This window comes from Setaria italica, chromosome VI (genome assembly GCF_000263155.2).
Source record: "Setaria italica strain Yugu1 chromosome VI, Setaria_italica_v2.0, whole genome shotgun sequence".
Classification (NCBI taxonomy): Eukaryota; Viridiplantae; Streptophyta; class Magnoliopsida; order Poales; family Poaceae; genus Setaria; species Setaria italica.
This window is the reverse complement of record NC_028455.1, coordinates 12,603,268-12,670,420: the sequence shown is the minus strand read 5'-3', so window position 1 is coordinate 12,670,420 and position 67,153 is coordinate 12,603,268. Positions and strand designations below refer to the sequence as shown.

Below are 67,153 nucleotides of genomic sequence, written 5' to 3'. Positions count from 1 at the left end.
TACCACATGCTACATCAAATCGGCATAAGACTATCCAAGGGAGAGCCGATCAGCAATCAAGGCGGGCCCTGGTGGTTCATCAACTTGTGGCTGAACCTTTATATGAGTAGAATTACTCAGCAGCCGGTGGATCGCATGACGTTCCCCAACATCGAATCGGCAGAAGACCCTACCGAACGTCGCCGATGTATGTCCTTTGGTGAAGCGGCATCGGCTTTTCCAGGTTGCATGTATTCTGCTACAAAGGTAGCCGAGTACTTTCGATGCTTCTATAATGGCTTCAGTGAAGATGCAACCATTTGGTTTCCGTATCAGCGAGACGACCCGGTCTTTGAACTCCCCACTTGCTTCGATTCGGCTTCCGGCCGATTTGATGAAGAGCTCTATGATGAGTTGATCAAGCTAGGGCTCCTGCCAGCCAATTTCTTCTCGGGGAAGGATGCCCCTACGTACGAATTCTACAACCCCTCCGCTGCAGCACGTCAATTCGGCATGGGTCAGCTGCCGATTCAAGTGTACTTTGCTGGCCGAATCAAGTTTAGGGATGAGCTCACATCTAGTCTGGATTACAGTCGGTTACGAGACCGAATCCCGGACTCCAGTACAATTGACCTGAACGACTGGCTAGTAGCTCCCTTTGCTGTTCAGCCGTTCAAACTCTGGTGGGCCGATTGGAAGCAATTTCTTTTCTGCAACTCGGCATCGGCATACTGCAACCTTCTGGACCCAGCCAACATCGACCCGAACGCCGAGGTATTTCACTTAGCCAATTTTTATTCCTCTCAACATGACTAAGCACTAATGATTTTATTATCTTTTCAGGCCGAGAATCGAACTCCTCCAACACACAGCCGCAGCGGACGGCTAATAGAAAGTCACCCATACACAACTTATCCTCTTATCGGCTATGACGCTCCGTCTGTTGACGTGATTGCTGGCCAGTCGCCGAGTCCGAGCTCGTGTAGAATCGGCAGATCCCCCTGTGCTCGTATCGGCAGAGACCCTGGCCGCACCACCTTCTCAGGTCATCCAAGATGCCGATACCCAAGCGGTTGCGCAAGCTGGAGCAGCCGCCGCGTCGTTGTTGTTGGAGGCCATACAGGTAAACCTGAATTTTACTGCTTCCGATTGTTATTCTGATATTAACCCTTCTTATCCTTAGACTGCACAGAGCACCCCTATGGAAATACAACAATCGGCAGCAACTCAACCAGTCATCGGCGCGCCCCCGCTTCCATCCGTTGAGGTATAGTACTATTTTACCGATTTCCTTTGGTATTTGCATAATGTACTTATTCAATCCTCTGACACAGGCCATCGGCACACCAAGCGCTCCTCGACCACCGATCTCTTCTCAGGGAGCTGGTCCAAGCACCGCGCCGATTATTGTGGAATCTTCTTCATCCGATGAACCTATGGCGCAGGCTCCTGAGCAAGGCGTGACGGCTTCACAAGTGCAGCATGAGGAAATTCGCTTCAAAATGGTAAGTTTTGTTTCGGCTTCTATCCAGCCGATTTGCTTTTACTTCCAGCCGATTTATTTCTTTTCTTTATTATCTCCAGGAACAGGACACCCCCGACAACAGCCTCTTTTCTTTTGCGGTCGCCCTTTCCAACGACGAAGAGGTTGCCTCTCGCCAAGTTGCCTTGAGCTCCATCCCTGATGACGTCCGAGCCAAACTTTCCAGCATCCGATCCCTCCTTCAAGGGGACATCGGCCGACTAGTAGAAGATGCTTCGCCGATTCGGCAGCTCTTCAATGACGTCAGCGGACGAGTACCAGAAGAAGCGGAGGAAGCCCTGGCACCGGCGGCCTTCATCGAGTCTATGAGGATCCCAGTCTTCAGGGCTCTTCGTCATATGGCCGATCGTGCCAAGCTTGCCAAGACTTGTGAAGAGGAGGACGCGTTCAAGCGTCAGGCTCAAGAGGCACATCAGCGCATCCATGTTCTGGAAGATTCTCGATCGGCGATCATCGGTGAGATAGACCGCCTCAAGCGTCGGAGGGCGGAACTTGCCAAGGAGATGGAGCAAGTGACTAAAGCAATCAGTGTCGAAGAGAAAAAACTCCAAGAGCTACCTTCTGTCATTGCCGATTTGACACGGGAGAGGCAGCGCTTTGCTCACGAGGCCCTAAAGCTCCATCGCAGTACATCAGAAGTCCCCGGATCGGCAGATGAAGACCAACGGGTTCTTGACTCTGCCGATCAGATCCGGCGCCGGGCTATCACAGCTATCGATACCCTTCTGGGTAATCTGTAAAACACTGATCGTTTGTACGAACATTTACTATCTTCTTTGACCGTCCCTCGCGACGCCCTTTCTATTTATTACCTCTCTTATTTCCGATGGGACGTAGCCTTACCAAATTTCCACGCATCTTTTTCCATAAATACCGACCTCGGCACTTACTCTCGATAGTACCAATTTGGCTTTCGGTTTTACTCTCTCCTTCCTCTTACCGGTGCGACTTTCTGCCATGGCTTCGTCAGCTTCTTCTTACTCTGTTAACCAGGTGCAATCTTGCCCTCTACCTCCCCTTCTTTTTAGATCCTAGGAAAAGAATGTCCCTTCTTATTCCTTCTTTGTTTCAGCCTCAACGTCTTAGCCCTGCGCTCGTGCGCGCCATTGAGCTCATTCACTCCGAGGACCCATTGACGTCGGAGGATAAGGCGCTGATCCTGGCCCATCGTGAGGAACTTCGAGATCACGTCACTGCGGAGGCTCGTGTGGTCTTGGATCTCATGGAGAGTGACAGTAGCCGACGATCTCCAACCATTAGGAGCCTTCATTGTGGTGGCCTTGAAGACGATGTTGCCATGGCGGCCCGTACGATTTTGGACTTTATGGAGAGCAACGGTAGCCGGCGACCTCCCACCGATAGGAGCCATCCGCTTCCTCAGCAAGTCGTTCTCGAAGACGCAGCGGCAGGAACTTCGCGCCCTCCCATGGATCGGAGTCATTTTCTCCCTCGTCAAGTTGAAGCGGAGACTTCAATGAAGGCAATAGAAGAAGAATACCTTCGCGTCATGAGCGAGTTGGAGCAGAACGGGAAGGCGCCCAAGAAGAAGAACAATTAGTTTTTTGTATTTTTTGTTCTAAGGGCGACTAATGTTTTTTCGGCCATGTAACCCGTCGTCCGTACCGAATGAACACAATCGGCCGATCCGGTCGACTATGTGTTTGAACCGATTTGTATTGGCTATGCGTTTGAACCAATTTGTATCGGCTAAGTGTTTGAACCGATTTGTACCGGTTATGTGTGGTCGTGTTATGGTCAATTTCCTACGCTCCGACCCATATACTGGGGTAGTATCTTTTTAAGTACCTTCCGTTCAGAGCTCTAGTAAATTCCTCTCCTTCTATTGTTTCCAAAATGTAAGCATTTCCTGGGGCGCATGTGCCGATTTTGTACGGCCCTTCCCATGTAGGGGACCATTTTCCGAATTTAGGATCCTTCGACCCAATCGGCAATACTAACTTCCATACTAAGTCCCCAGGGGAGAATTGTTTGGCTTTGACCTTTTTATCGTACCACCTGGCTACCCTCTTTTTATTTTCTTCAATGCTTATCAGAGCCCTCAATCGTTGGCCAGCCAAATCGTCAAGTTCCCTTTTCATAAGTGACGAGTAATCATCGGCCGTTAACTGGTCCTGGAGCGAAATACGCCTCGATCCCGCCCTTGACTCCCATGGCAGTACCGCATCGTGACCGTACACCAATTGGTAGGGAGATAACTTGGTAGCCCCATGACAAGCCATCCGGTACGCCCATAAGGCCTCTGTCAAACATAGATGCCACTTCTTCGGTTGTTCCTCGACTTTTCTTTTGATCAATTTGATTATCCCTTTATTGGAGGATTCCTCCTGACCATTGGCTTGGGCGTAGTATGGAGAAGAATTTAACAATTTGATTCCCATATCGGTCGTAAATTCCTCAAATTCCCCCGATGTGAACATTGTTCCTTGATCGGTTGTTATAGTCTGAGGGATATCGAATCGGTAAACGATGTGGTCCCTTACGAAGTCAGCCATGATAGCCGATGTCACGGTTCTCAACGGGATAGCCTCTACCCATTTGGTAAAGTAATCAGTAGCCACCAGAATAAATTTGTGCCCTTTGCTTGATGGTGGGTAAATTTGGCCAATAAGGTCTATTCCCCATCCCCTGAACGGCCATGGCTTAATGATGGGATTCATGGCCGATGCGGGTGCACGCTGGACATTTCCAAACTTTTGGCACTCCTGACAGCCCTTATAATATTTGAAACAGTCTTCGAGGATCGTTGGCCAGTAGTACCCATTATTCCTGATCATCCACTTCATCTTATGCGCCGATTGGTGTGCTCCACATACCCCCTCATGGATTTCTCCCATCAGCGTCTTGGCCTCCTCTGTCCCAAGGCATTTGAGAAGAACTCCGTCGATCGTTCGGTAGAATAGGTCATCTTCGAGCAGCACGTATTTGGTGGCATGAAAACGTACTCGTCGCTCCACCTTTTTAGACGGATCCTTCAGGTAGTCGGCAATTTCTTTACGCCAGTCATCGGCCGTGAGCTCTAGAGCCATAGTGCCTAGAATTGGCCGATACCCAGTCGCATGCTGGGCGAGTTTGTTGGCGTCTTCGTTGCGGTCTCTTGGGATGTGCTCGATTACTGCTGATCGGAATTCTTTTAAAAGCTGTAAGCAATCTTTGTAATAAATTCTTAATACGTCATCTTTGCATTCGGACCTTCCGGTCAGTTGATCCACAATAAGCATAGAATCTCCAAAGACTTCAACGGAATCGGCCTTGACTTCTCTTAATAGTTGTAAGCCTTTTAATACAGCTCGGTACTCCGCTTGATTGTTAGTAGCGGTGGTTTCTATCGGCAGAGAAAAATCATAGCTTGCCCCCCGAGGCGATATGAGAACGATGCCGATTCCTGATCCGACCCCACATGATGACCCGTCGAAATATAATGTCCAAGGTGCCAGCTCTACGAGGGCAATCTCCGGTCCGCAGTGCTGGGCGACGAAATCGGCCATGACTTGACCCTTGACGGCTTTTGCCGATTCATACCGCAGGTCAAACTCTGATAAAGCTAAGATCCATTTGCCGATTCGACCTTTCAATATCGGCAGTGATAGCATGTATTTTACTACGTCGTCTTTGCATACGACTACACATTCTGCCGACAGTAGATAGTGCCTGAGTTTGGTGCATGAGAAGTAAAGACATAGGCACAAACGCTCCACCGGAGGATATCTTGTTTCAGCATCCAGAAGTCTTCTACTGACATAACAAATTACCCGCTCCTTGCCTTCAAACTCCTGGACTAGAGCCGATCCAATAGCTTTATCATCGGCTGATAAGTATAGTTTAAACGGCTTACCAGTTTGAGGGGGAACCAACACTGGTGGTGAGACCAAGTATTGCTTGATATCTTCCAATGCTTTGCGCTGCTCTTCTCCCCATATAAATTCCTGGTCCGGCTTTAGCTTCAGAAGTGGCGTGAACGCCTGAATCCGTCCAGATAGATTAGATATAAATCTTCTGATGAAATTCACCTTGCCGATTAGAGACTGCAGTTCGGTTTTGTTCTGTGGGGCCACGACTTTGTTGATGGCCGCTATGGTCTTCCGATTGATCTCTATGCCTCGTTCGTGTACCATGAATCCTAAGAACTGTCCGGCGGATACGCCGAAAGCACATTTGTTGGGATTCATCTTAAGACCGTGTTTTTTGGTACACTCTAGCACTTTTCGCAAATCGGCCAGATGTTCTTCGTGACTTTTAGACTTGACCACGACATCATCGATGTAGATTTCTACCAGAAGGCCAATGAGTTTGTGAAATATGTAATTCATAGCTCTCTGATATGTAGCACCAGCGTTCTTCAAGCCGAAAGTCATCACCACCCACTCGAACAAACCAAGGTGGCCTGGACATCTGAAGGCCATTTTGGGTATATCCTCTTCGGCCATAAGTATTTGATTGTATCCGGCGTTTCCGTCCATGAAGCTAATGATTTTATGCCCCGCGGCAGCGTCGATCAGTACATCGGCCGTTGGCATGGGGTAACCATCCATCGGTGTGGCCTGATTAAGATTCCTGAAATCAACGCAAACGCGTAGCTTCCCACTTTTCTTGTATACTGGTACGATGTTAGAAATCCATTCGGCATAACGACATTGCCGAATAAATTTTGCTTCGATTAGCCGAGTTATTTCAGCTTTTATGTCTGGTAGAATTTTAGGATTGCAGCGCCGTGCGGGTTGTTGGTACGGCCGATAATACCCTGGTTTTATGGGTAGCCGATGTTCAACAATGGATCGGTCTAAACCGGGCATCTCGTGATACTCCCAAGCAAAACAATCCTTAAATTCCTTTAATAAATTTGTCAATTTACACTTGTACTCTGGATCTAAATTTGCACTAATATAAGTCGGCCTTGGTTTGGTACCATCGCCTAAATCTATCATTTCCAATGAATCGGCCGACGTGAACCCGTGCCCTAGCTTCCCATCTTCTCGGGCGAACTGATCCATCTATTCTGAATCTTCGGAGCCGACTGCTCGGATCGGCTGTAGGCCAAAATCGGTGACCTTCAAGAAATCGGTCTCCCATACTCTACCTGATATGCACCTGACGGTTTCACAGCTCCACTGCTGCGTGTCGGCTGCCGCAATGCTGTATGCGGAGTCAGCTTTGACCACCTCGATGTTATCGCCGACCCATTGTACGAGGCACTGATGCATTGTTGACGGGATGCAGCAGTTTGCGTGTATCCAGTCTCGGCCAAGTAGCATATTGTAGGATCCCTTGCCATTAATAATAAAGAAGGTGGTAGAAAGGGTCTTACTGCCGATGGTGAGGTCGACGCAGAGAGCACCGCGAGCGTTTGATACCTTGCCCTCGAAGTCCTTGAGCATCATGTCTGTCTTGGTCAAGTCGTCGTCGCTTTTCCCAAGTTTCCGGAGTACGGCGTACGGCATGATGTTGACTGCAGCTCCTCCGTCTACCATCAATCTAGTGAGGGGACGGCCATCAACATGCCCCTTAAGGAACAGCGCCTTCATATGTTGTCGTTCGTCATCTTCGGGCTTTTCGAACGTGGCCATCATTGGCTCCAGGGCCAACTGCGCTGTCTGTTCTTCTATCGCCGATACATCCTGTTGATCGGCGGGAGTCATGAATTCCATCGGCAAAATGAAAACCATGCCGATCTCGGCCGCCGATTCGTCACCCACCGACTCGTCGTTCCCTTTATCGTTTCTTTTGGGGCGCCACACTCGAGGCCTTCCTTCCTTCTTGTCCGTCGCGCTTTCTTCTTCTTGCTGTTCCCATTGGCGGAGACGTTGGATTCTTCGTTTTTGAGACTTGGTCAATCCGTCGGGACACCACCTGGGGTTTATTGGTCTTCCGCCTGACCTGGCGCGTTCCCACTCCGGTTCGCGTCCTAACGGGTTTTCATCTGTCACCCGAGCATCGGCCATCTCTTTGAGCCGGCTGTGAACGCTGGCTTTGTTGTCCGACTGGTCATGCCGATCAGTCCTGCCCCCCCTGCCTATCATGGCGTCTATCTTCCGACCGATCATATCGGTCACTTCTGCCCCCCAGCCGATCACGCACGGGAGGGCGCTGGTCATCTTGGTTGCGCCAATTCCTGCTGGTCGGTTCTGGCCTTCCGTCTCTGGAGCGAGACCTGTTGAACGGCCGATTGCCACGATAAGGACCGTTGCATTCTGGGCAAGTATCGGCTGAAGGTAGCCTGAGGTTGTGTTCCCAACAGTGAATGAAGAACGGGCATCTCCAGTGCTCCTCGTGCCGACGCATTGCTTCTTCTCGGGACCTTGAGCGTTCATGCTGACGTTGGTACTTCTGGAGCAGGAACTGGGAAGTAATGCATGGCCCTTCTGACTCACCATCGTCGTCCTCTATCCGCCGCTTCCCCTTGACATCTTCAGGAGTAGCTTGATTTCTGGGATCGACGGCGCCACTCTTTTTGGCCGATTCGGACGTCAGCACTTTTGTTTGGAGTGAATTCTTCCCCATATCAACCATGTTGGTAGGAAAGGGGTGTTGGTCAATCTTCATTGGCTTGGCCGATTTTGCCAGCACTTCAAATTTAAGTCTGCCTTGCTCAATGGCCGACTGTATTTGCTGCCTGAAGATTTTGCACTCGTTGGTATCATGGGATGTGGCATTGTGCCACTTGCAATACTTCATCTTTTTTAGTTGTTCGGCAGAAGGTATTGTATGGTACGGCGAGAGTTTAATCTGCCCTTCCTGGAGGAGAAGGTCGAAGATTTTATCGGCCTTAGTTGTGTCAAAACCGAACACTTCCGGATCCTTTTTGCCGAATGGGCATGATATCGGCTTCTTCCCTTTGATCCACTCCGCAAGTCCGACTTCAACATCTTCCTCATCCTCTAACTCTTCCAGGAACGCCACTTTCTTTTGGAAATTCCTCCACGGATCGAAAGGACGTACCTCCTGTCCAGACAATCGGTGAACAATCTGGCTCAGACTTTCGAACTCTTGTGAAGCGTATCTTTCTTTGATGTGGGGCAGAAGGCCTTGAAAAGCTATATCGGCCAACTGTGCGTCGGTTAGAGCCAGGGAGTAGCACTTGTTTCTGATTTCCCGAAACCTCTGTATGTACGAGGATATCGGCTCATCACTCCTTTGCCTGAGGCTGGTCAAATCGGACAGCTTCATCTCATGCACCCCGGCATAGAAGTATTTGTGGAACTGTCTTTCTAAATCGGCCCATGTGATAATCGAGTTTGGCGGCAATGTCGTGAACCATTGAAAGGCCGAACCAGACAGAGATGACGAGAACAACCGTACCCGTAGGGCGTCTTGTGTAGCTGCTTCTCCGCATTGGATGATGAATCTATTCACGTGCTCTACGGTCGAAGTATCATCCATCCCCGAAAATTTAGTGAAGTCAGGAACTTTATACCGATGGGGGAACGGCAATAGGTCATATGTATATGGGTATGGTGTTCTGTAGGTATGAGTTTGCACTTTCGGCTTCAAGCTGAATTGTTCTTGCATCACCTCCGCAATACGTGTCGACCAATCTGGCTGTTGCTGGTGAACTGTTGGCTGAGGTATCGGCACGTGCTGGTAAATCAGAGGCTGAATAAACGGAGGCTGATGAAAAGGTGGTATCTGAGTGTAAGCCGGCTGTGTAGTAAAGGCTGGCTGTTTGAATGAGCCACTCGTTTCATCGTACAGCATGATCTCTGCTGTCTTGTTGATCTCCGGAGCGACAGGCTGGTATGGCGGCACGGTTGGCCGAATAGCAGCCTGGAAGGATGTCTGGAATGGAGAGTTCACTTGACTGGCCGATTGATTTTGACCGGCCGTGACCGAAGGTGCCCCCCAGGGTGATGGGTTAATTGGGCTAACTGGAGGGAATAGCGCAGAGGACAGTTGGATGGAGCCATATCCCATTGGAGTTGATGATGAGGAAGCACCTGAACTTCCGACCGAAAATTGGATCGGCTGCGAAGCCGAATTCGAATAATTCTGGTTTGGGGGAATCGGCTGAAAATATGCCGGTCCCCTGTATCCTTGAGGTATTCCTCCGGCGAAGGAGTTGACAACAGCATTGTGCACCATATTTGAAAGTACCGGTGACTGATCAATGAAGGCGTGATAAATAGACTGTTGAATCATATCGGACATTTTGTCCGAATCCTCGGAAATTGTGATCTGACGGGGAGGAGGGAATGGATTCTTCTTGATAGTCTCCCCACTTCTGGAGCGACTGAAAGACTTTAGGCAGGCTTTCCGAAACTGCGCCGTACACTTGTCCAATTCTTCCTTCTGGTCGTCCTTCAGATCTGCTTCCGTCACCTCGATGACGTTATCTTCGGAGACTTCAGCAACTTTCGACATGATGGCGGTTGTATCCGTCCCACCAGGCGTGCCAAAAGTGTGTTGGCGCTAGAAATCGGTCAACCGAATCCCAGCGACCGACACACGACCCGGGAGAATCTGCTTAGCTCCTGTTCGGGTGAATGCCCTGGTGCAGTTCGCGCGGCATGCCAGCCAATCTGACCTGTTGATTGGCAAGGAAGAATACGTGTCAGGTTCAGAAATCTAAATCGGCTAAGTTTTCGATCTCGAGAGAGTTTATCAGCGAATCGGCCGATTTACTGTAGTAATGAAATCGGCTATAAGACAGCCTGATCTCTGTAGCCTTGTAGACAGGGTATTACTAAAGTAATCGATACAAAGCTATGATAACAACAATAGGAACAGATCTAATCGGCAATAGATGAATTTAATAGCAGAATATAGAAAGAGCCGAAACTACCGATTCCTAGCTGGATAACTGGTGATAAAGACTAGAAAAACAGGTAAAACCTATGGATCTAGCAAATATCGATAACTAGTGAATAAATCTAAACGAAACAACAGCGATACGCCCGAAGTTAAAGCTTAGATATTACTCGATAAACGGAACTTACAGAATCGGCCGGAGATCAAGATGATGCAGCCCTGCCAACCCGCACGAACTCGTGAGAAGAGAAAAGTAATGGCGAAGTCGCCTGCTTGAAAGTAAGTACGAAGAAAAAGTAGCTTGTTGTATTGATTGGTTCATCATTACAGATTTACAAAGGTAGCTATTTATAGCCCCGTACAGATATCTTCTTAACCGACTAGAATTCTATCCCTAATTCAAACAGAAAACGAATATCTACAAGCACGATTCGTGCTAGGTTAGTTACTCCACGCTTCGTGGGCTGACTTCCAGCTCATCCTTCTATTCCAAGCCCATACAGGCCCAATTAGCCCATCCTCCTAATCGGCCGATTCCTCATCGGCAAAAGATTACCGATTGGGACTCTGGTATATTCGACCCGAAGCGAGACAGAAGTCACCGGCTGATCTCACACTGTAGCACCATTTGGCCGATTCCCAACTGTGCTTCTCCGATTCCTCCTCTTCTTAGCACCGATTCTACTAGTGACGAAATCTGGCGTCAACAGCTGTATATTAGAATATCGTCGAAAAATACCAACACAAACTTTCTCAAATACAAAGCAAGAGTAGAATTCATTGCTTCTTGAAAGGAACCAAGAGCTCCAGTCAGACCAAATGCCAGCACCTTAAACTTGTAATGACCACAGTTAGTCTGAAATGTCATTTTGTATTCTTCTCCTAGGTTGAGTCTGATCTGGTGAAACTCCACCCTGAAATCTAACTTGGAAAACCAACTGGCATGAGCCAACTCATCTAGAAATTCATCAATTACTGGCACTGGATACTTGCACTTGATAGTAATGGCATTCAAGTGTGTTAGTCATCACAAAAGCACCAAGTGTTGTCCTTCTTGTTGACGAGCAACACGGAGGAGGAGAAGGGACTGGTACTTTTCTAAATAATACCATTCTTGAGCATTTCAGCCACCTGCGCTTCTATTTCATCTTTCAACTTAGGAGCATACCGATATGGTTTAATGTTGACAGAGTGCCTTGCACCAAAGGAATAGAATGGTCACAACTTCTAGGAGGTGGTAACTCTATTGGAACCTCAAAGAGTACAACAAACTCTTCAATTAGTTATTCCACTTCATGAGGAATACTGGCTCCCACTGAATCCCCAATATATACTCGCAAAGAACAGACCTGCACCACAGTTCCTTCAGGCACATCAGGGAGCACTCCATACAATATAGTTGTAGAACCCTGATAAGGTATAGCCATCCACATATGTTTCCAATGAACCTTCATGGGGCTAAACTCCTCCAACCAATCCAGACCCACAATTTTGTCATAAGAGGCCAGTTCTAGCACTTTCAGATCACTTGTAAATGAAAACCCATTGACACATCATTGAGCTTGTTTGAGGTGTGAAGAACAATGGAGGACAAACCCATTAGCCACTTTGACCTTTATGGGAGCAACAATAGCAGAGGCACCATTCAACTTAGTAGCCAAATGAGTCTTGAAAAAATTGTGGGAGCTCCCTGAATCCACTAGAATATTGACTGGGATGCCCTGAATAACACCCAGCATGCACATAGTCTTTGGAGCTAATTTTCCAGAAACTGCTGCCACTGATAATGTCAAAAACAATTGATCAGAAGTACTATCAATAGAGGTTGGATTGGCTTCACTATCTTCTGTCAATTGAAATATCTTAAAGAGCTCTTGCACTGCATGGATATGGACTTTTATCAGCACATTTGTGACCTTTTGTCCACTTTTCAGCACAATATTGGCATAACCCTTGAGCCTTGCGCATGGAGTGTAAGGAACGCCACTTGTCTTCAGCAGCTTTAACATGAGCAGCATCCATAGAGCGCCTGTCTTCAGCCATAGAAGATCTCTCCACTCGCACTGGAGGGGAGGGAAGTGGTAAAGGACGAGCTCACTAGCATGTGATAATAAGAGAATTCCGCCTTCCTGAACTCTTTCTTCTTACTGGAAGTCAACACCTCATCCTGCAATTGAGCAAGAACAATAGCAGTATCGAGATCCTTTGGACGGTGAAGCAACATCGCAGCTTTAATGTCATCATGCAAGCAACAATAAATTGCATTGTGAAGTACAAGGGATTAGTACATGTTTGGTATGCTGACAGTTGATCTACTAACTCAAAGAACTTATAAATATAATCTGCTAAACTCCCAGTCTACCTAATAGCAATCATTTTATGCATCAGCAACTCATGTTCGTCCTTGCCGAAGCGGTCAAGGAGCATTTGTGTAAATTGGGACCAAGAACACATTGGCAGCTTATGCTCTACTGGCTGTAACCAACGAGTGGCAGCATGCTTAAAGTACATAGAAGCAACCTGAATCCAATGGGCAGGAATTACACGACAAAGCTCAAAATAATCATGAATACGACAGATCCAGAGCCTAGGATTTTCACCGTCAAACTCAGGGAATTCAATTTTGGCAACATTCCCCCCATAGGATCCCCTAGATTCATAACTAGCACCACAAACACCATGACCATGTGAATGATGAACACTAGGAACAACATATCTAGCACTACGAACACCATGATCATGTGAATGATGAACACTAGGAAAACTAGATAAGGGTGGAGGATCCGTAGGGGGGATGAACTATGGTCGTGACCGAACTAAAGCCATGCACCCGGGGATTGGAGTTGGCGCGGTGCCCCTGGGGCCTGCAGTAGATGGGCGCTCGGCGGCCATAGGAGTCGTCGGGAGGAGAGGGGGAGAACGTGGCCGCAGTGCGCGCTCCCAGTGCTGGGTCAGCTTCCCCACCTCCAGGTGGATGTCATCGATTGTTCCATCGACCTCCGACCTCCATTCGTCGAAGGAAGCCGCTGCGTGCTCCAACGCGGCGACCCGGGCCTCGTGCGAGATCTCGAGGTCAGTGAACTTCCATTCCCACTTGTCATCATACAAGCTGAAACGTTTCTCCCAGTTTTCATCTTGTTCATCAATCTGCTTGCCCAACTTGCGTAGCTTATCGAGGATAGTCTAGATCTCGAGATTCATGGCTCCATGGCGACGCTGAAGGCGGGTGTAGTGGTGATGCGGAGGATGGAACTCCAGGATGCGGCGCCCTCCCTAGATCAAGTGGCGGAATCGGAATTACATGCCACAAATTCCAATTCGGAAATAGATTGAAACTGCGCTCACCAAACCTGATTCATTTGCCACTCAATCGATGGAAGGAACCAGGATTGATGGAAACTACCCGGGAATCGGTGAATCTGATACCAATTGTTAGAGCAATAGGAAGGGAGCAAGAGCACGGGAGGAAGGTAGAGGAATGATTGTTTGGGGAAGAAGTTGATTGTTTTACAAGTTCATCAATAATCCTCTCCTCTCCTATTCTCTTCCTATATAGCTAAGCCTATTACACAGGCTGGGCTTGACTCATGCAATCAAAATATAAAAAATATTTTTCTAAAGAATGTTTTTTCTATAAAAAAAACTGTATCTTTTGAGCTTACACTATACTTACCTTGAGAGTGTACCCAAATCATATCAAAATCACTACCATCCTCGGTCTCAGGTCAGCAGCTTAGCTAAAAACTGACATTATTCCACGCATCACAAAATGCATATCAAAAACCAGGTTACAATGGCCTAGACTGCGTGTTCATATGCAGACAAGCTTCATCTTAGTATTGCTCGATCAAATAAGATTTTCCTTGTAGACGTGTTGCTCACTCCATACTTCATCCACGCATTTTACGCATACACGTACATGTGACGTCGACCGCCCCCGGCTGCTGGTTGACTGACCGACGACCCATGCTGCCCGTGGTGCTGGAAACATTGTCGAACGGGTAGGCGGGCAGCACGTGAAGCGATCACGAGGTCCCGAGGCGGTTCCAGACAAGGGATTAAAGGGTGTGGCCGACAATGACGTCCCATGAACTGCCCATCCCGGCCGTGATAGAGTTGGAGCTGGAGCCGGAGGGCATGGAGCCCTCAACCCCCACCCCCACACCACCAGTGCCGGCCGCCCAACCCCTACCTTCCTTGGCTGCAGTGCTTTGGTCCACGAGATCTCTGATGAGTGATGATCTTCTCCAGACCACAGGTACTACTAGTCTGCTAGTAGTACTATCATCTCTCCGCCTGCTGAGTGCTGACAAGTTTATGTTTGTACTCCATCCAACCCAAAATAAACACACATCTCACTTCTTGAGGAGTCAAATTTTTAAATTTAACCAAAATTTATACAAAAATGTACTACTATTTATGATGTATAATAAATATCATTAGATTGATTATTGAGTATACTTTTCTAATAAATTTATTTAGAGATACAAATATTGATACTATTTTCTATATTCTTAGTCAAACTAAAAAACGTGACTCCTTGAGAAACGAGATGTGTGTTTATTTTGGGACGAAGGGAGAGGAGATCGATCCATCCATTTTATTTGTTCCCACATGGTTGACTACATTCGGACTATGCTAATGTCTCTGCTGCTTTCTTTGAAACAAAATAAAAATTAATGTCCATGTTGATGTTGCACCCTCTACCGAATGTTACTGCTGTCTTTTCTGGACGGTTCAGCGGCAAGTGCTAACCTAAGGCGGTTTCGTTAACATTTTTCGCAGGTGGTGAGATCCACTTGGGGGTGTTTGGATACCCCTACTAAAATTTAGCACCTGTCACATCGGATGTTTAGATGCTAATTAGAAGTATTAAATATAAGCTAATTATAAAACTAATTGTACAGATGGAGTCTAATTCATGAGACGAATCTATGAAGTCTAATTAGTCCATGATTTGATAATGTGGTGCTACAGTAACTATTTGCCATTGATGGATCAATTAAGCTTAATAGATTCGTCTCGCGAATTAGCACAAGGATTCGGCAATTAGTTTTATAATTAGCTAGTCCTTCTAATTAGTATCCGAACATCCGATGTGATACTACTAAAGTTTAGCAGCTACCAAACACCTTAAAGATTTAACAAAGTTTAGCTTTGCTAAAAGGATGGATCCATCTAGCTACAACATTCCCCTAGATTTGACTCTTGACAGGATATCCATCGGTACCTGCCTACCTGGAAAGAAGATGGGTTTCACACTCATGTCGTCATGTGGTCCTACCACCTCATGGGGCCTGAGGAGGGCCCTAGCTGTGAGGCAAAAGGCAGTATAAACAAACAGTCTAGACAAACGCAAAGAAAACAGTCAGAGGAAATCATGTGATGCTGCCGCATGGGCCAATGGAATGGGCTGGCGGTAGATTGTTATAGAGATTTATTATATACGCTCTCGTATTTTGCCACAAATGTGAGCCATCAAAATCCATAGGAGACAGTAAAGTTTAGCTCTCCCCGTTGGAATAGCGATTAGCAAAGCTAATAACGCCCGACACCCCATGTTTGGCAGCAGAAGGTACTTCACGAAGATGGAGAACTACGGGCAGAACATGAGCCCTGCCGTGCTAAGCTTTTATTCTTGAATCCATCAGATACAGAGAGATACATGAGATTAGTATTTCCTCCATTCCAAATTATAGGTCGTTTTGACTTAGATATTATTATGCATCTAGACATAGTGTATCAAGGGAGTACTCCATAGGAGTTGCTTTGCAGGATGTGGAACCTACTCATGGGGGACCGATAGTAATTTGTCTGGACAACGGGGGACAATGCAAGGCTGACAGGCAGGGCTCGGCGTGGGATAGGAGCAAGGCGTGCAATGTAGAGTAGAGCACCGCGGAGTACTCCTCGTGGGAAACGTGCTGGTTAAACTTTTTTAAATTTGACTATATTTGTAGAAAATATTAGCAACATCTATATTTTTAAATAAATTTATTATAAAAATAGATTTAACGATCTAGTACTAATTATGTATCAAAAATATTAATATTTTATTATATATATTTGGTTACGTTTATTTTCGCGAAGTGAGAACGAAGGATGAAAAGGGACGGAGGAAGTACGCTGCAATGTGGCCACAAGTCCTGCTGCGTCGCATTGCACGCTTGCATTATTGCATGGTACAGTAGTAGCTATATCGCTGAAAGATTTGGAGATCAACGGGAGCCAGTTGGCTATTCCACCAATCCTATCGAGCCACATGTACATCTTATTGCCAAAAAAAAAATTATACCACGGAGCGTTATGCGGCAGCCTTTGGCCGGTTGCGTACGACCTACGCGTCGTTATTGCCTGCGGAAAAAATCGGCTTCCCCGCTTCGGCCCCCCTCGCCTCGCATGCCGATCCCGTCGGCCCCTTCGTCTCCCCGCGCCATCGCTCTCCTCCGAGCCAGCCCTCCGGTCATCCTGCGCCGCTGCGAAGAAAGCGGTCAGCCGTTGCTGTGGAGGAGGCAGTGGATTCGTCGTCGGTGGGGAATCCCATGTGCTTGGCGGGGCGGATCTAGAACGGAGCTGCGCCCCGGGCTGAGTTGTTGAATTACACCTAAAATAGTCTAATTTTATCTCCTAAGCCTCATTTTGTTAGGCTAAACAGTACGTAGGTTAAAGGGATTCCATGATCTCGCCCCGGACTGCAGCCCGGACAGCCCAGGCCCTGGATCCGCCCAGTTGGCGCGGTGGAAAAGGGACACCGGCCATGGGCGTCGTCTTTCACTCCCAAAAATTCTAGCGCTGCTCATGCTCACCCTGCTCCGCCTCTGCCCTTGCACCATCCGCCCTGCCCGCCGTCCCTCTGATTTTCACCACCATTGCTGGCCCTCCATGGTTCGGTTCCGCATAAATCCGATCCCTGTGCGCAGGTGCAGTGCGGCCCTTCATGGAGATGCATCCGGACTTGGATTGCCATAGGCCATAGCTACCACCAATGGAAGCAAGAGAGCGATGCATATCAAATTGGATATGACGGGATGTACCAGGTCGTCCACTGGGAAGGAGCGGCGCCGCGGTCGGCTCGGAACCCGGCGCGTGGAGGTGTGCAATGGTACTCCCGGCGTCCTTCTCTGATTTAGTCTTTGGGATTCCTTGCTATTGTGGTGCATTCTTGCCTGCTTGCGTAGATTTCCTACGAAGCATAGTTAAGGGCAACATGATATTTTCCTTACAATGATTAGGCAAACAAGCTAATATCTTTTTTCATTCGAAATATAGGTTCTTAATCTCTTATCTAAACATTATACGTTTTGCTGCAATGCTTTGCCTGCTGGAAGGGCAAGGATTAAAACTTCTGAAATGGTGACAAGGCTAAGCAAGGAAGAATGAGTCATATATGAATATATGATCATACATATACCAATTTTTGTTTGAACACTAGACCTGTCTTTGTGCCTGTCACTGAGTTCTTTGTCTACAGCATAATATGTTCTTCAAATCTCTCTTTTTTTCCCCCAACAAGTAAGATGTCTCATTCATGCACTTTTTATTTGAGGTTTTGCAGTAAAAGATTTTGCTTGTTTGGTCTTATGGTGTTTTGTTTGGCCTCATGGTATTTTGCTGGTTTTCATCTGCTACCTCTTAACTTTACTTCCATGATATTTCCTTTTGCCTCAAGTCATATGAAACAGCAGATACATTGCACCCACACTTTTTACCTTAGCTGATTGGCTAGCTTCTTATGTCTTAATGCTACTGCTATGACCAACGATTTCTGTGTCATTTGCGTTAAGCTCATATTGTGCTTCCAGATTTATGGCCAATGAACATGGTCAGATGGGAGTTGCAGGTCCCTAGCTAGCTATCTTGAATAAGGGGAACTGTAGTTAAAAGTAGCTGCTAATATTGGTACATGTGGGAAGATTGAGAGATTTCAGAAAAGGTATAATAACATATAGGTCGTGATTATAGTACAATTCAATTCTAACCACTTTATTTTGATTCTTCACTACCATTTGGTCCAGTAGGAGTATATCACCACTTCAGGTCGTGGCTAACTGTTTTTCCAGCCCCATATACATTATCTCTTGCATAACTACTATGAAATCAAAGTGGTCTGCTGGGTGTACAAATTAACCAACTCAAAAATTATTTCTGCCTGATTGGCATCGTGAACAAGCCATGGGTGAAAACAAATTAAGCTGGTGCTCCCACTATATACATTTGGTTTATGCTTCCTACATTCCATTCCCTCAGTGGCTTGCAACTGCTATTTTTCTTTATAGTCACTGAGCAAATCAAACAATATACTTCTACTGTGCTTTGAAGAAATATATTCATGCTATGAGTATTCGTATAATAGTGTGGGGGTGTTTGAGAGCACTCCACTCCAAAAAAATTAGCTCCACCCCACCTTCTTTCAACTCCACGCCACAATCCAGGAAAAATATGGAGCTGGTGGACCCGTTTGGCTAATGAGATGACTCCAACTCTAGGAACAAAATATTTTTATGTACATTGTCAATTATACCCTTGTGTTGTGGGATCCACGCGTCAGTATCTATTGGAGTTCTTCAACCACGACTGCTCATGGTTCTGGCTTCAGGAGAGTCTCATCAAACACTTTACCTACCTCCGTGGAAGATCGGAAATCTGCACAAGATTTCGACCACCTGCTTCGCTCGTGAAAACTGAAAAGGCAGAGACGAGGCCTGCAGAGCAGCGGCAATGGAAGTGGGGGCCCAGCAGCTCGGCTTCCCACAGGCAGCAAGGTGCGGCACGGCCCCGGCGCGCGGCGGCGCAGCTCCACGGGCAGGCTTGGCCCCCGCATCCTGGCGCCCTCGTGGACCCTGTGATAGGCAATGGCAGTGCGGCTCCATGGGCATGCAATGCCGATGCGGCCCGGCGAGCAAGCAGAAGCGCCGCGGCTCCTGCATCCATGGCGCCCCCCTGACCCCGGTAGGCAAGCGGCCGCGGCGCGGTGCGACGCGGCAGTCAGCAACACGCGGCGTGTGGCGGTTGCGGCGCGGCCTAGCCCCGACAAGCGGCAGTGGAGAGGGCGACGAGAGGGAGCGACGAGAGAAGAGGACGGAGCAACCGGAAGGTGCGGGAGACGCAGCGGCGCGCGTGGCCCCAGCCCCAGGGATTGTCGGCACAGCTCCGCAGGGCCAACGGGTAGCGGAGGTGCTGCACCACTGGCCAAGGTGGCGTGGCCTCAGCTCTGGCGAGGGGCATCCAAATCCACGTGCCGGGCGGCGGGTAGGTAGCGGCTTGACCACGGCCGCGGTGGGTAGGGGTGGTGTGGCCGGTCCGTCGATGGCGACTCGATCATGGAGGGCAGGGGCGGCGCAGCCATGGTGGGAGGGGGTGACGGGAGGAGGTGAGCGATTCTTTTGTTTTGCGAACCGTTGTGTAACGAGGGTAAATAACCCGTAACTCCACGGGAAGGTCTAAAACGAGTGTTTTTGGAGCACCCTTTGAGGTACTTCAGAAAAAACATGGATCTGACTCCTAGCTCCATATTTTTTCTTGAGCTAGAATTTGTGGAGTTAGACGTGTTTTGCAGGGAGTTTTGTAGGGACCCATGGGATACCCATATCCCTCAAGCCCCCGAGTGATGTGTAGGTGAATAGGAACTTTGAGGTCATCACAGTGAAGCTTGAGATGAAGTCGGCTGAAGCTGTGATGGCGTCATGGTGACAGAGAGGCTGCATAGTGCTCAAAGAAGAAGAAAATTCGAGCGAACACAGAGCGAACGCGCAAAGCGAAGATGAGTGCCGAGTTGATGGATGCTGGCATCTAGCAGGTCAAAGCGAAGATTACGGAGGGCGTCGCAAGATGCACTCCGTAGGAGTAACCCCCGAGGATTGAAGCGATTAGGATAACCGGTCCAATGGTCAAAGAAGAAGAAATTATCCCTTGAAGCAGATCTGAGCATCATGTGAACATTGTAGAGCCGTATTGGTACGGGAAAGCCTTGTCGTGCACCCTCACGAGTCCACTATAGCACCTTAGATGTTATCTTGCAACCTGGCTATAAATAGGCCAACGTTCAGCGTGGAGAGTCATGGCCCAAATAATAGCACTCGTAGGCTTGAAGCTTGTTGTTTTTAATAGGAGTAACACCTGCCCGAAAGCCTGATGCCAAAAAGAATTCTCATGAAGAAAACCAGGGTGCTCCTTCCCTTCGCAGTCTCTTCGGTGAAGTTGGGAGGTAACGATGCTAGAAGAATCCTCATGAGGAGGTTGTATCGTGAACCCCACCACTTTGTCCAGGACACCACTAGGGAAGTGTGTCGCACAACTTTCTTGTATTGTGCTTTTTTCTTTTTTTGTGTTGTGGCTTCTTATCCTGGGATGTCAGCTATCCCAGTGTTGTTCACAGTCGCTTGTAATATGTATTGTCAGTAATCTTTCCAGGGAAAGGAATTGTAGCTGAGCAAAAATTTGTTCCTACATCTGGTTTTATGGATTTATAGGGCCATAGAGGCATACTGACTTGAAACTGTGCGTCTAGTCCTGGAGGATGAGGACTAGCTGAGCTGCGTAGGCACGCCGAGTAGAATTAGGTGTCCAGCCCCTGAGGACGAGGACTGACGGAGCCACATAGGCACGCTGAGTTGAATTAGACAGCCCCCGAGGATGAGGACTAGCAGAGCCGCGGAGGCACGCTGAGTAGAATTAGGCACCCAGCCTCCGAGGCTGAGGACTGGTGGAGCCGCTGAGGCACGCCAACAATTTTTAGGCACCTAGTCCCCAAGGTCGAGGACTGGCAGAGCCGTGGAGGCACGCCGACCCGAATTAGACACCCAGCTCTCGAGGACAAGTACTGGCAGAGCCGCGGAGGCACGCCGACCATAATTAGACGCCCAGCTCCCGAGGACGTGGACTGGTGGAGCCGTGGAAGCGCGCCGTTAAGAGTGCAACGGAAAACCTGCAAGTTTTGCCCGGCACGTTGCACCGCGATAATGGGAGGCCCGCAATTTTCGTACGCAAGTTACGCCATCATCCTCAAAAATGTGAGGGGTCACACAGTCGTTTCACTTCTATCTTGAACACTCTTAGTGCCACCACCTCGAGCCCACTGAGTACTTTGCCATTGCGCTCGCAAACCCTAGGCCACGCCGCCGTAATCCTTATTCTGCTCATGCGCACTCTGCCGCTGCCGCTCGAGCCGCCGTGTTGCCACCGCCCGAGTCGCCGCACCGCCACATGCGCAGCAAAACCCTAGTTAGCATTAGATCTAAATCTCGAGGCATGGAGCTCGAAGAAGTGGCACGAGCAAATGCCCTGGAGCCATCTTCCATCTAAATGAAGTCCGTGATGACCCAAGAGCGCATCCAAGCCCTCGTCGACCTGGGCCTCCTCGGGCCGCAGGCATTGCTGGAGTGGAAGCCCACTGCCAGCCAAGATTTCCCATTGGAGGACACGGCAGAGACGGTGGTCTTCGCGTCGTTCTTCGAGCATGGATTTGGGATCCCATGTGGAGACTTCTTCTAGGGTCTTTTGCACTACTACAAGATTGAACTGGTACATATGAATCCAAACTCAATCTTGGATATTGCTGTCTTCATTCACCTGTGTGAGGCACACTTGGGCATCCCCCCACATTTTGATCTCTGGAGGTATTTGTATCATTTGAAGCCCGTGATTAGTAAGGGGAAATAGGGATGGGTTGTTGGGGGATGTGGATTCTCGCTGCAGCCCAAGAAAGTGCAAGAGTATTTTGATTTGCAGCTGAAGGAGTCCAACAAAGGTTGGCATAGTGAATGGTTCATCATTGCCACGGCCCGAGCTGCCGCCACACACAGGGTTCAGGCCAGTGGCGACGCCCGAGTGGTCAAACTAGCCGACATCGGAGGAGTAGGTCCAGGTGGATGAGCTGCTGGCGAAGATCGCCGATCTGAAATCTTGTGGACTGACAGCCGGGGCCATTAGTGTCAACTTCTGTAAGAGGCAGACCCAACCGATCAAGCACCGAGTGCACCCGGGGTATGAGTACTCGGGTGTTGAAGATCCGACCCGGGAGGTCTAGCGCAAGGTGCACAATGAGGAGATCATCCACAGGGTGGCTGAGTTGTTCAAGGGTTGGATCAGTAACAGGAACATCCCCAAAGCTTTCTCGTTGAAGAGGCCGCCATCCAATCTGGTAAGATTGTCCTCAGCATTAATTTGACGTATCGCGTATTTATTTGTAATGTTTCTGAGTAAAGCAATGAATTGACCAGGATGACACATTTGTATATTTTTGCGCGGCGCCACTACTTGGAGGGTCAAACTGAGAAGACCCAAGATCTGCCCGGCCGATGAGGCCGCTACACCACCCGTCGACCTTCAGTGGGACTTGGACTCTTCCTTTCGGTTAGACGAGGGTGTAATGAAAGGAGTCGGCTAGGGCTCAGATGTTGCACCAGTGGGGCGTCAGACATGGCAAGCCGTGCAAAAGAAGCCCGCCTCCAAATTACAGAAGTCGAGCTTCACAAAGAGGAAGATGGCCGGCAAGAAGGGGAAGGAGGAGGAGAAGGCTGCCCTGAGCACGACCCCCACCCCCAAGTCGATCAGTGAAGCGGAGTCCGACACACCAAGCCCATCGGAAAAGAAGAGAAAGTTGGAGCTCCAGGAGACCACTGCGGCTGACGCGATGTGCATTAAGGAGGCACTGAATGTAAAGATCTGCGGCGCGCCTAGTGAGGATGCAACAACACCGCCTCCACCATTGCACCCCAAGTGCCGAGTAAGAAAGAAGATGTGGCGGAACCGCCCAACTTAAGCTGGTTTAAGTGCGCCTAATCGCTGTCGGAACAGCAATTATCCGAAACGCACCTAAAACAGCATAAGTCCGGTAGTCCGTCGAGTGTCCCTAGGACTCCTCGAAGGATCCACGACGTGTCTCATAGCCATACATCAGGATAATATCCGCGATGGGATAACATCAACAAATATTACATTTTTAAAGACACAACAAAGGTACGATATATTACAACCATAGTTTGAAACAAACTTAATAGTGCAGGTTAGCGTGGTTCTAAGAATTTAAAATATAAACCAGTCCGGAAGAAAAATAAACCTCTAAGTTTTATTCTAGAGTATCATGAGACTCATAAGATACCCTAGATCTTCGGAGCTTCCTCTTCGGTGGGTCCCTGCTGGCTTTCTGAAAATAACAACAAGGGATCCCCTGAGTACGAAGTACTCAGCAAGTCTTACCCGACTAACCAATATAATAGCTTTCTTTGGAAGTGTATGCTAGCTTTTTGGTGTACTTGGCTATTGCAATTTTTGCCGAAAAGCTTACTACCAGTGATGCCTTAGTTTTATCTTTTATTTGGGTTAAGTTATTACCTAACCATTCTAGATGATGAGAAAAGAGTAAATACAACCGCAAGGTGTTTAAGCCATACATCACTCATTTATCAGAAAGGTATATCATTCATGAATTTACACTACGATGCTCAACAGTGATCAAGTGCATTCATAACCGAGAATTGCGGCGATCCGGATCCATTTACATCCTGCAGGAGAGTACCCTGATCACCAGCTATATACGACTGTACAGGTCGTACGTAACGACTTTTCGATCAGCAAATCCAATGATTGGGAATAAGACTACCCGGACCCAGGGACGCACCCCCACATGGGACCCCACGTCTCGCCCGATCACCATGTGAGTTTCAGGCTACGCCCCTGCCAATCTCCATCACGTCAAGCGCGGGTACGAAGTATTCCCGATCAGAGAGTTTACTAACCTACTGGGCTTTACTGGTCCCATACCCAGTAAGTGATCAGATGCTTATCACTTGATCAAAGGTTAAGACAACGAATCGGGCCTTAACCAAATTAACTAGCAGACAGAACTATATCTCTAGCTTCTGTCCGCTTCTCAAATTCCAAGTTAACCTTCCATATCACATGTATGACTCAAAGTTTTCCTTAAGGTTGGTAAACCAAGCATTTAAGCAACTAAGCATTTCTAGACTTGGGTTATCTTCTAAGGTTTGAACAAGTGGCAAAGATGTCCTTAAAGCAAGGTATGATTATACACAAGAATAGGTTTCAAGCAACTCCTAGACTTAGTGCATACATATAGCAAATAACCGATAATTGGACACATGAAATAACGAGTCCAAAATAGATAGGTATAAATGCACCGGGGCTTGCCTGGGATCAACCAAGGTTAGTTCTTCGGAAAACTTCTTTATTAAAAGAGGCACTCCACATTTCGCGAACGCTGTCCATCTCCAGCTGAATTCCATGAATTCCCACTTCAGGAGTTGTGATGTCTACGATCTAGTATATGCAAGAGTTAGAGATGCAAAACTTTTTGAATACAAGACTATACAACTTTCCTTCATGATAAAGTTGCAAGCCAACAAGGACTATACAATGTATCATGATAAAGTTGCAAGCCAACACACAAAACCCCCAAAGATTAACACACCATTTTTATCTCCTTTACTAATCCTGCCTTAGACCTTTTCTTTTATTTTTTAAAAACATTATAATAATTTTCTAATCTCAAAACTTAATTCCTATGACTTAATAATGATTTGTGGATAATAAAGCATTTTTCAAGTTTTATACATTTAATAATGTTTAAGTATTTATTTAAATACCTTAAATAAAAAGGCATTAAATAAATACCTAAATTTTTATTATTTTTCCTAGGGTGTAAAAATTTTAATGCATAAAGGAAAATAAAACAATCCTAATAAAATTGGTTTCACTAATTTTGGGCACTTCTAGAATTTCCTGTGAATTAAATGGTGAAAACCGCATTTAATCTATTTATCTAATAAAAGAAAATCTAAGGTTTATTTAAAAACCCCGGCCCAAACTTTTCTCACTCAGCTTGCTTCTACCCACTATCACTTCCACCTAGGGCCCATCCGGCCTCCTATTCTCCTTCTTCTTTTCTTCCCTGACAAGTGGGGCCCACGGTCGGCACCTTTCTTTGGGCCGAAAAGTGGCCCGCCGGCTCTTAACCTGTGGCGCATGGGCTTCTTTGCGGCAGGCTTGCTTGGGCCGGCTTCCCCCTTCTCTCCTCTTTCTCAACCGCGATCGGCCCACCTTTTCTTTTCTTTTTCCAACGACCGGCCTGCTAATCCGGCCCATGGTCTATTTTTCATCCGCCGGCCCCCTTCTTCTTTTCCACTCCACCTGGGCCGCACGGTCCATTTTCCTTTCAAACCATCGGACAGCCCACCGGCTCCCCCTTTTCCTTTTACTCGCGCGGGTCAGCTGGGCCGATACCTCCCCTTGGCCCACGACGGACGGCTGGCCCTCTTTTCTTTTTCTCCCACTCCCACCTGGGCCTCATGGCCCACTTCTTTCTTAGGCCGCCACCTTAGCCCATCAGCTCTCCTTCTTTTTTTTTCGTTGCATGGGCCGGCTGGGCTGGCGCTTTTTCCCTGGCCCAAAATGGGCGGCCGGCTTTTATCCTCTGCGCCCCCCTTCTCCTTGCGGCTGCCATGTGGGCCTCCTTGGTCAGGGGTTTCTTCCTCCCCTGGCCAAGAGCAGAGGCGCATGCCGGCGGGAAAAACGGGACGGGCTCCGGCCAACGGCGGCTCGCCGGCGGCCGAGACGGCCGGGCGGCGGCGCCCAGGCCAGGCGCGCCCGCGCCCACCGCCAGCTCGCCGGGAGGCGGCCCGAGCCGGCCCCTCCACGGGCGGCTGCGGCTTGGCCATCGGCCGGCCCTGGCGACACACGGAGGCGGCACGAGGACGACCGGCAGCGCACCCTACGGCTTCTACACGAGCCAAGCACTCCCTAAACTCGACCAAACGAGTGAAAGAAGGGGCGGCGCGGAGAGCTCACCGGAGGATAGTAGCAGCGGCGGTAGACAGGAGATGCGGCAGGAACTTGAGCTCGACGGCGAGGAAACTGAGCAACGGAGCAGCGTGGGGCGTTGAGGAGGAGCTGACGGAACCTTGGGCGGGTGGAATTGCAACGAGGGGCGGCGGCGTGGGTGAATTTGGCCGGCGGCGGTACTGACTACTCAAGCTCGGCTCGCACGGCAGTAAAACCCAGGGCGGCGGTTAACTGGATGAGGGCGAGGCGATAGCGACGCAATTCACCGTGCATGACACCCAGCTTAACTCGTGGTAGGCGGCGGGGTGCGAACGTGGCTGTCGCGCTGGCCGGCATGCGCGAGAGCCGGCGGCGGCACGGCTCTGCCTGTCGCCTCTGTTCTTACTGTTCTTATTTCTTCCTTTCAAAACAATCTGTTCATCCCTCCATTGCTCAAGATATTCCATCTCAACTCGTAGATCTCCTTTAAGGAAACTTGTAGAGTGATCCAAGTACTCCATTTGATAGATTGGCCTCCAACCGAATTAAGCATCCTAAGGTCGAGATTTTGGAGCTCCAAGTTTCTGTCGACATTTCCTGTTAACTGAACATTCGCGATTCAGTTTCGACAGTCTTCAAAATATGGTCATTTACCCTTGTTTGGCACCACTTTCAGTAGCCCAAATGTATTCTATATAGGCCAACCACTACCTATTCGTGCTCTACAACCAGCAAGGATTCCATTTTGCACAAGAAACTATATAACTTTTGCACTGGATTTTCCTGAAATTCGCTCCAAACATTGCTGGTTAACACTGTTTTCAGACTTAGAATTTATGCAGCTCAAGAGTTGGCCGAAATAGTTAGAGTGCTGACTTTGAGCTTTGATTTAAATTTGATTCTTTCGCTATCTCTGAGCAACAACACCTTATTAAACATGTCCAAGGATCATACTTCACCGCTGTCTAGTTGCCTTTGCTCACTTACTTGAAAAATTGGGCAGAATTCAGTTTCAAAAATAGATACTCATCATGTTTTTCTGAATTTCTTGTTTTCGGATAGTGAACAGTAAATGTAGCTTTTCATTTCCTTCTCTGATTTCTTTTGAGTGTTTAGGATCAAATATTATTCCAAATTTTTGACCCTTAAGTTCTAATCATCTTTACACTTCCATTCTATATTTTTGCCGAATCTTTCGGAATATCAAATTCAAAATTCAAATTTCGGCCGAATTTGACCCGAATTTGATTTTCGGTCAATTTCTTTTTCCTTTCTTCTCGAATTGCTTCCAACTCTTCAAAGTCACTTTGATGACTAAAATGGCGGGTGTTACAGAAGAGCACCCTATAAGTGCCGCCTGCTTATACTGTCTGTGTTGCAATCATGGTTGCTGACTAGCTTGTGTGAATTGCTTATTGTGCTACCGATGCAGGACCGTTGTGCTATCTGGATGATGGTGGTGTGCAGCTGACCAGATGCATGGCCCAGACCGAGGCGACCAGTGGTAGCATCGAGGAGCAGCCACCGCTTGCAGAGGTCAGAGCTGGAGAAGATGGTCGCACCAAAGGTGTGTCTTCAGTATCCCGTCTGGAAAGCTCCTGGGCTTCATGGCCAACCAGCGCGGCATCGAGGCCAACCTAGTCAAGGTGGATGCGATCCAGAACATGGTGAAACCATCTAACAAGAAGGACGTCATGAAGCTTACTAGTATGATGGCGGCCCTTAGCCGCTTCATCAGCAAACTTGGAGAAAAAGGTCTGCCCTTCTTCAAGCTCCTCAAAAAGGTAGACAAATTCGAGTGGGACGACGAGGCTAGCAAGGCACTCGAAGAGCTCAAGGCTTTCCTCACCACTCCTCCCATCATGACGGCCCCGACCAACCAACAAATGTTGTACCTCTACATCTCTGCAACGATGCATGTTGTCAGCACCATGCTAGTTGTGGAGCGCCAAGAGCCCGGCCATGCTCACATGGTGCAATGCTCGATGTATTATGTAAGCGAAGTCCTCAGCGACTCCAAGACCCGCTACACCCCAGGTTTAGAAATTGCTCTATGCAGTTCTGATCTCATCCTGAAAGCTGCGCCACTACTTTCAGGTGCACAGGATTCGGGTGGTGTCATCATACCCCATCAGCGAAATCCTCCACAACAGAGACATCGACAGCCAAGTTGTCAAGTGGTCTGCGGAGCTTGGTGAGTTTGACCTCGATTTCTGCCCGCATCATGCGATCAAGTCGCAGATCCTAGCCGACTTCGTGGCTGAGTGGACGGAGATCCAGAAGCTACCTTCCCTGGAAAGGCCAAAACACTAGACCATGTACTTTGATGGTGCCCTTAACCTTGAAGGAGCCAGCGCGGGAGTTCTATTCATATCCCCCAAAGGCGAGCAGCTCAAGTATGTGCTCCAGATCTACTATAAGGCCACCAATAATGGTGCCGAGTATGAAGCCCTCATCCATGGCTTATGCATCGTTGTTTCTCTAGGAATCAAACGTATCCTTTCTTATGGCGACTCCAAGGTTTTCATTGAGCAAGTCAATAAAAACTGGGACTGCACCAAGGAATCCATGGATGCTTATTGTGCGGAAATCCGCAAGCTTAAGGCCCACACTGCGCGAAAATCCACAAGCTTGAGGCCCACTTTGACGGTCTTGAGTTCCATCATGTCCCCAAGGACCACAATGTCACCGCCGATGTCCTGTCCAAGCTCGGCTCCAAACACGCGCAGGTTCCAGCTAGCATATGCATACAAGATCTCCGGAAACCTTCCATCGAAATCCAGGACCCGGACCATGTCAACAACTCTGGCGCCCAGGCTCCGGCCGACCCAAAACCCACTAACGTCATGATGATTGAGGTAGAAGAAGACTGGCGTGCCCTGTTCATAGCCTTGATCACTGATCAGATGGCGCCTAAGGACAAGATAAAACATGAAAAAATAGCTCGGCATAGTGCAAACTATGTTGTCATCGGCAAGGAGCTCTACAGGAAAGCTGCATCCACAGGGATCCTGATGAAATGCATTCTACGTAGTGAGGGCATTGAACTCTTGCATGAAATCCACTCGGGCACATGTGGCAACCATGCCGCCTTGGGTACTTTGGTCGGCAAAGCCTTGCGCTCTGGTTTCTACTGGCCAACAGTGGTAGCCGACGCAAAGGAGCTCGTCTAAAGGTGCAAAGGGTGTCAATTCTTCTTCAAGCAACAACACCTTCCAGCTCAGGCCCTGTGCAACATCCCACCATCCTGGCCTTTCACATATTGGGGGCTGGACATGGTAGGATCCTTCAAGACTGCTCCGGGTGGCTACACACACATCTTCGTGGTAGTCGACAAATTCACCAAGTTGATTGAGGTCAAGGCTGTTACCAGCATCGAGTCGGCTAAAGCTGCTCAGTTCGTGGAGGAAATTATGCACCGCTTTGGAGTGCCAAACAGAATCATAACCGACCTTGGCACGCAGTTCGCAGGCTCCGAGTTTTGGGATTTCTGCTAGGACAACCTCATCGTCGTATACTACTCCTTAGTAGCGCACCCGCGCTGCAACAGTTAGGTCGAACGTGCGAATGGGATGGTCCTCTAGTTCCTCAAGTCATGAATCTTTGATGATACGTCCAAATATACCACCAACTGGCTACACGAGCTACCCCATGTCATCTGGGCCTACGAATATAGAAGAGTCGGCCTACTGGCTACACCCCTTTCTTTATGGTGTACGATTCAGAGACCGTCCTGCCATTCGACGTGGCCTTTGGCACCCCATGCATCCAGTACTACAAGGAAGGTGAGGTAGAAAAAAGTTAGCGAGTTGACATCGACAGTCTTGAAGAGCATCGCGTGGTGGCCCTCATCTAGCATGCACGTCATGAGTAGCAGATACGGCGCTACCACGATCGGAATGTCAAGGAACGCTCCTTAAATGTTGGTGACATGGTGCTTCGCCGTGTCCAGTCCACCAAGGACATGCATAAGTTGGCTGCCCCCTGGGAGGGCCCCTCCATCGTCAAAGAAATCATCCAGCCAGGCACCTAGTGACTCCGATGGGCAGATGGCTCCGGCGTCCCCAATCCATGGAACATCGAGCACCTATGGCGCTTTTACCCCTAGATATAAAAAGCTATGCACTCTGTTTCCCCTCTATAAATAAAATCGTTGTGGTTCTTTTGCGTACCTACTACCTTACTATTCTCCTTCCCAAGCTATCCCTGACGCTCGAGGGCTGCCTCACCTGTTCAACAGCCCGCTCGCTCATAAGCTCAGGGGCTTCCCCTGACGCCGACCTCTGGGTCCCGCATTTCTCTCCTCCCCCTCTCAAGGCTATACGACTAACTCATGTGGTCGGCGTCCTAGCTTGTGAAACCTAGACAACCTCGCATTCACTCTTCCTACAAGCTTGAGATCCGATCTCAGCAGGATGTTGGTTAGGTGAGGCTAGGTGCTTAGTGGCTATAGGCCTCAGCTACACACTGTCCTGTCGTATACACCAAGGGAGGGATGGAGTTTGCTTTCACCACATATGATTAAGAATATTACATTATTCGTTTCATCACATAGTTTGATACATCTTAAAGTTTTTTCCTACAAGTCCAAGTTATTTACAATGGTTTACGCCACATCATGGTACTGCTCAGCCAGCTCTGGAATACAATCCACGTTGAAGTCGGCTGCGACTCTTGTCACAGCACGTTCCAAAGCCAACTTGGGGAAGTGCGACGCTACCAGAGTGAAGGCGTTCTTGATGCATTCTACTGCAATGTCCTTCAGCAGTGCCTTGAGCTGACCTGGTGCAGCCTTGAGGCGATCCAGCAGTGGTGTTGGCACAGTTGAGTTGGCGTTCGGTTGGATGGGTCCATCACATAGCTGGCCGCCTTCTTCCAGCTCTATCTCTAGCCTTGCAATTACACGTTGGTCTTTTTGAAGATTACTTATAGCAGCCTCTAAGCAGCACTCGGTTTCCTTGCGCGTATTGTCTTTGTAGGCCAGCTTCTGCGATACTGCATACTCACACTTTATTGCCATGTCATGCTCCTACTGAAGGTGTGCATTGAAGTCTTCGCACTCCTTGAGGTACCGTTGGAGTCTCTGCTCCCTCATCGTGCCATCTGCTTACCCAAACAGGTGTACATCAATATCAAGATTACAAGGCCAAAAGCTAAGTAAGCAAGTCAGCACAACTTACCTTTCATCTGTGAAGCCAGAACAACCTTCTCCAAGTCCCTCTGCAGGAGCTGGTCGGCGGCATCCTCCTTGGCTTTTTTAAGCTCGGCCTCAAGGCACTCTTCCTTCAGAGGATAATACTTAGCCCGTTGAGTCCCTTTCATCCTCTTCCGCACGTAGGCGGCCAGATTTTGTTTACACTTCAACATTCAGAGTTCTGCAAGGAAACTTAGATTTAAACACAAGTCAGCAAATGCACTTAAAAATAGCAGCTCGTTGGCGTCCAGGGACATTTTCCACAACTTGTAAAGGTCTTCCTTATCGCGCACCGCGTCCTCTCCCACATCCGTGTTGGAGAAGTCCTTAGGGTTAGATTCTTCATGAATCACACCAAGGTCAATCTCCTCGGTGGACCTCTCTGGCAGCGGGTCATCCCTGGGTAGCTCCCCTTGCCGTGGCTTGGCTCTAGCATTTTCATCAGCCTTCTTCTCGATCTTGGGGTCGACCGTGGTGATGTTTGCATCCTTGGAGCCAGCTTCATCCTATTGTGGTGTTGGAGTCGACGCAACTTGGTGGAGTGAAGCTTTTTTTTTTCTAGAGTGGAGTGCTACCAAATACCCCTGTACCTAGCATTTATACTCCATTCAGATAGGGGTAGCAGCTAGCAGTGGAGCACTGTACCTCCAAACCAGAATACTTAGTATGAAGGTAAGATGACTGGGTTTCTTAGATTACTCCAATAGTTTGGTCATGTATCTGTGATCAGGAGTTGCTGTTGTCGCAGTTTTGTTTCTCTTCTTTTTCTAATTCATCTTGCTTTTGTGCGCGCAATATTTTATCTTGCAAGAACTGTAAGATTGGTTGTTTTAATTGTTAATTTAATGTAGCAAGCATCACATTATCGATGCATGCAAGAATTCTGATTTGAATGAAGGACGACCTGGTATCTTTAACTGGCGCGGCGTTACCATGCCTGCCATGTATTATCATGGCCAGCATGTATTGTATCGTATGGCCACCTCAATCAGATCGCCTTGTCCATGCTCACTTTATGTTTTTATATCGTCTGCCTTACTACGACCTGTGTACCTATACAATCCATTTTGTTTTTTTAATTATATTTTGGCGTGGTGCTACCTGCCATGTCGTAGTATAGTAGAGTAGAAATCTCTAAGTTCGTCTGGGACACCATAGGGTATGGTTTGCTATTCAAATTCAACCACGGCGCTAAATGTTGCCGTGCCATGAGAAAGGATCCATTTTTTTACAATTATTTTTTTTCAAAATTCAGAATGTGAAAGTTGTTATCGGCGATGGCCGCCGGCGCTTGATGACGACAAGCAGCGCCATTCTGTTATCGGCGATGTGCATGCATGGCACGGCTGATGGGTACGGTGGGGTTGCGCGCCGGGCTGCCTGCATTGTCGTCTCGTGTTCGTCCCCGATTGCATAATTGCGTTGGGCCATTGGCCGCCGATCGCCCGCCCCCCATGACCCGATCGATCGATCGGGTGGGACGCGCATGCATCATCATCACGTACACGCGTGCATGTACAATGCGCTGCTCGTCAGCTTCCTTGGCCAGAGGCTTCGTTTCTCCTGGCTGCAGTGTGACGACATGGATTCATTCCGTGGCCATAAAAAGAGTATTAGCGCCTCTTAGGCGTGATGCTTATAAACTCTGAAACCGTCGACTCCCTCGATCTCCTTTCTCATGCGATTCACCGTACCTTTCCCAACCGACGTGTGCGTCGTCGCTACATCTGGACGCACTTGCTCTAGCTTTACCAACAATCTCTAATTCTAGGTTCGTATTCATATGCTCTGATGACCACTTATCACGAACTTAAAGTTGGTCGACCACTTAAAAAAAAGAACCGAGCAAAACCAAGGGATCTTTACCTTTCAACACATCACAACCATGTATAAAACCGGTGCCAAAAGACTGCATGGGGGTACAAAATAAAAGTGGCAAGTAGACCTGACCATGAAGATTGTATAAGGCCTTGCAGTTGTAGGAGTCATGAACCTCGTGTAAAATTTTACTAAGACCACACCGTAGGGCAGTAGGCAGGATAGCATAAAATCCAAGTTCATTGTTTCTCTTGCCCCCTTTCAAAATTTATTTATTCGTATTCACATTCCCAGATTATTCGTCGGTTTCCAGTGAGACATTTGTCCGTTGCGTGTAGTGACGATCACAGCTTTTGCTTTCTTACATCCCAGAATTTAGAAGTAAAACTGAAAAGCAAAAGAAACCGTGTACAATCATTAAAGCACGAGTTACTAAATTAATAGACCTTTCATACCGATTACTGAAAACCTTAACAATATTGCCCATCTGGACCTTTACTAATTTTCCTTTTCTTCCGGTTAGCCGGCTGTTATTCTCTTCTCCATCAATGAAATAAGCAAAATCTCGTGCCCATTCGTTCCAAAAAACAAAGATTTCATTGCATGAGGTGCTTTAGATTCATTTCATATATTTTCCAAGGCATCATGTATGCAAAGCTTCAAATCAAGCATGGCCCAAAGCTCTTGAGCCTCGTCCTGCAGCAACACTTAACCGCTACTCCTACTTTATAGATAGTGATTATTTTTCCATATAAATAAGCAGCTTATAATCCTGAGAAAAGGACTAACAACCATTTGCGACCATAATAAATTTGGGCAAACAAGTTACCATAGCATTATTATCGACTCATTCTCATCCCGGTCTCCTTCACTTTAAACATGTTATAAACTTATCCCAGACTGCCTCCAAGCATACTCAAACTTGAAACTGCAAAAGCCTGCTAGATACCCAGTTAAGACTCTTACATATTTGCTCCCTCCAAACAAACTCTTGAAACTCCAACAGTAGATGGTGATATAACAGCATTCGGTTTTCTTACACCATGAACTGATCAGAGCTGCTGTCGTTTGTCCTGTCAGGCTAAAGAGATGTGCACCGAAGGTGGACCAGACTACAAGAACTATAAAAATACCGTTAGCCTTCTTTTTTTACAGCTCAAATCAGTGAACATAAATGAACATATCAGGTAAACTGCTGAAGCACTCCATTCTATGGAGACCTTAAACCTACAGGTTCAGGGAGTAGAAGGCCCATCAGGCAGTTTTGTCTTCCTCTTCCTGCCAAGGATGGTTGCCTTTTGCAACCTCACACCACCAGCACGCCATTTCTTGAAAGCAGCCATTGATTCCCTAGCAGATTCAAACACTTGATGAAAACATAACGAGTCTGTCAGTGTATTGCAGAATTTTTTTTTGTAGTTTTTTGACAATAGCAGGAGGACAAGTATAACACGAGATGCTTGCTTACCGCGAGTTTCTTCTTTGGTAAGGCGTGGTACAAACTTGGGCACTGTCATTGTGGAAGAACTGTGAGACTTGCTTAGAACCTCTTTGTACCTACTGGTGAATGCATAGCGCAAGAATATGCCAATGCTCTTGTCATTCACCCTGTAAATGTGAAAACACAGGAAAGTAGGCAAAAGTACTGAGACTTTTTTTGGGAGTGTAAGAGCAACTCCAAGAGAATACTAAAAAATTCTTCCCAAAACTATGTATTAGGGGTTCTCCCAAAAAAAATTTCCCCCAAAAATATATCAGTCCACAGCAGATCGCTAATAAATAGCCCCCAATATTTCAAACACAGGCCACGTCATCGTATTGGGTCCATTGGAAGGGACGCGCGGGCGTGCGGGAATCAGGATTGGGGGAGGAACGCCAACGCTAAAATATACGCGGTGGCAGGCTGTTTTTTAGCGTTGCTAAAAAATTGGGGAAGGTTTAGGTGGATTGTTGGAGTTCATTTTTTCTCTCTTTTACCTAAAAGAAGATATTGAGGGTAAGATTAGCAGCCTCTTGGAGTTGCTCTAACACAATCTCCTTAACCATAAGGAGGCACTGATATCCCAATTGAAATGGCTCGTTGTGGGAATAAACTAGCCATTTTCATGTGACAACTAAATATGCACTAGTATTAACATTGAAGCCATGGTTCTCAACATTCTATAACAGTTTTAACATCCATAGGGCAACCTGACTAGGCATCCATGAATACCAGATTATGATAACATAGTTAAACATGTGTCCGTAAAAAGCTACATTACATCATGGGAAAGGGGAACGACTGAAAATTGCTCGAGGTTTCAGACTGCCAGAATGATTTAAGCAGTATATATGGAGCATTTCAAAACTGTAAGTTACTAGTAATAACTTTGGCAGGGATGTTTGTCAGGTTACGCTGAAATTTGGTACAATGGTAGTTGAACAGTGGACCAGTGGTATCAATCATAGAATCAGCAGTGAAGTAGTTTCAACATATAGAACCAACACTACAGAGGGACTGGTGGTAACGATGATAAAATCAGCAGTGAACCTTTTTCTGTCATATAGAATCGAACTGACAATGTATGTCTCTGAAGGGAAATGCATCAGGTAGCTAGGCAACTGAAATAGATATTTTACTACAAGTCAATTACTTTTCAATTCCAGGACCACGGGACATTGCTTTTGTAAGAATACAAGCAAACATGTCTTTTCGGGGGAATAGATTGATGTAATCATTGAAATACTCAAACATCATAGGGAACATAACATAGTATACTGTCATATAAAATACAGCCAAATGAGCTCTGATCCCACCAAAGTAGATCATTGTAAGCACCAATAGGATGATCCTTAACCACAAAATTGCAACTTTTACAGTTAGCTTAACCTGTCTATATCAATGTTCATCATATGACAGTTGGTACGCATAGAGAATCTGAATATTCTAATTAGACAAGCCAAAAACCATTGGGTGGAAAATGATCATGTGTATTTCAAAACTAATTACGTTACATTCAGTTTTGAACTGAGTACATGTCATGTAGGGGCGTACATACGGCAGGCGCCGACGTGCCCGCGACGTACGCCGCGCTACCGAACGTGCGGATCAAGCACTGCTAGAATCAAACTCTAGCAACTAAAGATAGAAACTTAGCAATACTTTCTATATTTCGGTTAGGCCATTGGCCATATATACACTGCTGTAATCGTGAATTGAGGCAAGCAAGAATTATATTTCCTATCTCCCTTTATCTCCTAAGCCTACGGTTGAGGGGTATAACCTCGCCGGAGAAGACGGCCGACGGCTACGAGCTCCGTAGCCGCGGTCCGGCCAGTCGAGGGCTCGACGTCCTTGACAACTTGGTATCACGGTCTCGCCGATCCTCTCTCGCCCGCTCCACCTCTTCGTCCGCCGCCGCTTCCCACACGAACCCTCCACGATCCCCACCATCTGCTACGACGTCCGCGCCACCACCGCCAGCCATGGGCGACCCGACCCTCGCCGATGTGATGGCATTACTGAAATCCCTTTCCACGGAAGTGACAACCCTGAAGGCTGACATGGCGGCTATCAAGGAAAAGCCGTCCTCGTCGTCCACCAGCGCCGCCGGTGGCCGTCCGGAAGGGCCGCGCGATGCGGAGCGCCCCCCCAAGTTCCACAAGTTAGATTTTCCCCGCTACGACGGCAAGTCCGATCCCCTACTCTTCATCAACAGGTGCGAATCCTACTTTCGCTAGCAACGTACCATGGCAGAGGAGCGCGTGTGGCTAGCTTCGTATCATCTGGAGGATGTCGCCCAGCTATGGTATACCCAACTCCAGGAGGACGAGGGGCCGCCGCCGTGGGGGCGCTTCAAGGAGCTCCTGCACCTGCATTTCGGGCCTCCCCTCCGCTCGGCTCCGCTATTCGAGCTCGCTGAGTGCCGGCGTACGGGGACTGTGGAGGACTACTCCAATCGCTTCCAGGCCCTCCTGCCTCGCGCTGGCCGGCTGGATGAGGCCCAACGCGTTCAGCTCTTCACAGGGGGTCTTCTGCCGCCACTCAGCCACGCCGTCCGCCTCCACAATCCGGCGACGCTAGCGGCCGCTATGAGCCTGGCGCGTCAGGTGGAGCTCATGGAGGTCGAACGACCGGCGCCGCACCCTCCCCGGCCTCCGCCGCGCGGCCTTCTTCCCGCGCCCAGCCCCAGGCCCGCCCTGCCGGCGCCACACCAGCCGCTGGCCCTCCCTGCCCCTCCGGTGGCCGTCCAGCAAGGCCGCAGCGAGAGCACTCAGCGGAGTCTTACTCCAGACGAGATGGCCGAACGCCGCCGTCTGGGGCTCTGTTTCAATTGCAATGAAAAATACACTCGGGGCCATAACCGATTTTGCAGGCGCCTCTTCTTCATTGAAGGTGTGGAGCTCAAGGACACCTTGGACGCCGCGGATGACGAGGAGCGCGAGGCCGAGGCACCATGCTTCTCCTTACAGGCCATCGCAGGGGTGCCCATGGCCGGCACCATGCAGCTCGCCGTGGTCATCGGTGCCGCGTCTCTCGTCGCCCTCCTCAACTCTGGCAGCACGCACAACTTCATCTCGGAGGAGGCAGCACGGCGCTCCGGTCTTCCCTCCCGCTCCCGACCCCGCCTCACCGCCTTGGTCGCCAATGGCGAAAGGGTCTCCTGCGCCGGTGTCATCCGCAACGCACCCCTGCTCATCAACGGCGAGTCGTTCCCGGCCGATCTCTACGTCATGCCGTTGGCGGGGTACGACATCGTCCTCGGCACCAGGTGGCTCGGCGAGTTGGGACCCATCGTCTGGGACCTCGGCCACCGGTGCATGCACTTCCTACGCCAAGGGCGCTTCGTCTCCTGGACCGGCGTGGCCAGCCGGACGGTACCGGCCCTGAACGCCACCACAACAGCATGTTCCCTGTTGGAGGTGCTGCTCCGCTCCTTTGAGGGCCTCTTCGCGGACCCGGCAGGCCTCCCTCCCAAGCGTACCCATGATCATCGCATCCTACTCAAGCTCGACGCCCAGCCGGTCGCCGTCCGTCCTTACCGGTACCCTGCGGCGCACAAAGACGAGCTGGAACGGCAGTGTGCCGCCATGATCGACCAAGGCATCGTCCGCCGCAGTGACTCACCTTTTTCGTCGCCCGTCCTCCTCGTCAAGAAGCCGGATGGGTCATGGCGCTTCTGTGTCGACTACCGGGCGCTGAACGCCCTCACCGTCAAGGATGCCTTCCCGATCCCGGTGGTTGACGAGCTCCTCGACGAACTGCATGGCGCCAAGTTCTTCACCAAGCTGGATCTGCGCTCTGGGTACCACCAGGTGCGCATGCGCCTGGAGGACATCCACAAGATGGCGTTCCATACCCACGACGGCCTATACGAGTTCCTGGTGATGGCGTTCGGCCTGTGCAACGCTCCGGCAACATTTCAGGCCCTGATGAACGACGTGCTCCGCCCGTTCCTCCGTCCTTTCGTCCTCGTATTTTTTGACGACATTCTGATCTATAGCAGGACATGGGCTGATCATCTTCGTCACCTTCGGGCCATCCTCGAGGAACTCTGCCGCCACCAGCTGTTCGTGAAACGCAGCAAGTGCTCCTTCGGCGCCTCGTCCATCGCTTACCTCGGCCATGTCATCTCCGCGGCAGGTGTGGCCATGGACCCTGCCAAGGTGCAGGCCATCCACGATTGGCCTCCTCCACGATCACCCCGGGCGGTGCGCGGCTTCCTCGGCCTCGCCGGTTATTACCGCAAGTTCGTCCACAATTACGGGGCAATTGCTGCTCCTCTGACGGCCCTCCTCAAGAAGGAAGGCTTTTCCTGGGACGACGCGGCAGTTGCGGCGTTCACCGCGCTCAAGGCCGCCATCACTTCTGCTCCTGTCCTCGCCATGCCCGACTTCACCAAGATGTTCACCGTGGAGTGCGATGCGTCGTCAGTCGGCTTCGGCGCGGTTCTTGTCCAGGTAGGCCACCCAGTCGCTTTCTTCAGCCGACCTGTGGCACCTCGCCACCGCTCGTTGGCAGCTTATGAGCGAGAGCTCATCGGTCTCGTCCAGGCCATCAGGCATTGGCGGCCATACCTCTGGGGCGGCGCTTCACCGTCCGCACCGATCACTACAGCTTGAAGTACCTGCTCGACCAGCGCCTCGCCACAATCCCTCAGCATCATTGGGTCGGCAAGCTCCTGGGCTTTGATTTCTTGGTGGAGTACCGCTCGGGCGCCACGAACATCGTCGCCGACGCCCTATCCCGTCGAGATGATGACACCGGGGAACTGATGGCTGTTTCGGCGCCCCGCTTCGACTTCATCGAGCGCCTTCACCACGCCCAGGCCACCGATCCCGCCTTGGTCACCATCCACGACGAGATTCGGGCCGGCACCCGCACCACGCCGTGGGCGCTGATGGACGGCATGATTGCCTTCGATGGCCTCTTGTACATTCCCTCGGCGTCCCCGCTGCTGCAGGAGATCGTGGCCGCAGTCCACAATGATGGCCATGAAGGCGTCCACCGTACCCTCCACCGGCTCCGTCGGGACTTTCATTTTGCCGCCATGCGCAGGCTGGTGCAGGACTTCGTGAAAGCATGCGTCACTTGTCAGCAGTACAAGTCCGATCATCTCCGGCCGGCCGGTCTGCTTCAGCCTCTGCCGATTCCGTCGACCGTGTGGGCTGACATCGGCATCGACTTCATCGAGGCCATCCCCAAGGTACAAGGCAAGACAGTCATCCTCTCTGTCGTGGATCGTTTCAGCAAGTACTGCCATTTTATTCCCCTGGCGCATCCCTACATGGCCGAGTCCGTCGCCCACGTCTTCTTCGCCGACATTGTTCGTCTCCATGGCGTTCCGCAGTCCATCGTGTTGGACCGCGATCCAGTGTTCACCTCAGCATTTTGGCGCGAACTCATGCGGCTTACAGGGACGAAGCTCTTCATGTCGTCCGCCTTCCACCCCCAAACGGACGGCCAGACCGAGGCGGCCAACTGGGTTATTGTTATGTACTTGCGATGCTTCACTGGTGATCGTCCCCGGCAGTGGCTCCGCTGGTTGCCCTGGGCCGAGTACACATACAACACGGCGTATCAGACATCCCTCCGAGACACTCCATTTCGTGTGGTGTATGGCCGAGATCATCCGACCATTCGTTCCTATGAGCCTGGGGACACCCGTGTCGCCGCCGTCGCCCAGGAGATGGAGGAGCGCACCGCTTTTCTTGATGACATCCGCTATCGCCTAGAACAGGCACAGGCGGCCCAGAAACGTGTCTATGACCAGCACCACAGGGCCGTCTCCTTCCAGGTCGGCGACTGGGCTCTTCTTCGTCTACGACAGCGGGCGGCCGCGTCCCTTCCACGTTCTGCCACAGGGAAGCTCAAGCCGCGCTACGTCGGGCCGTATCAAGTAACGGAGCTTATCAATGAAGTAGCTGTGAGGCTCCTGCTTCCTCCCGGGGCTCGTCTTCATGACGTCTTCCACGTCGGTGTTCTCAAGAAGTTCGTCGGCGTTCCACCGTCCGCGCCCCCGTTGTTGCCTCCACTTCTACATGGTGCTGTGGTGCCTACCCCAAGCCGGGTGACGCGCGCTCGTCTGGCCCGTGGCGTCTGCCAGATACTAGTTGAATGGCAAGGTGAACCTCCTGAGTCGGCCACCTGGGAGGATTTGGATAACTTCCGTACTCGGTTTCCTTCCTTTCAGCTTGAGGACGAGCTGGACTTCGAGGCAGGGGGAGATGTCATGTACGGGTGTACATACGGTAGGCGCTGACGTGCCCGCGACGTACGCCGCGCTGCCGAACGTGCGGATCAAGCACTGCTAGAATCAAACTCTAGCAACTAAAGATAGAAACTTAGCAATACTTTCTATATTTCGGTTAGGCCATTGGCCATATATACACTGCTGTAATCGTGAATTGAGGCAAGCAAGAATTATATTTCCTATCTCCCTTTATCTCCTAAGCCTACGGTTGAGGGGTATAACCTCGCCGGAGAATACGGCCGACGGCTACGAGCTCCGTAGCCGCGGTCCGGCCAGTCGAGGGCTCGACGTCCTTGACAGTACACTAATTAGAAGCATTAAATGTCAGTCTCAAACTTTGGAGAAGTAGACGCTGCATTGTCCTACTCATGAATTAACTGCTTTTCATTGCCTACACTTAAGTACCATGATTTTGTAAGAAAATACTAGTGAACATGTACTTTTTCGGAAATGGATCGGTGTAATTATTGAAACAATCTGACAACACCAATGTCCTAATTATTTTGCCCAATTAGACACATGAGGATTGGTCAGCAATCAAGAGATAAGTAGATTGAAATGTTTCATAAGATAAGGGATTAGATTTGCATGTTGGTTAGACGTCTCAATGTATAAAGCTGCCCAGTACCAAGGTTTGCCGCTCCTCAAAGTTTCAGTCAGGTCAAAGCCTCCTGACTTCCTGTCATGGCTGGGTAGGAACACCAACATTGCAAGGAGGGTGATCCATCACCCTTAACACTCACTACCCAATCTGATTCAAGCCTAATAACCACTTTCTTCACTGATCCCTCCACCATGCCATATCATTTGTCTTTTTTTTCCTTAATGAAACACTTGAACAGTTCTGGACTTCGTGGCTTTGTTTCCCAGTTCTCTTGATCAAACACGTGCAATGCACGTTCTCGACAATTGTCCTTTTCCTTCCCTTAATAAAGGGGACCTCAGGAGCTTTTGTGGTTAAAAAAAAAAGGATGCAGCACACTGAGCTTGAAGTCACCGAGCTATTTTGAACAATCAAGAGTATAAAAGCAATATTTTTTCTGTGACAAGAACAATGCTACTTGAACTTGAAACAGATCAACATGTTTCCAAGAACTCCTAAGGAATTTATAATGGAACCCTACCTTTCTGATGGCCATAAGAACATTAAACATTGGGAGCAAAGATACTGAAAGCACATTTGTTCAGATCCTGCACTACCGACTAACCCAAAAGTCTAAGCTGATGATGAAAGGTAGCAATTCAATTGTACTTATGTCTAATCCACTTGTACTTTAACACAAATGACATAATTATGTAATGCAAATGAATGGTGTTCTAATAAGCATACTATAGAAACAGTTCAATGAAAGTAAGGAACCGAGTATTTCAAAAGAACATCCAACAAACTGAGAAATCCATGAAATCTAATGGTATGTATTACTAGATTGGTGAAGAAACTTACAAAGGAACAATCTTGCATCCTAGCTCATAAAAGTAGGGGCAACGAACCCTCAAGTCCACACAGGCGGCATCAGCTTGGATCTCTTTTCGAGTTCTGCAGTATTATGATAAGAAATTGAGACAGTAGCATTCAAGTTTTTGAACAGAGTACTGCAGAACCTGTGTTTCATACTCTAGTTTTCAATTGCCAAAACTCATCCATTCAGCAAAAATCAAATACTTGGGAGCCATATGAATATTCAGTATAATTGCAAAAGGACTTCCCCTCACGAAGGAGCCATATGAACAAATTTGTTCATTGCTCCCTCCATCCCAAGTTAGGTCGTTTTCACATTTCTAGGTTCATAGCTTTTGCTATTCATCTAGATATACACCATGTTTAGATACATAGTAAAAACTATGAATCTAGAAATACCAAAACGACCTACAATTTGGGATGAAGGGTAATAAAAGAAAGGTTTGCAAATATTATTGTTTAGTGTTTACTATGGAAAACTACAGTAGGCTGCAGTGGAGGCAAGAAAAGCCTGATCCTTTCAATTAGTTGTCGACATCAAATTCCATATATTTTTCTCAAAGAAGAAATACTCCATACAGTTCTGTACTTTGCTGTTGCAAATATTGAAGGATTTCTGTCTATGCAGTAATGCAACAGAAGAGACTGAAGAACCTACTTCTGTGTGAAGCATGGAGGAGGATTCATTGACACAGCTTGTTCCAGAGACAGTAGCCCATGCGCAAGCCAAAACGGGAGGTCCACCTTGGCACCCTTCTCTACCTGAATATAGAAGGGGTAAGACTAAAATCCTCTTTTATAGTAGAGAAGCATTCCTATTAGTATTGTTGTAAAATTCGTCCACAATGAAAAGCATCAAATTCCCAGTTGGGGTTCATGACAAAAACTGCAGCCAGGCCAATAGGAATTAAGAATAGATACAATATTCCAACCAGTTTAAACAAATCAAAGAATAGATAAGACACATCTCAGTCTCGGCTAACCATTATTCAGCAACTGCATAAATTCCCGTTCAGGAACTATCAGGACATAATAAGAAATTGTTCCACATGTCTAAGCAGGTGTATATACCTAGCACAAGAAGCATCAACCCACAAAATTCAACGGGCAGACACTTACACAGTTACTTTCAGCGCCAGGATCTAGCAGGCCAACACCCTTTGCAGTTACTTGGAAAACAACTGAAATAGGTTGCAGGAAGAGCAGAAACATATACTCAGCACACATACACAAGCATCATGCAAGAAGAGAAGGAAAAAAAGCAGGTATTACCTCATCCTCCATGAGGATATCATCGATGGATCATCGATGTCGTAATAACCCAGCATCTGGCCAAGAGTGCAGGATCACAACTACTTCTAATTCTGCACCACCAATTTGGATGTTGTCAATGGCAGTGGAAAGTAAATTAAACTGGATATACTGCAATGCGAACTTGCGGCAGTAAATATCACCTCGATTGGGCGAATCAGTTCGAAGGCTCACCTTTGCGTCAAGCTATGAGTAATTTTGAGAGAACATTCCTCAAAATTTTCTGAGAGAAGCACAACGAATTTCGAGGCTTACCTTGCTTCAGGTGCATGAGGAGGGTCGGGGCCCATTTGGGTGCTGTCTTCCAGGGGCGACTCGTCGGCTTAGGAGAACCAGGCGGCAGCGGGCGACGAGAAGGGACTGCGGGTGGCAAAGGAGGAAACGGTGGAGGTGGATGATGAGGAGTGGAGGGACCACGAGGGAAGGCTACCGGAACACGGATCTGGGCGGGGAGATAGAAGAAGGTGGATGAGAAATTTTTGGTTTTCGCGGCTTTGATTCCCGCTCAATCGGTTGGAAAAATAATTGGCTCGACAGCCATTTGGCCCAGCTAAAAACTCACGTGGGTTTGAATACTTGATGGAGATTTGTTTCAGTTCCTGATTTGATGTCGATGTTTTCGTAGGGAACCAAAGGAGACGACCTTGCTGTCACACCCTAAATTTTTTGGATTTCAAAATATGATGGAATGTGATTAAAAAGAACAATTAAACAATGATTTTTTCATAGGAAAAAACTACGGCGCGTGTGGTCGTGCTTGTGCCAAGTGCACGATCCCACGCGGCCCACATGTAAGTTGTATCGTGGGCTGATTAAGGTAGGCTTTAACTAATTGGAGATGCATATATAGACTACTTACGCAAAAGCTAACATGCACATATCATGTGAGGTGGAGTGATATGTACAACAACAGTGTTTTATTGTTGTGCTTAAATTGTTGAAATGACATAATTTTTATATGGAGTGTTCATTTTCAAATCTGATCACATCAGTCTAGTTACGATGAGATCTATGAAGCAAGATCTATGATGCATATGTTTTCGATTAATTTTACGCAGTAGCAACTTATATTACGATATAGTAGTTGCTTACGTTCAAACCTCCAAACAAACTTTACATATAAGTTGCTACACGAATAATTTTGAACCCAATACCATCACCTACATGAATTATCTATATAAGTTGCCACATTATCTTTACATGAGTTGTTATTTTAGCTTTATATAAGTTGTGTACATAGCCTTTACCTAAGTTGTTACATTTATCTGTATATAAATTTGATCACAACATTAGACATGAAATATAAGTTGCTAATAGTTCATAAATAAGTTGATACATGATCTCTGCATAATTTGTTAAATCTTCTCTATATAACTTGTCAATTAGTCTGCATGTTAGTTTGATATATAAGTTGCTACACACTTGATGCATGTTAGTTTAATATAAGTTGCTACATACTTGATATATAAGGTGCTAGTATACATACAACATAAGTCGATAGTAGCATAAAACATGTTTAAAATATATTCAACATTGGTCTTATTTTGTAGATCTCATCGTAAGGAACACAATAGTGCAAATGATTTCAAAAATGAACACCGTACAAGAGAGTTACGAGCAATTAAATAAAATAGACTCCATTTTTCCTCGCTGACATCATCACCAGGTCATATGAAAGCGACATCCGTACCAATCCGATTGCTTGCACTGCACCGTATGTGCCACGCTTTTGTTCTTAGGGACACTTGGCAGTATATAATTGGATTGTACCAGAAAAATGAGAGGATGTCGAGGTCACACGCTGACTCCTACGCGTGACCCATCGCGCCTTAACTTCATCCTTTCCCATATTTTGAAAATTTTCCCAAACATTTATTTTCTTTACAGGAATTTAGTATAGGAAAATAGTTGACTGTCTTTCTGAATTAAATAAAATAATTCTGTGTGTGTTGCATTCATGCCAATGCATTCTTAGTGTTTTTGAAGTGCAAAAGTTTTAAAATACGTTTAGATGACGATTAGGTTTCTCCGAGAATTTTTCGGATTTTTTGGAATTTATTCTCATTTTTCCTAGAGCTAAATCCAATTTTTGGAAGATTCTAGAATCCTTTTAGGAGCTCCAAATATTTTATTTGGACTTCTGATGTCCCAAACTATCTCTAGGATTTTTCCTAGAATTTTTGGAATTTTCTGGATATTTTTCGTGCTTTAAAAATATTATCTAGAATAATTTGGATTTGTTTACGCACCGGAAGTTATACTCCGGGAAATAGAAAAATCCTAAAATCCTTGTGGACCGAGCTGCATACAACCCGACCCGCTCCTGCCCGTCGATCCCTTGGGCCCAATCCACCAGCTCATCTCGTAGTCGCAGCTTCTCTCCAGCCACCAGGCGCATCACGCCTGCACTACCGCCGGCCATCCTCATCTTGCGTGCTAGGCCAACCTCGAGCCCCGCATGCCCAATAAGTAGCAAAGGGCGAGCCCGTGCCCCTTCTTGTTGCTCGCCTCACCCGTGCCTCTGCCGCGCCACTACCGTGTCAGCTTTCTCGCATAGCGCCGCCACCTGCACCAGCTCGCCCAAGACATAGAGAGCAAGCTATCATCGGCACAAGCACCATCGAGTCCCCGCACAACTCCTCTACCCCATGCCATCCTCGAATCGCGCTGCCTGAGCTCGGCGTGCACAAAGAACCAAGCCATCGCAAAGAGCAGAGCCTCCGCCCAAGTTCCATCCACCCGATTTGCCGCCTAGGGGCATAGCTAGGTGAAGCCACAAGGACACCCTTGCTGAGCCGCACGAATGTTTTAGGCTTATCGCCAATTTTCTCCCCACCGGAGCGCCACCAGCCACCACTGCGTGAAGATCGAGCTGCCCGCCACCGATCCCATCCACTATCGATTCCTGCCAGCGCTGCTAGTCCCCGACCATGGTGAGCACCTCCCCGAGATCCCCTCGCCCTCCTCTCTTGTTTCCCCGCCTCGGCCGAGCCCATCATCGCCTGGAGCACCGCCGATTTTGCCGGCCAGGAGCCACGTTCGCCATAGGAGCAAAAGCTCTGAACTTTTGTGTGGCGGAACCGTCCAACTTAAACTGGTTTAAATACGCCTAATTGCTGCCGACACAGCAATTATCCGAAACGCACTTAAAACAGTATAAGTCCGGTTGTCCGTCGAGTGTCCCTAGGACTCCTCGAAAGATCCACGTTGTGTCTCATAGCCATACATCAGGATAGTATCCGCGATGGGATAGCATCAACAAATATTATATTTTTACATACATACAAAAGGTACGAGTTAATATAGAACATAGATTGAAGCAAACTTAATAGTGCAGTGTTAGACAGAGTTCTAGGACTTGAAAAGATAAACGGTTCGGGAGGAGATGAGCATTATAAAACTTCTTCTAAGGGTATTTGTGAGACTCATAACAATACCCTAGGGCTTCGGGGCTTCCTCCTCGGTGGACTCCTGCGGTGCTTCTGAAAAGATAGCCACAAGGGATAACCCTGAGTACGGGGTACTCAGCAAGTCTTACCCAACTAACCAATATAATAGTTTTTCTTGGAAGTACATGATAGCTTTTTGGTGTACTTGGTTGATATATTTTTGCCGAAAAGCTTACTACAAGTGATGCCTTAGTTTTATCTTTTATTTGGGTTAAGTCATTACCTAACCATTCTAGATGATGAGAAGAAAGTAAACGCAACAATAAGGTATTAAGTCATACATCAAACATTATTAGAAAGATATGTCATTCATGAATTTATACTACGATGCTCAACAGTGATCAAGTGCATTCATAACCGAGAATTGCGGCGATCCGGATCATATTACATCCTGCAGGAGAGTACCCTGATCACCAGTTAGATACGACTGTCCAGGTCGTACGTAACGACTTTTCGATTAGCAAAACCAATGATTGGGAATAAGACTACCCGGACCTAGGGACGCACCCCCACATGGGACCCCACGTCTGGCCCGATCACCATGTGAGTTTCAGCTACGCCCCTGCCAATCTCCAGCACGTCAAGCGCGGGTACGAAGTATTCCCGATCAGAGAGTTTACTAACCTACTGGGCTTTACTGGTCCCACACCCAGTAAGTGATCAGATGATTATCACTTGATCAAAGGTTAAGACAATGAATCGAGCCTTAACCAAATTAATCTAGCAGACAGAACTTACATCCATAGCTTCTGTCCGCTTCTTACTTTCTATACCATCTTCCATAAATAACATGTATGACTCAAAATTTTTCCCTAAGGTTGGTAAACCAAGTATTTAAGCAACTAAGCAATTCTAGACTTGGGTTATCTACTAAAGGTTGAACAAGTGGCAAATATGTCCTTAAAACAAGGTATGATCATGCACAAGAATGGGTTCCAAGCAACTCCTAGACTTGGTGCATACATATAGCAAATAACTGAATATAGGACACATGAAATATTGACTTCAAAATAATAGGTGTATTGCACCGGGGCTTGCCTTGTTCGCTTAAAAAGATAGTACTGTCCGAAGGGTTGGCCTCGCAGGGGACCAATTCAAAGACTTCTTCAAACTCCAAAGATCCTTCTGAAAATTCCAAGTCATCTCCTTCTGGCGCTTCGGGGTCTATAGCACAACATATGCAGGGGTTAGGAATGCAAATTTTTGAATAAAAGACTATACAACTTTCCTTCATGATAAAGTTGCAAGCCAACAAGGACTATACAATTTATCATGATAAAGTTGCAAGCCAACACACAAAAACCCGAAAAGATTTTTGCCCACAATTTTTATTTCCTTAACTAACCTTACTTAAGGCCTTTCTTTTATTTTTAGAAAAGGTTATCATTATTTTCTAACTTGAAAACCTAATTTCTTATGAGTTAATAATAATTTGTGATCATGAAAATGTTATTCCATATTTTATGCATTTTATAAAGATTAAGTATTTATTTAATTACCTTAAAAGAAAGGCATTAAATAAATACCTAAATTTTTATTATTTTCCTAGGGTATAAAAATTTTAATGCATAAAGGAAAATAAAACAAGCCTAACAAAATTGGTTTCACTAATTTTGGACACTTCTAGAAATTTCTGTGATTTAAATGGTGAGATTCGAATTTAAACTAATTATTCTATGAAGGAAATCTAAATTTTTCCGAAAAACACCCCCGGGTAACTTTTCTCACGCGGCTCTACTCTACCCCCTCTCACTTGCGCTGGGCCCGTGGCGTGGACCCACCCTTCTCCTATTCCTTCTACCCGCCGGCCTCCTTTCTTCCTCGGCCAGGCCTTACTGGGCCGATTCTCCTCCTCTCTTCTTTTCTTTCTACCGGTGACGGCCCAACGGCCCACTTTTCTTTTTCTTCTTTTTCCGCAGCGCTGGCCTGCTGGCTTTTTCTGGGCCCCCGGCCTTTTTCTCACGGCCATCCGACTCCGGCTTCCTGGGCCTTCGGAGTGCTGGCCCAACAGACGCCTGCGCCCGACCGGCCTTCTTCTCCTCCTCCTCTTTTCCACTGACGCGCGGGCCCAAGGCTCCAGCGCCTTCTTCTTCCTCCCGCCAAATCCCGCGCGCGACAGGGGACGGCGCGGCTCGCCGGCCGGCGGCCTACCGGCGACGGGACTAGGTCGGGAAGGCATCTCCGTGCCCTCACGCACCCGTGCGCGGCAACAGCTCCGCGGGAGATGGCCGTAGCCACTCCCTCCACGGCGGCGGGCGGCGGCACCTACGGCCGGTCGCGGCTACGCGCGACGACAGCGCAACCTACCCCAACGACTACTACTACACCATCCTAGCATCCCAAGGACCTGCCTAAGGCTACCCAAGAAGGAAGAGAACGAACGCAAGGGGGTGCTCATCGTGAGCGGGAGGTGCGGCGACGGCGGACAGAAACGACGGCGGTTTATGGCGTGCCGGCGGAGAGGCTGGGCAACAAGCTGCTAGGGTTGCTGGTGGGGTGTGGGTGGAGGTGTGGACAGAGGGAATCGACGAGAGCTGCGGTGTGGTGGGGGTATTTCACCCGACGGCGGTGGCTTGGACAGAGGAGATGGCGGCGGTAAAAAGGGCAGCGGTAGAAGCGGCGGCGCGGGAGCGGTAAATATACAAAAGACTTACCGCGCGCATGGTTGCCACCGTGGTCTACCCATAGGCTTGCGTGGTGAGGAGGTGGCGTAGCTATTGCGCTGGCGAGCGACCGACGACGGCAGCGGCGACACGTTCTGCCTGCTCTGTCATCCTCCCCCTCCTTATCTCTGGCGCCTGAAATCTTCAGAGCCAAATTGTGGTTGATTTTCAATCCGATGGTGCACATGTGTCTTAACCAAAGTTGTAGATAATCTTGAGCTTTTCAGTTCATATGTAAACCTTTGCCCGAGATAAACATCCAAAAGTCTTCAAATTTGAATTTTTCTCCGGCACCTAACTGAATCCTTTTGCCCTTCCATTCAGTTTCGTCAGTCTCCTTACAGTGCCATCTACCTCACTTTGTGAATCAATTTAGTGATCCAAATCCTTTTCTTCCAGTCCAACTTCTCTCCATTTGTGTTCTACAACATCCCAGGGTTCCATTTTGCCCATAAACATGTACACCTTTTACTCTCCATCTCCCTGAAATCGACTCCAAACTTGGCCATATGTTGCTGTTCAGACTTAGTCAGATTCAGTGATGCCGTTACAGTGACAAGATGCTGACTTTAGGCCTTCATTTGAAATATCTCCCTCTACTATTTTTGATCGACAACACCCAAATCTGGTAGTCCAAAGTCCATACTTTAATAAGGTGTAGTTGTCTTGATCCACTCTTTTGAAAAATTCAACAGAATTCCATTTTGAAAATGGACTCTGGGCTGTTTTTCTGAATGCCCTATTTTCGGACGGTGAACAGTGATTTCAGTTTTTCCATTTTCTTCTTTGATTCTTTTGAGTATTTAGGATCAATTGTTGTCCCAATTTTTTGATCCTTGAGTTCTAGTCACCCTTACACCTTCATTCCATATTTTTGCCGAATTTTTCTGAATTTTAAATTCAAAATTCAAATTTCGGTCAAATTTGACCCGAATTTGATTTTTGGCCAATTTCTTTTTCTTTTCTTCACGAATTGCTTCCATTTCTGCAAAAGTCACTTTGATGACTTAAACGGCAGGTATTACAGCCTCTCCCCCTTAACAGAATCTCATCCCGAGATTCCCGGGGTTAAATCTTTGGTTTTGAGAATGGAAAGGAAACTGCGTCAGGTCAACTATTCTTCTCTTTTCTGTACGAGGATAGTGGGGTGGTGGCTTTTGTTCATCTGTTCCTGACGGTTTCAAATAATTCAGGATATTTAGACTCTAGGTCTTCAGCCTGTTCCCAAGTAGCTTCATCCGGAGTATGATTTTTCCATTGTACCTTGTAAAACGTGATACTCCGAGTTCGGGTATCTCGTGTCTTTTGATCCAGAATTTTAATAGACCTTTCCTCATAGGTTAGATCTGGTTCGAGCTCAATTTCTGGATCTTCTAGAATCTCTTCTGGAACTCTTAAGCACTTCTTAAGCTGGGATACATGAAATACGTCATGTATAGAAGTAAGTTGGTCTGGTAGTGACAGCTTATATGCCACTGGACCCTTTCGTTCCAGAATCTCATAAGGACCAATATATCTTGGGGCTAACTTACCCTTTATTCCAAATCGTTGTACTCCTTTCATCGGGGATACCTTTAAGTATACAAAATCTCCGGTATGGAATTCCAAGGACCGTCTCCTTTTATCCGAATAACTCTTTTGTCGGGACTGGGCTATTTCCAAATGTTTGCGAATTTTCTGGACCTTTTCCTCGGTTTCCATAACCAGATCTAATCCCAAATGTGTCCTTTCTCCTACTTCTGACCAATTCAAAGGGGTTCGGCATCTTCGACCATACAGGGCTTCGAAAGGTGCCATTTTAATGCTAGCTTGATAGCTATTATTATAGGAGAACTCGGCTAGGGGCAAACATTCATCCCATAGCTTAGAGAAGGTAAGGACACATGCTCTTAACATGTCTTCCAAGATTTGATTGACCCTTTCTGTCTGTCCTCCAGTTAAAGGATGATAGGCAGAACTTCTAATTAGAGTAGTGTCCATGTCTTTTTGCAACTGTTCCCAAAATCTGGAAACAAACTGGGAACCTCGATCAGAGATAATTGTCTTTGGTACTCCGTGCAAGGATACGATCCAGGCTATATAAAGTTTAGCATATGTCGACACCGGATAGGTAGTCTTGACTGGAATAAAGTGAGCTGACTTAGTAAGGCGGTCGACAATAACCCATATGGAATCATAGCCTTTTGAAGTGGTAGGCAATCCAACTATAAAGTCCATGGAAATATCTTCCCATTTCCAAACAAGGATTCTGAAGGTTGAAGTAAACCTGCCAACTTTTGTAGTATGGGTTTAACTCTTCGGCAAGTATCACATTCAGCTATATACCTTGCAATTTCAGGTTTCATCTTGGCCCACCAAAACCTTTGCTTTAAATCTTGGTACATTTTATTGCTTCCGGGATGAATAGCGAACTTAGACAGATGTGCTTCTTCTAAGATCAACTTTCTCAGGCTTTCATCCTTAGGAACTACTATCCTTTTCTTGAAGTACAGCCCTCCATCTTCTTCTTGATTGAGTTCGGGGATCTTTCCTTCTGCTTTTTGTTGATAGAGTATCTTAATCCATGGATCTTCTTTTTGGGCTGTTATAATCTTTTCCCTTAGGGTATCTTGTATCATAATATTCTGAAGGGTGCCTTGTTTGACTATTTCCAAACTTAAATCTTCCATTTCCTCACATAAGGTCTTAAGGTTAGACTGGACGGTAGTGCAGTGGCATTGGGCCTTTCTGCTCAAGGCGTCGGCCACCACATTAGCCTTACCAGGATGATAGTGGATTTCTAATTTATAATCTTTAATCAGTTCCATCCATCGTCTTTGCCTCATGTTCAAGTCCATTTGAGTAAAGATGTACTTCAAGCTTTTGTGGTCAGTAAAGATACGACATTCACTACCCAAAAGATAGTGTCGCCATATCTTTAATGCATGCACTACGGCAGCAAGCTCTAAATCATGGGTAGGGTAATGCTCTTCATGATGCTTCAATTGACGAGAAGCATAAGCAATAACTCTGCCTTCTTGCATAAGAACACACCCTATGCCTGTTCCCGAGGCATCACAGTATACGTCAAAGGGCTTCTCTATATCAGGTTGAGCTAGCACCGGGGCTGTAGTCAGCAACTTCTTTAAGACTTGAAATGATTCTTCACACTCAGGTTTCCATTCAAATTTTACTTCTTTCTTCAATAACTCTGTGATTGGTTTGGAAATTTTTGAGAAATTGGGAATGAACCTACGGTAATAGCCGGCCATTCCCAAGAAACTTCTTACTTCATGAACAGAGGTCGGTGATTTCCAATCCAATATGTCCTTGACCTTTCCAGGATCTACTTCAATTCCTTTTTCGGACAATATGTGCCCAAGGAATGGAACTTTCTTTAGCCAGAATTTGCATTTACTGAACTTGGCGTACAACTGGTGTTCCCGGAGTCTATTTAGAACAATACGCAAGTGTCGTGCATGTTCCTCTTCATTTTTAGAAAAGACAAGGATATCGTCTATAAAGACAACCACAAATTTATCTAACTCTGGCATGAACACTGAATTCATGAGGTAAATAAAATGCGCTGGGGCATTTGTTAGTCCGAAGGACATAACCAAGTACTCATACAGTCCATATCGGGTTGAGAAGGCTGTTTTAGGTATGTCTTCGGGTTTTATCTTAATCTGATGGTATCCTGATCGAAGGTCGATTTTTGAAAAGACCTTGGCTCCAGCTAGTTGGTCAAACAACAAGTCAATCCGTGGCAACGGATACTTGTTTTTAATGGTTACAGCATTCAAAGGACGGTAATCCACACATAGCCTTAATGTGCCATCCTTCTTTTTAACAAATAGAGCAGGGTAGCCCCATGGTGAAGTGCTAGGTCGGACAAAACCTTTATCCAACAATTCTTGGAGTTGTATTTTCAATTCTGCTAACTCCTTAGGTGGCATTCGATACGGTCTTCTCGAGATAGGAGCGGTGCCCGGTTCTAACTCTATGGTAAACTCTACCGCTCTATCAGGCGGTAGTCCAGGCAGATCTTCTGGGAATACATCTATAAACTCATTAACCACGGGGATAGATTCTAGAGTCACTGCTCTAGTCTTTTTGACCATCTGGTCCAAACAAGGATGAGCGGGTAATTGGAGCTCAAAAGGGCGGCCTTGGTCATCTCTCATACTAACGACTCGATTATCCATATCGATTTGAACTTTATGTTCCTTCATCCAATTTACCCCCAAAATAATATCTATCCCTTGATCTTCCAGAATTAAAGGATAAGCACCCACCTTATTTCCTTCTAGGTTTAAAATCACATTGCGAGCTACTTGATTGTATTCTGAGTAGCCCCAGTAGCTTGAATAGCATATTTGACATTTAAGGTGTGTACTTCTAGTTGGTGTTGCGTAACAAACCTTTTACTTATAAAAGTATGCGATGCACCTGAATCAAATAAAACCATGCCAGGATAATTGTTAACAAGGTACATACCTGCCAGAATAGGCTCTCCTTCTGGAATTTCCTCCACGTTCATATAATGAGCCTGTCCTGTCCTGGTGTTCACAAACTTACAACGGACAAACTTCTGCCCAGTGCCTTGACCAGAGGTTTGAGCCCTTAAATTTGCGTTTCCCCCAACCTTGGGAAAACGGCAGTCCCGGGCAAAGTGTCCCGGCTTTCCACAATTAAAACAAACCTGTGGATTTCCTGGAGGAGTAGGGTTACGAAACCCGAAAGGTGGCGCATTTCCAGGACGAGGAGCATTACTGGGAGCTCTAACATTCCAGGGCTGGAAGGGTCTCTGCTGAAATGAAGGTCGATACGTGGGTCGAGGAGGACCTCGATATACCACCTTCATTCTTTGTGGAGCACTCCCAAAGGTTCCAAAAGGAACATTCTTCCTTTTCAAAGCTTCTTCTTTCTTTAAGGTTTCGTCTAGGATTCTCATCTTTTCTTCCGCGGTGATGGCTGTACTTACCGCAGAGCTATAGTCGGCAAAAGTGCAGGTGGACAACTTCTCCTGCATTCTTGCATTGAGCCCTCGAAGATAACAATCTCTTTTTCTGGACTCGGTATTGACATGTTCTGGTGCATATTGGACTAAGTGGTCAAACTCATTGGTATACTCAAGAATACTGCGGTTCCCTTGCTGTAGCCCTAAGAATTGCTCCAGTTTCATCCGCATGATACCTTCCGGCACAAACTGTGTCCTGAAGGCTTCCTTAAAGTTCTCCCATGTAACCTCCCTCCCAATTGGTTGCCTAGCCAGATAGCTAGTCCACCAGGTCCCAGCAGGACCTTGGAGCTGGAGTCTTGCAAACTCTGCCTTTTGAGTGGTGGTGCACTGGGGGATTACTCGAAACTTCTGTTCCATTGTTTGAAGCCATTCGTTAGCTTCAAGGGGATGCTCCGCCTTCAAAAATATTGGAGGACGAGTCTCCGGGAACTGTGTGTAGGATACACCCCGCTCTGGATCTCGTCAATTTCCACCGTTACCGGTGTTCTGCACGATCATTTGAAGTAATCGAGCCTGTTCGGCCCCTGAGTTCATAAGGCTGGCTATAGCATCTGCCAGTGTTGGAGCTCTCGGTAAATTCTCCTCATGGCCCCCTGACCCTGAAGCTCGTGGACCTCTTGGATCTGTCATGTTGTCAAGAGTAAACAGAACATTAATATTTAAGGTGCATTTTATCAACAGTTCCCTGCACACTAATATTTCACATATCACAGCACGACCATACATAAACCACACTTATATACATATTTATTTATAGTACATGACTTGAAGTTACTCTTTACAAAACCACCGTGCTACTCTGTCCGTCACATGTATCTTACATAAATATATTACAACATTTCTCAGTTAGGGTCTCACTTCACCCATCGTAAGGGTAGATGCCTAGTTCTTCGGCATTCAGTCCTAGTTGGGCCATTGCTGCTTGCAGAATATCTTGGTCTACTATCATCAACGTCTGTCCTGGAGGGGCGACAGGTGGGGCCTGATTTACTGAGTTCTCACTTCCTGATTCCGGCCCGGGGTCGCTCGAGGTATAAGAAGTGTAGGATGCAGAGGTACTAACTCCGGAATTTCGCTCCATCTCTTCGGGATCTTCCTCTTCTTCCCCATCTTCTTGCTCCGCTTCTTCCCACTGCTGCATTGGCCCGTAGCCTTGTGGATCTAGCCCATCGGCGTTTGCATTGGCCCAGGCAAATTGTTGATTTCCCACAGGAGCTTCACCCTGATCATCTTCCATGTCAACATCAAACCCTTCTAAGTTCTCATGAGCGTACAGATCAATCTCAGGAGCTGCAGGTGGAGCAAGATCTTCCTCCACTCCTACCACATCCACTAACTGGTCTGCTTCTTCTGGGTTCAGTGGTTGGGGCTCTTCTGGTGGTGGAGGTTGTGGAACATTAACGATGTTTTGCACAGGTACCTGGGCCTGCATTTCCTCCAAAGCCAGACGGAGTGATAAGATCTCGTCCAGCTGCTGGAATCTTTCTGCTTCAAGCCTATTAACATTGGATTCGACTTCCTCTCTTGCCCTGTCTGCTATGCTCCTGCTGGCCTCTATGAATCCTTGCATTACCCTGAGTTTCTCTTCATATTCATCGATTCTTCGGGACTGCTCCCTCATTATTTTCTCCATGTCGTGTTCTCTTGTCAATGCCGCTTTCTTGTACAATTCCTTATCATGTCTGGCACCCATTAACTCCATCTTGGCATCTTCATTTTTTTGCCTCTGATTGTAATACTCTCTAATGCAAGACTGATGTAAGTTGTACATGGCCGTCATGTAGTCAGAAGCAGCAGCAACCAAGATGTCGTGCTCTACACGAGAAGAGTTCTTCAGAGCTTTAATTCTCCTCTTCCAGATCCCGTCATCTTGATTCTTCATAGGATAGAACTGAGCAGAGCTCGACCCTATCTCTACTTTGTGCTTTTCACATAACTCGATAAGAGCAGTCATAGCCGCCCTTTCAATTGTGTCATTGAACTCAAAGCCTGACTCCATTACTTCTTCTAGACGCCAATTGGGATTGGTGTCTTCATCTGGAATATGCACATAAACAGTGCAGTACTGTTTGTGACCCGTATCTTCCTTCCTCCAATAATATTCTGGAGGGTTATGAAAGCCTAATTCCTGTAGCGTCTTCCATAGCAACTGCACAAACCCTGGCTTATCCAGATAATGGCCGCGGGTCCATCCATCTTGATCAGTGTAACCTTCTTGAAACATCCTATAAAAGAAACGAGGTCAGGTCTAACGGCACTCACCAAACCCAAAAGTTTTTAAAATATGCTTATGCAACATGATGCAACGATTCCTACGGACTCACAAACTCATATACACACTCGTAGAGAAATTGGTGGCATCGTAATCTCTCCCTAAATAACATACTACCGAATACTAGCGACACGCAGCAAACAGTTAGCATCTGCAAAACAAACAACCAGTTAACACTACTGCCACCTGTGACTCATGTTTTCTTTATTTTAAAATAGAGTCTCAGTTTTTAAATGGTAATATCTGATACCAGCTGTGGCGGAACCGTCCAACTTAAACTGGTTTAAATGCACCTAATTGCTGCCGACGCAACAATTATCCGAAACGCACTTAAAACAGTATAAGTCCGGTCGTCCGTCGAGTGTCCCTAGGACTCCTCGAAAGATCCACGTCGTGTCTCATAGCCATACATCAGGATAGTATCCGCGATGGGATAGCATCAACAAATATTATATTTTTACATACATACAAAAGGTACGAGTTAATATAGAACATAGATTGAAGCAAACTTAATAGTGCAGTGTTAGACAGAGTTCTAGGACTTGAAAAGATAAACGGTTCGGGAGGAGATGAGCATTATAAAACTTCTTCTAAGGGTATTTGTGAGACTCATAACAATACCCTAGGGCTTCGGGGCTTCCTCCTCGGTGGACTCCTGCGGTGCTTCTGAAAAGATAGCCACAAGGGATAACCCTGAGTACGGGGTACTCAGCAAGTCTTACCCAACTAACCAATATAATAGTTTTTCTTGGAAGTACATGATAGCTTTTTGGTGTACTTGGTTGATATATTTTTGCCGAAAAGCTTACTACAAGTGATGCCTTAGTTTTATCTTTTATTTGGGTTAAGTCATTACCTAACCATTCTAGATGATGAGAAGAAAGTAAACGCAACAATAAGGTATTAAGTCATACATCAAACATTATTACAAAGATATGTCATTCATGAATTTATACTACGATGCTCAACAGTGATCAAGTGCATTCATAACCGAGAATTGCGGCGATCCGGATCATATTACATCCTGCAGGAGAGTACCCTGATCACCAGTTATATACGACTGTCCAGGTCGTACGTAACGACTTTTCGATTAGCAAAACCAATGATTGGGAATAAGACTACCCGGACCCAGGGACGCACCCCCACATGGGACCCCACGTCTGGCCCGATCACCATGTGAGTGTCAGGCTACGCCCCTGCCAATCTCCAGCACGTCAAGCGCGGGTACGAAGTATTCCCGATCAGAGAGTTTACTAACCTACTGGGCTTTACTGGTCCCATACCCAGTAAGTGATCAGATGATTATCACTTGATCAAAGGTTAAGACAATGAATCGAGCCTTAACCAAATTAATCTAGCAGACAGAACTTACATCCATAGCTTCTGTCCTCTTCTTACTTTCTATACCATCTTCCATAAATAACATGTATTACTCAAAATTTTTCCCTAAGGTTGGTAAACCAAGTATTTAAGCAACTAAGCAATTCTAGACTTGGGTTATCTACTAAAGGTTGAACAAGTGGCAAAGATCTCCTTAAAACAAGGTATGATCATGCACAAGAATGGGTTCCAAGCAACTCCTAGACTTAGTGCATACATATAGCAAATAACTGAATATAGGACACATGAAATATTGACTTCAAAATAATAGGTGTATTGCACCAGGGCTTGCCTTGTTCGCTTAAAAAGTTAGTACTGTCCGAAGGGTTGGCCTCGCAGGGGACCAATTCAAAGACTTCTTCAAACTCCGAAGATCCTTCTGAAAATTCCAAGTAATCTCCTTCTGGCGCTTCGGGGTCTATAGCACAACATATGTAGGGGTTAGGAATGCAAATTTTTGAATAAAAGACTATACAACTTTCCTTCATGATAAAGTTGCAAGCCAACAAGGACTATACAATTTATCATGATAAAGTTGCAAGCCAACACACAAAAACCCGAAAAGATTTGCCCACAATTTTTATTTCCTTAACTAACCTTACTTAAGGCCTTTCTTTTATTTTTAGAAAAGGTTATCATTATTTTCTAACTTGAAAACCTAATTTCTTATGAGTTAATAATAATTTGTGATCATGAAAATGTTATTCCATATTTTATGCATTTTATAAAGATTAAGTATTTATTTAATTACCTTAAAAGAAAGGCATTAAATAAATACCTAAATTTTTATTATTTTCCTAGGGTATAAAAATTTTAATGCATAAAGGAAAATAAAACAAGCCTAACAAAATTGGTTTCACTAATTTTGGACACTTCTAGAAATTTCTGTGATTTAAATGGTGAGATTCGGATTTAAACTAATTATTCTATGAAGGAAATCTAAATTTTTCCGAAAAACACCCCCGGGTAACTTTTCTCACACGGCTCTACTCTACCCCCTCTCACTTGCGCTGGGCCCGTGGCGTGGACCCACCCCTTCTCCTATTCCTTCTACCCGCCGGCCTCCTTTCTTCCCCGGCCGGGCCTTACTGGGCCGATTCTCCTCCTCTCTTCTTTTCTTTCTACCGGTGACGGCCCAACGGCCCACTTTTCTTTTTCTTCTTTTTCCGCAGCGCCGGCCTGCTGGCTTTTTCTAGGCCCCCGACCTTTTTCTCACGGCCGTCCGACTCCGGCTTCCTGGGCCTTCGGAGTGCTGGCCCAACAGACGCCCGCGCCCGACCGACCTTCTTCTCCTCCTCCTCTTTTCCACTAACGCGTGGGCCCAAGGCTCCAGCGCCTTCTTCTTCCTCCCGCCAAATCCCGCGCGCGACAGGGGGCGGCGCGGCTCGCAGGTCGGCGACCTACCGGCGACGGGACTAGGTTGGGAAGGTATCTCCGTGCCCTCACGCACCCGTGCGCGGCAACAGCTCTGCGGGAGATGGCCGGAGCCACTCCCTCCACGGCGGCGGGCGGCGGCACCTACGGCCGGTCGCGGCTACGCGCGGGCACTTGAGGAGGAGGAGGAGGAGGAGGAAAAGGATAAAAAGAGGGAGGATTCACCAGACTAGTCCTCCTTCAGCAGCTCTAATTTAGATCCATTTTCTTCTTGATTCTTTTGAGTATTTAGGATCAATTGTTGTCCCAATTTTTTGATCGTTGAGTTCTAGTCACCTTACACCTTTCATTCCATATTTTTGCCAAATTTTTCTGAATTTTAAATTCAAAATTCAAATTTCGGTCAAGTTTGACCCGAATTTGATTTTTGGCCAATTTCTTTTTCTTTTCTTCACGAATTGCTTCCATTTCTTCAAAAGTCACTTTGATGACTTAAACGGCAGGTATTACATTTTGCGATTAAGCCCCTAAACTTTTGTGCATAGCCCCTTGAAGTGACAAGATAATCTATTGTCTATTCCTTGTGTCTTGTTTTTTTTCATATAACCCCCTAGGAGTTCTCAATGTTCAGAACTAGTTCCAAACTGAGCCCTTTTTATAGATCTAACCCTGACCTTGGACCTTTCGATGAGCACTGTTCAGTGTGTCTCAGGAAACTTATCCGCAAGCCCTTTTGATCTTTAGTTATCGCATCCAAGTCCCTACAACCTAGTTTAGTCCACAGATCCCTCATTTAAACTCCATTTAACCTTGTTCTTGTTGCATTAGATTCATATCAATTTAAATTACGCATTGGAAGCAATGTTAATTATATTCTCTATTTTGTAATTTATTTAAATATTAATATGATTAAGTACTTATATACTTGATTTTCTAATTAAAATCTAATTAGAGTTTAACTCCATGTTTTCATACTAATGTTAATTTGATTAATGCTTATTTAAATAACCCTTCTAATTAAAAGCTAATTTGAGATATACCTTGGTTTTTCATAAATTAAAGTCAATTTTATTAATATTTATTCAATTTGTTTTATAAATAAAAGCTACATAAGTTATATCTTGAGTTTTCAATTAAATGTTAATTTGATTAATATGAATATAAATGTGTTTTTGAATTATATTTGGTTAGTTCAACCCGAATCATAAAGCTATGCGCTTAGATATTTTCACCTAAGTTATTTTCTGAATAAATGTTTAATTTGTATAATTTATACATACACATTTACAAATGAAATTTGATTAAGTTTTATTGCGGCTTCTTCAGATGCTAATATAATTTGAGTTAATTCTAACCTAAGGTGTTTCTTTGAAATAACCTTTACCCATAATTTTATTGAGTTAAAATATATCTAGCACATAGTCTTTTGTTGTTTGATAATAATCTTTCGATAGTTGTGCCTTTTCTACCTTAGATCCGTTCCCAGTGTTTCTTGCATTCACGTGACCATAGAATCGAGCCCTATCCTTTAGTACGTTCTTTTAAAGTTTTTCTTTTGATTGGTGTACTGTTATTAATTGTGCTTGTTTGTTTGCTTGTATGCTTATGCCCGATGATTGCTTCGAGTAGAATGATTGCGGTTCGAAAGCTTTGAAGATTAAGAGTTTCAAGAGATCAAGAGCTGAAGATACTAAGAGCAACTATTCATTGGAGAAAGGAAAGTGTGTCCTTGTGCTTTTATCCCAATAACTATATTTAATCACTTTCGCATTGCTCTGCATTTAATATTGATGGGTCCTATTAAGTTTTACCTAGTTTTTATGATCATTCCTTATCAATCTGGGTTTATCTTTGTGTTGGGTAGCTGTGCTTCACTGCTATACTTGGGTTATGGTGGTTTTAATGAACTTAATGATTAAACTTATTTTATTTATGCTATACCTTTCATTAATACAAGGTCACCATGCTTAATTGGAATATGGAGCGACCACCCTGGAAAACAGTGCAACCATAAGAACTAATGGGCTCTGGTCTTGGCTATTAATTAGAGACTTTAGTTTGGGATGGTCTTACCGAAAGGGCAAGATGGGTGGCCACAGACGAGGTATAGCTCGACCCTCAAACTGATCTGCTCTATGGTAGCTTCTCAGTCTTGAGAGAGATTTATGCTTTGCTACTGATCCGGAAACCTTAGCGGGCTACTTCTTATTAGATAATCTTTGTAAAGGACTCATAATGTCCCTATGCAGTCACACCTTAGTAGTGTGATGAGTATCTGATCAGCACAACATGGTTGGGTCTAAAGTTCTTCTGAACTTTTACGCGACTTGTGGGTAAAGATGTACAACCTCTGCAGAGTGTAAAACTGATATATTAGCCAAACTCACGATTAAGAGCAGCCTAGATCCTCACATGATAATTGAACTTGAATATGAACTTAAATCATGTTTTATGTTATGGTTATATTTCTGCCATATGCTTATGGCTATGTTAATTGTGGGTTGGTATATAGTTATACCTTAGTAATCAGCTGCTGAATAAAATTTGACCAAGTAAAAATGTTTAATGCAGTCAACCAGTCAGCCTTTTCTTGTTTATGCCTTGCATTCATATTTTTCCCACACTTGGTGAGTACGACATGTGCTCACACTTACTATAACCAATGAATTTGTTGTGAAGACGACGCTGAGTTCTAGGCGTATGCAACCCCCGGTCGACTGCCCTGTGAAGTTTGGAGCCTTCATTTCCAGGATTAAGCGTATCTCTGATAGTCCCTCTTTATTTCTTTTTGTGATACTGTTGCTGTTATTCCTTATGATATCACTATATGTATGAAAGTAGATCCTGGTATACATATAGGTAGCATTTGGTTTTATTTTAAAATCAAGTGTGGCAATGGCCTTCAACAGTGAGTTTGTGATGACCGTGATATCCATAATGACCATCATGAACACTCGAATAAGATTCTACCATGTAGTAATAATAATGGAAAAAGTGGAATAAGAAAAATTTGTGGTTCACAACCTCAACTTTTACTTAGCAAAGTTCTTACTCGTTCTCAAAGATTGTTCTCAAAGATTGTGAGTGTGCAAATGCGGCAAAGAGGTCTGATTTACGGATTTTTTGGAGTTATAGGTGTCCATTTAAGGAAGCCTGCAATAGTGTACCAAGTGATATAAATAGTTCAAAAGATATGTAAATGTTGCTCTCTAGTGCACCTCAAACTTGAGATTACAGATATGAAACTTCCGGCTACACAATCCGTACACAACCCCCTTTCAACTTCTCTTTTTTTCTTTGCCTTTTGCTCTTTTTTATTCTTTTTCTCTTCTCCTCTGTTTTTCCCTTTTTTTATACTGAAGATAACAATTAAGGGGTGTGGATAACACAAACAAATATGGAGTATGGAACAAAAGGACTTAGATGAACTCAAGCGACACAAAGATACCATTATTAAAAAAGGGCTATAGTATTTTTTGTGCATTTTAGTGGACTATAGAATGTAGAACTAAACATGATGGGTAAGGGTAAAATAAGAACAATGAACTAAAGGATAAATATGTTGATGATCGTGAAATCTGCCATGACAATGATGGCTCTGATTCCCAAAAGACAGAATCTGCTTGGCTTGGCCCTATCTTCACGACACTAGGTTGACGAACCAAGGATAACTTGTCACAAGCAGTGGGACAACTAGATTTATACCTGCTAAGGTTGGAAGTGACCAAGTGATGAGAGAGATGCATTGAAACCTAAGGATTTTGACATGATCTCCAAATGATCGCTAAACCACATCCTAGGACTAATCCATGCATACAAAAAGGCTTGGAAGGCTTGAACACGAACTAAGGGATCCTAGAGGGATATTTTCACAAGTCCAAGAAGTTGGAAGGCACTCAGTAGCTCGGTTGTAAAACCATACGGGTTTATCGATTCATCAACGAAGAAAGATTGTTTTTTAACAATAAATATGTGATATTTATACTAGGAAAAACACTCCTAATATGTATGAATTGAAATCATCATGCTGGACAGGTGGAAGATAAACTGCTAGAAGCATGCACGAAGTCTCCTTCGATTCTCGTGCATCTTCTTAGCTTATGTGCATACTTGAGTAAAACGGCAATTACTACTTAATTGGTGTCCGAATGATACTCCATTAGTTGCACTGGAATGTAGACTTGATAAACTTTCCAACCCTAATATCATGAACCTCAAAACCTGATAGGTTGACCCAAATTCCATAAGAAGTTGACGTACTTGTCATGTAACCCGAAGTCATGTGCGTGTGGTAGCTTCGACAACAGCTGTGGCGTGCACCGCGTAATCCTCCGTGTTCCCTAAACAATCTGCCAAAGTAGCCCTCATATATAAACCTGAGTAAGAGTAATGTATAACTAGGAAGCATGCAATTCTGATCAATATTAAAATGTAAGACGGAGAGGAAAACATGTATATCTTGTTGAAGTTTCTTTGCACAACTATACGTGACCGGTCCTTCGTAGACTTTTGTGCATGTATCCAATGCTTGGTTATGTGTAACTAGTCTTGTGCTTATTTTTTTAGGTGTAATCAGAGTTGGACTTCGTGTAACCGGTGGTGTATTTGTTTAGTGGCATTCATAACTGTTATAACTGATGTATCCAGCTCATGTATTTCTAGCATGTCTTCTTCACCATATAACCTGGGTGTCGCCTTCGTATATGGAGGTTTTAGATTGGTTTTAGTTCGTGCTTGTAAGAAAAATGACCCTAGGCCATAGTGATTTTTGTGATTAATGACAACATGGTCATCGGGACTAATGTGTTTGCAAGATGTACTTTATAGGTGTTTTATAAGTTCCAAGGATGAATTTCAAAGCCATCAAAATGAGAAGAAAAAGGAAGACTTAGGTCCTATTTGGTATGGCTCCAGCTTTACGGTTTTTTGCTCCAACTTCAAACTCTAGTTGGAGCTAGCTTTGGTGGAGTTGGAGCTATCTAGATGGGGATGTTTGGTAAGAAGAATGTCCCAGCTCTAGAGAAGAGAGTTTTCAAGGTGGATTGCCATTGTTGCCCCCCAACTCATGGCCCCACCTATCATTGTCTCTATCCTTATTTTTATTCAAAGTTATCTTTTTCTTCCTTGGGACGGTGGCAGCTTGGGCTCCTCCCTCTCTTGCCAGGTGGCAATGTGGGCGCATGGGTTGGCATCACGTGAGTAGAGGAGAGGGATGGATGTCGGGCATGCATCCTAGGCCCACGAGTAGGTCCTGTGCGGCCCACTAAGGGGCGTACTCGAACGTAATCAAGGCTCGGGGGCTACACGGCAAAGGAGCGTGGCCTACTCGGACTCCTGAAGACTAGTTGACATACATATGGAAACTACCCTATCTACACCGACTAGGACTCTATAACTGTATCCGACTAGGATTCTAAGCCTGTAACCCTGCTCCCCCGATCATATAAGGGCAGGTAGGGACCCCCTCAAAGACAACTCATCCAACTTCAATACAACCAACACACAGGACGTAGGGTATTACGCGATCTAGCGGCCCGAACCTGTCTAAATCGTGTTCCTTGCATCACCATCGACTCCTTGATTCTCGACGACACCCACCGCACAAAACACCACCTAGGGTACCCCCTAGGCGGGTTGCCGATCTAAAACACCGACAGCTAGCGCGCCAGGTAGGGGAAGTCACCGAGTTTCTCTGTGCGAGTTCAATGGCACCTGTCATTATCAAGCCTGCTTTCACGTTCGAGGCAGGTGCAACCTTTGTTTTCGGATCTTGGCTTTGCATCACTGACATCACTGGATCATTTCAGCGTCAGATCATCAGCATCCAAGAGAAGAAACCTCTCGACAAAAGCTTTCCTCAGCAAAAGATGGGGGATTTTGCCAAGAAAAGCCAAATTTTCAAAGTCAGCGACACCGAGTTTGACTTCGCTTTGGACTCGACCTCAGCTCGGATTAGTCGACTCAAGCCGAAGTCCCAGTCACTTCACAAGACGACTTCGACTAAAAAATGATTCCCATACGGACTCCGCAATACAGCCGAAGTCTACCAAGGTCTCCTCACTCGATCTCAACTCAACCATGGGGAAGTCAAGGACTGCGACTTCGACTCAGACTACGTCCAAGAAATTCCATTATCAGGGCCAGCCCAAGGTTTGGTAGCAACTTCAACGCTGTAGGGCAAATTTGTTCACTGGCTAGGAATGAGGCCATCTCTCCTTACCCGCGACTACAAGTCATGCCTTGTCGCTCACATAGACAACCTCCCGTACCAAGAAGGTGTCCCGCTCGCTTCAAGCTGCGAGGAGAGCACTACAAAAATTGCAACATCAAGCTCTGGAAGCTACTACCCAGACAGAGAAATTTTTGTCATCACTCAAAACAATAATGTGGGCACTAGCCAACACAGAACCCCTCGACGGATAGCGCAGCTCGATAACATTTCAGAGGATGAGTCATTGGCTAACGCTCCACAAGATGAAACTTCCGATCAAAGAAACCAAAGAAGGATACGAAACATTACTCGGGTTGAACGTCGACAATTGCTAGCCACACGCGGTAGAAAATTTTGATTTGCGCTAGTGTAGCCTACCTCGTATCCCTACAGTAGCGACAGAGATGTTCTATATTCCAGGAATTTGGTACTTGTTCTCCTGAAAGTTCTTGTAGTCTGTAAGACCCGGGTCCTGTGATCTTGGATACGATGTAGGGACCTTCCCATGGTGAATTGAGTTTATGCAACCCTGACATGTCTTGGATCCTTTTGAGGACCATGTCGCCTAAGTTGAAATATCGCTCCTTAACATTGCGGTCGTGGTATCGTCTTAACCCGTCGAGGTATCTGGCTGTTTGAACTAATGCTGCGCATCTCATTTCTTCTAGACTGTCTAGATCCGTGCGTCTTGTTTCTTCTGCCATTCCTTTGTCGTATTGTTTGACTAGAGGAGACTGCCACATGACGTCCGCTGGTAAGATAGCTTCTGAGCCATATACTATAAAATAGGGGGAGAGCCCGGTAGTCTTGCATGGTTGGGTTCGTAGTCCCCACAGAGCATTAGGTAGCTCTTTGAGCCATTTGCCTCATTTTGTATTGCCAATATCGTGTAGCCTTTTCTTGAGAGCTTCGAGTATCATGCTGTTAGCACGCCCGACTTGTCCGTTGGCTCGTGGGTGAGCAACGAAGACGTAGCGGACATCAATTCCACTATTCTCGCAGTATTCCCAGAAGTCATGGTTGTTGAAGTTGGATCCCAGGTCTGTGATGATTCTGTTTGGAAAACCGTAATGGTGTACGATTTCATCCAAGATGTTGAGGACTCGGTCTGCCTTGGGGCAAGTGACTGGGTTGACCTCGATCCATTTGGTGAATTTGTCGATGGCCACGAGTACTCGGTTGAAACCTCCTGGCGTAGTCGGCAATGGTCCTATCATGTCTAGACCCC

At 46.6% G+C, this 67,153-nt stretch overlaps 1 protein-coding gene and 1 long non-coding RNA gene across 3 annotated transcripts; one reads left to right on the top strand and one right to left on the bottom strand.

Annotated features, from left to right (window-relative positions):
• Positions 1-17,011: 17,011 nt before the first annotated feature.
• LOC111257574 lies at positions 17,012-32,048 on the top strand. 2 transcript variants are annotated; one of them, XR_002678077.1, is made up of 2 exons: positions 17,012-17,384; positions 27,492-32,048. It is a non-coding gene; the product is annotated as an uncharacterized LOC111257574 (long non-coding RNA). The 2 variants fall into 2 exon arrangements; XR_002678076.1 differs by lacking the exon at positions 27,492-32,048 and adding an exon at positions 17,552-18,249.
• Positions 32,049-34,038: 1,990 nt separating this feature from the next.
• LOC111257693 (DNA replication complex GINS protein PSF3-like) lies at positions 34,039-43,475 on the bottom strand. The gene is made up of 5 exons (XM_022827733.1): positions 43,383-43,475; positions 42,922-43,025; positions 42,249-42,341; positions 34,540-34,679; positions 34,039-34,437 (listed from the first exon to the last, which is right to left on the bottom strand). The coding sequence occupies exons 1-5, from the start codon at positions 43,473-43,475 to the stop codon at positions 34,307-34,309; spliced, it is 561 nt and encodes a 186-aa protein (XP_022683468.1). The 3' UTR covers positions 34,039-34,306.
• Between the last annotated feature and the right edge of the window lie 23,678 nt (positions 43,476-67,153).

What these genes read in the sequence shown, in the direction of transcription:
- LOC111257693 (XM_022827733.1), bottom strand. Translation starts at nt 43,475, where the DNA reads ATGTTTCTGCTCTTCCTGCAACCTATTTCAGTTGTTTTCCAAGTAACT. An exon ending in CTGGCGCTGAAAGTAACTGT is followed by an intron (nt 43,026 to 43,382) that starts GTAAGTGTCTGC and finishes TTCTATATTCAG; the next exon opens with GTAGAGAAGGGTGCCAAGGT. An exon ending in TACCAAAGAAGAAACTCGCG is followed by an intron (nt 34,438 to 34,539) that starts GTAAGCAAGCAT and finishes GTTTTCATCAAG; the next exon opens with TGTTTGAATCTGCTAGGGAA.